General features: G+C 36.6%; 1 protein-coding gene and 1 long non-coding RNA gene across 3 annotated transcripts; one reads left to right on the top strand and one right to left on the bottom strand.

Moving 5' to 3' along the window:
- The first annotated feature begins 31880 nt into the window (after positions 1-31880).
- Positions 31881-67257, top strand: LOC131147870 (vacuolar protein sorting-associated protein 26A-like). Of its 2 annotated transcripts, XM_058097500.1 has the most exons (12): positions 31881-32085; positions 33138-33187; positions 33317-33391; positions 38815-38889; positions 39017-39089; positions 39407-39451; positions 39752-39863; positions 43200-43266; positions 58740-58784; positions 65611-65666; positions 65770-65945; positions 66752-67257. In XM_058097500.1, the coding sequence occupies exons 2-12, from the start codon at positions 33185-33187 to the stop codon at positions 66928-66930; spliced, it is 906 nt and encodes a 301-aa protein (XP_057953483.1). In that variant the 5' UTR covers positions 31881-32085; positions 33138-33184; the 3' UTR covers positions 66931-67257. The 2 variants fall into 2 exon arrangements, with proteins under 2 accessions (XP_057953483.1, XP_057953484.1); XM_058097501.1 differs by lacking the exons at positions 31881-32085; positions 33138-33187; positions 33317-33391 and adding an exon at positions 38378-38469.
- Positions 67258-67960: 703 nt separating this feature from the next.
- On the bottom strand, positions 67961-69919 carry LOC131147871 (uncharacterized). Its single transcript, XR_009134957.1, has 2 exons — positions 69802-69919; positions 67961-68348 (listed from the first exon to the last, which is right to left on the bottom strand). It is a non-coding gene; the product is annotated as an uncharacterized LOC131147871 (long non-coding RNA).
- Between the last annotated feature and the right edge of the window lie 2170 nt (positions 69920-72089).

Below are 72089 nucleotides of genomic sequence, written 5' to 3'. Positions count from 1 at the left end.
AACTATAACAAGATCAAATGGCAAATGTAGGACTAGCACCCTTCGGTGAAGGTCGATTCTCAACCCGTCCCCCAATTTTTTGTGAACATAATTATACGTTTTAGAAAAAGAGAATGCAAATCTATCTCCAACACATGGATTGGAAAGCATGGGAAGTAGTTATGGATGGAGACCTTATTCCATAGTAGATGGAAAACAGATTCCAAAAAAGAAAAAGTATATGACCGATTCAGATTATAAAATGCTTCAAATCAATTCAAGCACTATAAATGTTTTATACTGTGCCTTAGATGCTAACGAATTTAATAGAGTCATGGCATGCAAGACGACTAAAGAAATATGGAACAAATTTGAAGTGACATATGAAGGAACTATAGATGTTAGGGACAATATGATAGATATGTTAACAAGCGTATATGAAGCATTCAAGATGAATTCAGATGAAACAATATCAAACATGTACACTAGATTTACCCATATAATCAATTCCTTAAGTGCCTTAGGAAAAACCTATACTACCTATGAAATGATTAGAAAAATTCTAAGAGGTCTTCCCTCTATATGAGAACCAAAGGCTACAACTATCACAGAAGGTAGAAACCTTAAGAACATCTCTCTAGATGAACTCATTGGTTCACTACTCACATATGAGATGGCTCTAAAGGAAAGGAATCCTGAACCCAAACATAAAAGATCCATTGCATTAAAAGCTGCTAATAACAGCTCAAATGAAGAGGAAAGTGAATTAAGCGACTTCGATCAAGATGAATTAGCATTCTTCACTAAGAGACTAGGCAAGTTTTATAGGAAAAATAAAAGGTTTCCTAGAACATTTAACAAAAAGAAGTCTGAAAAAGGAGAGATAAGTAGAAAAAAAAAAAAAAAAGGTAAGAATGAGCCTCCAATATGCTATCACTGCAAGAAACCTGGGCATGTCAAGTCGGACTGCCAGTTGCTAGAAGGAAGCTATGAAAGTTACGTGGGATGATTCAAGCTCCAACGAGATGGAAAATGAATCAAGCGGACAAGAGTTGGCAAACATATGTTTCATGGCTAATGATGAAGAGGTAAACTCCTACTATTCCTTTACAAAATCTTACAATGAGTCGTATGAAGAGTCATGTGATAGCATACCTTCCTATAAGGAATTGCAAGCTGAGTTGTTTTCTTTACATAAGAGATTCATAAAAAATTTTAAGAGAAATGTAACTCTGAAAGACCAAAATAAAGAATTAATGAAGCAATTTGAATCCTTCAAAACTATTGAAGAGGAAAAGGACTCTTGTATTAAAAAGTTAGAAGAGGAAGTAAAAGAAATAACTCAAGAGTTAGGAAAAACTCATGTAGATGATTTGAATAAAAAGAATTTAGAGATAAATGAACTTAAGAAATCAGTAGAGAATAAGGAGAAAATTATATATAACTTCACCAAAGGAAAAGATAATTTTGAAAAAATGATTGGACAACAAAGATTACATGAAAATAAAGAAGGGATAGGTTATAATGGAAAAACAAACAAAAGGTGTAAAAGATTATACATGGGATACTTTGTCAAAGAAGCCAAACACTATGCTAGTACTTCTTCAAACAACAAACATGAACACACCACTTGCTACATGTGCAAGGCTAAAGAAAGTATATCAAAGTTCAAGGAGAATGGAAAGTCAATAATAGAACTAAAAACAACACAAAGAAAGTTAAAAGAATTTGGGTTCCAAATACTAACAAAATGAATCCCTCATTGTAGGTATGCTTTAGGACTCCACCGTCAACGGATAAATGGTACTTGGATAGCGGATGTTCAAGGTGCATGACCGTTGATAGGACCAAATTCACTACTTTGAAACACAAGGATGGGGGATACGTCACCTTCGGCAACAATGCCAAAGGTAAAATTATTGGCATCGGGAAAGTAGGTAAAGAACCTTCTCTTACCATTGATAATGTATTATTGGTAGAAGGATTAAAACACAACCTTTTAAGCATAAGCCAATTAAGCGACAAAGGGTTTGAAATAACTTTTAAGAAAGAAAAATGTGTTATCCAAAATCCTAAGAAAAATAAAACCTTATTTATAGCTTATAGGATAAACAATGTTGATTGTATAAACCTTGAGAATCTAGTGAATCAAAACGTAACTTGTTTGGCAGTAATGAATGAAATAAGTTGGTTATGACATAGGAAACTAGGACATGCTAGCATGGATCTTATATCCAAATTATCTAGGAAAAATCTTATAAAAGGACTACCAAATACTAAATTCATAAAAGACAAGATGTGTGATGTATGCCAAAAGGGAAAGCAAGTTAAAAAAAAGTTTTAAAAAGAAAAAATACGTATCTACTAAAAGACCCCTAGAACTACTGCACCTAGACTTATTTGGTCCAATTAGAACCTTAAGTTTAGGAGGTAAACAATATGCTTTTGTAATAGTAGATGATTATTCAAAATTCACTTGGGTATTATTCTTAGCAAACAAAGATGAAGCCTGTGACATGCTAATCACATTATGTAAGAAATTACTTAATGAAAACGGCTATAGTATAACAAACTTTAGAAGTGATCAAGGTAGGGAGTTTAAAAACAAAAATGTTGAAAAATTCTATAATGAATATGGAATAAATCATAATTTTTCAGTACCTAGGACTCCACAACAAAATGAAATTGTTGAAAGAAAAAATAGAACCTTACAAGAAATGGCAAGAAAAAAATAGAACTTTACACCATATGAATTATGGAAAGGAAGAAAACCCAATATTTCCTACTTTCATGTATTCGAATGCAAATATTTTATCCTTAATACTAAAGATGATCTAGGAAAATTCGATGCAAAATCTGATGAAGGAACTTTCTTAGGTTACCCAACAAATAGTAAAGCTTATAGGGTTTACAATAAAAGAACTCTTACAATTATTGAATCAATACACATAACGTTTGATGAATCAAATGATCATGTCAACAAAATTAAGATTGATGAAAAAGAAGATATTTCACAAAAAGAAGAAGATATTGAAATAAAAGAAGAAAATAATAATGAAGCTTCAAAAGAAAACACCATTGAAAATCTAGAACTACCTAAAGAATGGAGATATGCTAAGAGTCACCCAAAAGACCAAATTCTTGGAGAACCATCAAAAGGAATAACCACTAGAGTCTCATTAAAAAACATTTGCAACCATTATGCTTTCTTGTCTCAAAATGAACTCAAGAATATAGAAAAAGCCTTAAAAGATGATTCTTGGATTATAGCTATGTAGGAGGAGCTAAATCAATTTGAAAGAAGTTAAGTATGGGAACTTATACCTAAACCCAAAGATACGTCAATCATAGGAACTAAATGGGTGTTTAGAAATAAAAAGGATGAAACTGGGGTAGTTGTAAGAAATAAAGTTAGGCTTGTAGCACAAGGTTACAATCAAGAAGAAGGCATTGATTATGAAGAAACCTTTGCTCCTGTAGCAAGAATGGAAACAATAAGGATGCTTCTTACCTATGAAGCCTATAAAGACTTCAAATTATACCAAATGGATGTAAAAAGTGCATTCCTAAATGACTATATTAATGAAGAAGTTTACGTTAAACAACCTCCAGGTTTTGAAGACTCTAAAAATTCAAATCATGTATTCAAGCTAACTAAAGCCTTATATGGATTGAAACAAGCTCCTAGAGCTTGGTACGATAGACTAAGCAAATTCCTACTCCAAAACATTTTTCAAGAGGAAAGATAGATAACACTTTATTTATAAAAACCAAAGATAATGATATGCTTATAGTACGAATTTATGTTGATGATATTATATTTGGAGCAACTCATGAAGACTTGTGTAATGAATTTGCTACAACTATGCAAAGAGAGTTTGAAATGAGCATGATGGGAGAGTTAAATTACTTTCTAGGATTACAAATTAGACAAGCTAAAAATGGAACTTTTATAAATCAAACTAAGTATATTAAAGACATGTTAAAGAAGTTTGATATAGAAGAAAGTGAACCTATAGGAACTCCCATGAGCACCTCAACTAGTTTAGACAAGGATGAAATAGGGAAACAAGTAGATACCAAGCATTACCAAGGCATGATAGGAAGCTTACTTTACTTAACAGCAAGTAGACCAAATATCATGTTCAGTGTGTGTATGTGTGCTAGGTTCTAATCGGCTCCTAAGGAATCACATCAAATAGTAGTGAAACAAATCCTTAGATATTTGCTAGGCACACTAGATTTAGGATTATGGTATCCAAAAGGAACTGATTTCGAAATGATAAGTTATTCAAATGCAGATTATGCGGAATGCAAAATAGATAGACAAAGCACTAGTGGTACTTGTCACTTCTTAGGACACTCACTAGTTTCTTGGTTTTCAAAGAAACAAAATTCTGTAGCATTATCTACAGCTGAAGCAGAATACATTGTAGCTGGGAGTTGTTGTGCTCAAACTTTATACATGAAACAACAATTAAGGGACTTCAAAATTCAATACCAAACAATCCCCATAAAGTGTGATACTACAAGCGCGATAAATATTTCATAGAATCCGGTATCACATTAAAGAACTAAACATAGTGATATATGTCATTATTTCTTAAGAGATAATGTAGACAAGAAAGAAATAGTATTTGAATTTGTTAATACTCATGATCATTTAGCTGATATATTTACCAAACCATTAGCTGAGGATCAATTTGTATTTATCCGACGGGAATTAAGCATGTTACATATAAGTGAAGTTAACTAAAAGAAAAGAAGAACAATTGGTCAGGGTAGACGACTGCCAAAGAGCTGGTAGGCGACTGGCAGGCTACTGTCTGTGTAAAAGACAGTGGACAAACGACTGTCAACTTAGTGACAGACAACTGTCTCATGGCGGGTCATGTTTATTTCACATAAAAACACTATTTTAAAACCCCCCAGACATTTGTCCATGCATCCACCCGTCACTAAATCAACTCCTATTCATTCTCTTCAAAGTTCTTTCTCTCCTAAACTCCTCCCAACAACCATCTATCATAACCCTAATCCATTCAAACCTAGGGTTTCCTAAAAATTTAGCTTTATCAGAATGGTTTGTACCAAAACAGTTGGGAAAAAGGACAAAGCTTCCTCGTCTTCTTCAAAGCCTACAAACAATGACGACATAGAGAAATGACCGGTTTCTTTGCATGCGAAAGCATTATATCAAAATCACATTTCGGCAATCGATCCAATGTTCTACAAGGTACTAGATGTCACTTTATTTGAAGAAAATTTTCCTGAAATTCTTGAAATGTTCAAAACTATAAGATGGGATAAGTTCATTCTTCACCAAGTTAAGGGGTATTACCCAGATCAGATAAAGATTTTTTATTCAAACTTGGTAAAGAAAGAAGTTGGAATTGCTACTGAAATTTATGGCCAGAAGATAACTTTTACCTCACACTCTTTACGAAAAATTCTTCGCATCAAGCATGGAAATTTTGAGTGTACTCTAGTTGAAAATTAATGGACTATGGAACAAGGTTTTTCACCACAAGAATTTTTGCCTCTTGTGATGTATGATGCACCTGTTTATTTTGGACATCATCCACCCTATAAACAGCTCAATCTTCAAGCACAAATCTTGCATAAGATTATTGCATACAATATAATTCCGAGGTCTGGTTATGTGTCGTTCTTCGATTGTTTCATAATGTGGTGCTTGCTAAAAAGGAAGAAATTAGACTTATCCAGCATTATACTGAAATGGATGGTTATGAAGCTCGAATCTCCTAGAATTGGGCTTCCGTATGGTGGCATTCTTTCCTTGATCTTTGTTGATTTATAGACAAGGTAAAAAATATAACCGTTTAGGACTTATGGGGTATTATTAGAAAAGTTCCAAAATGCTTAAGTACATTTAACCCTTATTAACTCATATTTACCTCGGTTAAAATAATTTTAACCTAGCGAGGTTCGGGTGGCTGAACCGTGGTTCGGTCGCCCGAACAGACTCATTTAAAAAAAGCTTTTAAAAACAATTTGGCAGCCCGAGTGAAGGTTCGATAGCCCAAACAAAAGTTAGAAACATTCATTCATAGGTTCGGGTGCCTGGTCCTAAGTTTGATTAATCGAACCAGCCAATTCGATCGCCTGAGCTCTATTTTGAACGTGATCGTTCGGGCGCCCGGGTAGTTGAAAAGGAACCTGACACAGGTTTGGATGCCCGAGGGAGATATGCTCAAAATATGTTCGATTGCCCGAAGCATGGTCAAACTATTGACTTCTTAACAGCTCGGGCGCCCGAGGTGATTTGTTCACCTAAGGTCTTTGTAGGTACGCCCAAAAACCTAGCGTCGGTCGACCTGCCCTAAGGTCATATAGTCCCTATGGTCATTCTATGACCATTTTCAGCTTACAAATCCTACATGCATGACATGCAGAGATTATTATAGATCTTTGAAATGAAATTATTATAGACCCATATAATATAAATTACAACAAAAGAAGTCTTCAAAGTCTTTAGCCTTTGAATCTTCGTGTGCCATTAGTTGATCTGCTAATTATATATCTGCACACAAACTCTAAAGTCATCAAATACCAAGAGTATTTGTCATTATCAAAACCGGGTATGACCTATCAGGTCAACAGTGAGACCCGGCCACATGACACGTGCATACCCAAGACCGCCAGATTAGGTTCCAGCTCCCAGGCCCTATCAGGGAGGATATGAGGTGCCTTGTGGAGGCCAACAGAGGAATGTAGACCCGACGAGGGTTTACGCATTGACGCTGGGTGATGCTGAGGCTGCTACGAATGTGGTGATAGGTACATTTACTATTCTATCACATCCCGTTATTGTTTTATTTGATTCAGGTGCTACTCATTTCTTTGTCTCTGTATCTTATGTTAAATTATCTGAAAATAAGACTCAATTATTAAATAGAGAACTGTCAATAGCTACACCGTCTAGGTCAGTGATGAGGTGTAAAAGAGTACTTAGAGGGTATCCTATAGAAATTCAGGGGAGAGTGCTACCAGCTGACCTGATCGTGTTAGAGATGTGTAGGTTTGATGTAATACTAGGTATGAATTGACTGGCAATTAATTATGCCAGTATTGATTGCCATCAGAAAGAAGTAGTTTTCAAACCTCCTGGTGAGAAAGAATTTAGGTTTACTGGTTCACATGTACGTGAGTCGTCGCAATTGGTATCCACTGTGCAAACGAGCAGATTGCTCCTAGATGGAAGTTAAGAATTTGTAGCTTTTGTAAAAGAAGTGACAGAAAATGAATCGAAGTTTGGCAGTACACCAGTCGTGTGAGAATTTCCCGATGTATTTCCAAAGGAGCTACCAGTGTAACGACCCGAAAAATAATGATTTTTTTTTTAAATAATAAAAAGGAAGGGAAATGGAAATAGAAACAAGAGGAGGCAGTAGGCTTCGTCGACGAACGCTTCACCTTCATTGACAACATTGCACTTTGAATATAATAACCCGTAATTCTTACATAGGGCCTCGTCGACGAACACAGGAATTCATTGACGAAGCCATGCCTCGTCGACGAGAAGATACTGAGAAGAGTTTTTGGGAGTCTAAAATTCATCGATGAGGGAGGAAGTTCATCGACAAAATTATTAAAGGACTTGTCGATGAGGTGACATGTCTCATCGACGAATCCAGCTCTATAAATAGTGAAAACCTGGATTTTTCACGCAAAATTTGTGCAGAAACCCCCTCATCTCTCTCTCTATGTCCCTCTCTCCTTCTCTCTTCGATTTTGGGCTCGTTTTACGCCGAATTGATGATTTGAAACCACCATGGCGCTTCTGGCAAAGTTCTCTACAAGTCTGCTAGAGCAGATCGTTGGTGGAGTTGGTTTGGGTTTCGTCTCAATCTCAAGGTAAGGCATTTTATTCAGTATTTGTCTTTCCCTCAGTTATAAGAAATACAATACACTGAGAAATACTGATGTTTTGTTCTGGGGGATTTGATTTTCAGGGTGTTAAGTGGAGAACTCCATGGGTATAGGGCTAAAATTTAGTAAGGACTTTTCAGAGTTAAGGTAAGGGAAATTTGCCATGCTAGGGTTTTAAGAATGTTAATAAAGATTTTATAGATACATATATACTAATTTATTATATAGTTTTTATAGAACAAGAGTTTTAATGTTTGTGTGACCTTAGTAGATATTTACCTGATGTAGAATTATACAGCGTTTCAGCATATCATGTTATATAGCATAGATAGGCAGATATTTACAGATAATTTACAGACAGATTTATATAGATTTTATTCAGTTCAGTATATTATAGTATTTACAAAATGCTATGTTTTCCTAAATGTCATAACACACAATTTATAAAGACAGATTATACAGTTATAACATCAAGATGTTACAATTACTCAGATATTATAGTACAAAATTATAGCGTTATGGTTATTTTGGAAACATGATGAAAAAAACAAAGATATATATATAAATGTACTTATATAGTATCAGATTCCTGTGGAAATATTACAGACAGATAAGGTTTATAGAGCACGGTACCGTTGCTAATACAGATAGAGTGCAAACACATATCTCAAATAGTGTGTGGGTACCGTCAACCATGCTCGGAGAGTATGCAGCTCCCCAGTTCACTGGGTTGAGGGGGCCGGTTTGATGAGGTAGCAGCCAGTCTCGAGCCTAGGAGTGGATGCAGTTTGACCGGGCTGAGGTAGTGTAGAGTATAGTGACTTATCTGGAGGGCCGACGACCAGATTAAGTCCCGCCTAAGAGCCACACAACCTTGTCATGAGGGGTCAAATCATGACTTACAGAGTCCCAGGGGAAAAACACAGTTGTGTATATGTATATAGTTTTATAGTTTTTATCGTATGTAGTATGTTATAGTAGTATGAATGATAGAAAGCTTAAATGATAGAAATGTTTTAAGCTTTTATACATGTGTTTTATAGATTTTTCAGATCGTACAGTTTTAATTACAATTATTATAATTTTATGACTCAGTCGCCACACACTAGTAATAGCATATTTTCACTTACTGAGTGTCAACTCACCCCATTACTTTAACATTTTTCAAGTGAGCCAGCTAGACGAGCAGATCAGGCTCGCGGATAGAGATCACTTGGTCACCCTAGTTATAGGGTAAGTTTTGTGTAGGGTTTTGTATTTTTGGATAGTTGACACTAGAGAGAGAGATGTATTATGTGGCTATGGTTGAAAATACTAAATTCTGGTATTGTATATACATATATATGTGGTTTATGTGATTTATGTTTTCCGCTGCATAGGGGTGGCCATTATATTCAAATATTAAAGTAATTTGTTTAAAAAAATGGAGAAATTTTAAGGATGTTACAACCAGGGTTGCCTCCCGAGCATGAGGTGGATTTTTCTATAGATTTGCCACCAGGGACAGCACCAATCTCTAAGGTTCCCTACCGTATGGCTCCAATTGAATTGGGAGAATTAAAGGATTAGTTTCAAGATTTGCTGGATAAGGGATTTATACGACCCAGTGTATCATCGTGGGGAACTCCAGTGTTATTCGTAAAGAAGAAGGACGGGACTATGAGAATGTGTATTGATTACAGGGAGATAAACAAGGTTACTATTAAGCACAAGTATCCTTTACCTCGTATAAACGATTTGTTTGATCAGCTACAGGGCACACATGTGTATTCCAAGATCGACCTCAGATCGGGTTATCATCAAGTGAGGGTAAAAGCAGAGGACGTTGCGAAGGTAGCCTTCAGGACCAGGTATGGGCACTATGAATTTCTCGTTATGCCTTTTGGTCTAACGAATGCCCCAGCTGTGTTCATGGACTTGATGAATAGAGTTTTCACCAATATCTAAACCAGATTGTAGTGGTTTTTATTGATGATATATTGGTCTACTCGAGGAGTTTTGAGGATCAAGAGGTGCATTTGAGATAGGTACCACGGACTCTCAGGGAGGAGAAGTTCTATGCCAATTTAGCAGGTGTGAGTTTTGGCTTGAGGAGGTTGCATTTTTGGGCCATGTGATCTCAAGAGATGGTATTTCAATGGATCTCAGCAAGATTGACACAGTGGTGAATTGGGCTAGGCAGAAGAACGTTCAGGAAGTCAGAAGTTTCTTGAGACTAGCAGGTTATTATTGTCGGTTTGTTGAGGGGTTTTCAGCTTTGTCAGGGCCTCTCACACGTTTGACCAGGAAAAATGTCAGGTTTGTGTGGGATGAAGAATGTGAGCAAAGTTTCCAGGAATTAAAGTAGCAGCTCGTCACTATACCAGTTTTGACGATTCCATCAGGAGGTCTGTCTAAGGCCTTTAAGAAATAACCCAAAAAATTCGGTGTTTGAGCATTTAAAACATATCATGCAAGATGTATGCATTATTACATACCAAAATATAAAAATAAATGCAATACAAATAAAACAAAAATGTCTTCTTCTTCTTCTTTACTCTTTAACTCTATGGAATACACCAGATATGAGCTTTAAGTCGTGTTATGGCTTCCATGTCCTCTTGATCTTATGTGTAACCTGAATTATACCGATTCACGCACTTAAAAGCACATATAAGAACTGGTTGTGTTTGTCAGCATCAAAACGGAGATCGAACTCAAAAAGCCAACACTGATACCAAAATGTAACGACCTGAAATTTCATACCATTTTTTTTCATGAATATATTACAAAGTAAAATACTCTGATAACGTTGATAATGTCTGCTATAACATCTTAGGCCCCAGGTGGGCACTGAGGAAATTCTTGTTTCCAGAATAACAAACCTATGCAGCGGAAAACATAAAGTCAAACATCCATATATATACAATAACAGAATCTAGAATTACCCCAATATATACATGCATAATTACACAACATCCTAGTATCTTCTACCCAAAATTCCTGAATATTATTTAAAAATACAATTCCCCCTAATAACACTTACCCTACAGACAGGGTAGTGTAAACGACCTCTCTACCTGCGAGCCTGATCTGCTCATCTAACTTGATCACCTGAAAAATGTTAATTTATTAAGATAAGATAACGCTTAGTAAGAAGAAATATGCTATTACTAGTGCGTGGTAACTGAGTTTACATAAATAATTTATTGATAAATAACTAAATTGAGATATCATGTAAATACTGTGTAACTCACACCTACATAGCTTAAAATACAACTGTGTTATCTGAGTTTTCTATTTATTCATACTGCTAATAATATAATGTATATTTGTTGTTATTCTGTAAATATATATATAAAACTGAGTAATATCCCTAAAAATCTGTATGTCATGATTTAACACCTCATGATAGGGTTGTGCGGCCCGTAGGCTGGACGTAACTCTAGTTGGCCCACCAAGATAAGTCACTTGAATACTCTACCAATCTTCAGTCCGGCGTTTACTGCAATCCCTCCAAAGGCACGGTACTAGTATCTACCTCATCAAACCGGCCTCCTTAACCCAGGAATTTGGGGAGACTGCAATTCCTCCATAGGCACGGTATATGAAATCCACACACTATTTGAGATATGTGGTTGTACTCTGATATGAAATAGCAACGGTACCATGCTTTGCTGACTGAATGTGTCAGAAATAATTAATCTGACTGAAATAATTCATTAGGGATCTGCTACTATATAATACTAATATATTTATCATGATTCCAAAATAATCATAACATTATAAATTTGATTTGAAATACTGTAATATCTGACTAAAATAATTGTAATATCTAACTAAATAATCTGTAATATCTGAGAGTTATGGTTTTGGAAAATCATGGAATTCTATAAATACTGTAAAATATTTGTCTGTATAATAACTGTCTGAATAGTATCTGTCTGTAAAATATATCTATCTGTATAATATCTGATAAAGCATATTACACTGTAAATCATGATATTCTAAAAACTATATAAACATTGTACTGAGCAAATACCTACTCATGCCACACAAATAATAAAACTTATATTCTGAAATTTGTAAAATTGTATAGTTTATACTCTATATCTTAATAAACAAATACTATACTTTACTGATAAAATTTTCTAAATTTAGTAGCATAGCATATTTCCCTTACCATGACTTACTAAACTCGTCTACCGATTCTAACTCATGCTCACGGCGTTCATAATTCCATTTCCTTGAAAATATCATACATATACACCTGTTAAATAACTGAATTCCCAGAATAATCTCATACTCACATTCCTAAATTATAAACTATTCATTATCTTACCTGGATTCTTGGGAACACCCACTAAAAACCTAGTCTGTCTCCTATGTATATACCAACCCTGAATTGTATAAAATCCCAATTTCTCAATTTAACCTTAGAAATTCATTCATATCAAAGCTTATGCCTTCAATAAATTAATAATCAATCCAAAAATACGCAAATAACACCTTTACCTGGTTTCTTAAACTACGCCTGCAGGGATCTCAAAATTATACCCACGACGCTCACCCGAACCCTGAATTCAATAACCCTAATTTAATCAAATCAACCCTAAATAAAAATACTATTTTAACATTTCATAGGCCCATAAATTCCCAATAAATATTTAAATTTCCAAATATGACTAATTTACTTAATTTTCCAAATCTCACTCTCGCTTTGGAGTGGTGCCTAAGACACCCAAATTGAAATTTTACTTCGGCCAAAATAACAACGATTGAGACTAGGACCCCATGGTGATGCCCGATCGTCGATTTAGCTGAAGATCTAAGGAGAAATTAAGTAAAAAGTGAGGGTTTACCTTTTCCCAGGAGTGGTACCTACACCACTCCCACAACAAATTCGCTCTAGTAGAAATGTTGATGGCAGAGTTATGAATCCAACAACACCTTCCGTTTTCCGATCAGCCGAATTTCGGCCAAAAAAAATGAGGAGAGAGAGAGAGAGAGAGAGATGACCGTGGAGAGAGAAAGCTCACTGGAGAAACGCAAGGGGGATGGGGCGTTTCTAGAAGAAGGAGAAAGGAATTTGGTGAAATTAAATTTCACTTCAATTTGAAATCAACATTGGATTGCATATAATGCAATCCATTATGTTATATTAATAATATAATAACATTACACACACACACACACACACACACACATATATATATATATCTTTATTCTAATTAGTTTTTTTTTACATACTATTTATTTATTTATTTTATTTTATTAATTAATTAATTAATAATATTTATTTTTTTCTTGGTCGTTACACATGCTTTCATATTATTGAGTGGTATCTCCCTGACTAAGTTATACAGTAGTTTGGCTATCGGTAGGGCATTTTCGACTACTTCTTGACGTCAGGGGTAGATGTATATAGGGAGTACCTCCATGACATTGATGGACGCGGTCAGGGGATCACATATTGGGGGACTGCGCACAAGAGGTACGTGAGTATATATCAGCATTGGCGAGAGTACATTATATCAGGCGTGGTAGATGACTGTCTGATGTGTCCGAATGACCCATAATTTACTTGGTATAGGTCCATCACACGACGCTTTGTCGACAGGATCGGTGCTATATATATGAGCCTCATACGAATACTTTAACTAACACCTACTTTTTAAATTTGTACATTACGATGTCAAACGACTAACAATCTTTTTTCATATACTGCAAGTTGACGTACTAAATGAGGTTGATGTACTCTCTTCAAATCCTGCTGTTCAGAGTTTAGCTAAAGCTAGATTGGACCTTGTCCACGAGTACGGCCAACGGATCCATATACCTCGATAGGCCCCGCCTCCACGAGGAGGTCGAACAGTTGTCCATTGAGGTCGACATTCTCACCATTGGTGTAGTATGTATTCGGCCTGTCCACATCGTATGCGCCTTCGACAAGGGCCGATATTACAGGTCTGTCTAGTAAATAGACAGATGCCCTGTTTGATTCTACTGCCACCCCATCGATTTCATACTTATTAGATGACATTCTCGATGCAGAGGAGGTGGATGCACCCGCTATGCCACCTCAGTCTCGCCTAGAGCCTTTATATGCATTATCTCCCCATCCGCTTCGCAAGGATGTAGATGATGCAATACCTATTAGCGAAGATACTGGACATACAACACGTCGACGAGACAGGACACCAGATGCAGATAAGCAGTCAAGAGAGGGCAGACGCAGACGACAATCACCCCGAAACCATAGACGACCTCTATGCAGCACGGAGTAGTAGAATTGATTATTTTTATTTCATTTGTACAACATCTTTTTTTTTCTTTCATTTGTATAGCATCATTGCATTATTTATGTATAATTAGGAATATTTATTCATTTTCAACAGCATATATATGTGAATGAAAGTTGTGTATGACAGGTGTGAATGAAAGTTGTAAATGAATGTTGTGACCATTCTCACCTTCTCGATTAAAATTATTTTCTTTTAATAGTTGCATGGATTTGAACACGTGCTCTTATGTATAGTTTCCCACGAGTTTATACATGAAATTTTTTAATGAAATTTGTGAACATACAGGTATCGATTGCTGAGGATAAATGTTTTCTTTGAACAGGTGCATTGATGGATATGATCATTTTTAAAAGGAAACTCTGCTAAAATTTTTACAATAATTTGATACTTTCAATATGTATGAAAGTTGTGAATGAAATTTGTAAACATACTGGTATCGATTGTCTAGGAAATTTTTTTTCTTTGAATAGGTGCATGGATGGGATATGATCACTTTTTAAAAGGAGACTCTACCCAAATTTTTAGAGTAATTTGATACTTTGAATGTGTATGAAAGTTGTGAATGAAATTTATGAACATACTGGTATTGATTGTCTAGGAAATTTTTTTTCTTTGAACATGTGCATGGTGGGATATGGTCATTGTAGACACCCTATTTTTGCCCTAACCAAATAGAACACTGGGTCCCCTCTTATTTTATTATTATTATTTTTATTATTATTAGTATTATTATTTTATTATTATTATTTTCCTATATTATTAGTACTCTACTATTATTTTGCTAGTATTTTTATTATCATTATTATTATTATTATTATTATTATTACTAGTACTTTTATTATCTTTATTTTATTTTTACTTTACTATAATTATTTTTATTTTTCATTTATTTTATTATTTTTGATATATTATTATTATTATAATAATAATAATAATTATTATTATTATAATAATAATAATAATAATAATAATAATAATAATAATAATTATTATTATTATTATTATTATTATTAGCATGAGTATCTTATTTTGGTTATTATTATTCTTATTATTTTTAGTAATGTTATCATTATTATTATTTATTACTTTTAATATTAGTATTATTACTTTATTAATATTATTATTATTATTATTTTACCAATAGTATCTTAATTTTTATTTTTACTATAATTATTTATTATTATTTACTATTAGTAGTATTATTATTATTATTATTATTATTATTATTATCTTATGGATACTTATATTATTATGATAGTTATTATTAAATTATTTCCTTTTTCATTATTACCATAAGAACAAAAGAATAAAAAAAAAGAAAAAAGAAAAAGAAAAATCAAAGAAGGAAGGTTTTGTAGGGTTTTCACAAATTTTTTTATAAGAGGACGGGCGCACAAAGGAAAACAGGGGCGAAGGCCAAGGGCACAGCAAAAATTTTCTTTTCTTCTTCTTTTTCTTCCAGTGCATCCTTCCAGCTCCTCTTCCAACGCTCGCGAACCTCTCTTCCTTCTTCCTCCTTCATTCTCGTTTCTCTCCATCCTGTTCCAGCTCCGGCCGCCACCTCTGCTCCACAGCCTTGGCCACACCTCTTGCTGCACGGCGGCTACACCACTCGAAGTCTCCATCTTCACCAGTAGCCAAGCCACCTAGCTCTGCCGGTCCACAGAACCAGCCGCCACCAAGATATTCCGTCACCACACCACAGCATCTTCTTCCCTGGAAGTTCATCCTCTCCGGCACCACTACGGCCAAGCAACCCCCATTCTAACCACTCCGCCACACAGTCCGTGCACCAGCAGACGCCAGCCCCGGCGAGCTCCCTTCCATCAGCCTCACAACAATAGTCCTCCACGAGCTCCTGCAACAACCGGCCACCTCCAGTCCCAACTCTCCGACCATCAACTCCGGTGACGACCCAGCTCCGGCCGCCTGCTTTTTCCCACTACCACGACCACCGGGTGAGGTTTTCACCTCCGGCCATACACACCGTGCACACACAGACACAGGTGCACGTGTATTGTAGTTTATTTTACTTTTTATTCTTTTTGTTTCTCATTTATTTATTTATTTGTTTACTTATTTATTTTTCTGTTTTTCTGCTTATTTTGATTTGTTTTAATGTTTAAAACTTAAGACTTCATGGTATGAGTATATATATTAATATATTAGTTGTCGTAGTATGTAGTTAATATTCACATCTAGGCTTTTTATTGTATGTAAGTTAAAATTTTAACATTGTGTTTACGGTTTAATTTTATTGTTGTGATATTTGTTTAGATTTTTTGTGGTAATTATTTTAATTACTAATCGGTTCATTCTCATTATTGTAGGATTTTTTTTTTCTTTTATTGCCAAGGTAAGATTTCATTTGTAATATTTAAATGTAATAATTTCTGTCGTCATATTTTATTTTATTTTAGTTTTTTTTTTAGTACGCAATATTCAAGTTGTATGTAGAATATGTTTTCTTAGGTTTCGGGTTTTTATCCTGTTGTGGTTCTTATGTATAAGATATTTTTTATTATTATTTTATTCATGCTTATATTGTAGGTTAACTTTATATTCTATTATTAGTATTTTAGAATTTTGGTCGTGTTATATATCATGTTAGGAGTTTTAGTAGAATAGTTGGATATGTGGTATTTTAAAACTATAGTTGTATGTGCATTCTAGAATGTTAGTCATATTAGGTATTTAATAACTTATGATTTATAAGTAACATCATACATATAATTTAGTATTTTAGGTAACTTTTAATATAGCATCTTGAGTAATACTATATATTTATTATTATTATGATACTTTTAGTATGTTAATTATTATGGTAAGTTTAATATTTTAGGTAATATAATATTTTTGGTGTTTTGGTATCATACTATTATATGGTATGTTTAGTATATATAGTATTATAGTAATTTATTACATATTATATTATTTGTGGATATTTATTATTATTATCGTGATTATATGTATTATGGTATGTTTGAGTATTTTTTTTTATAACGTACATGTAGTATTTTAATATTATGATACGCTCATTATCTTAGTCTATATTATATGTTTATATTCTACTATTATTGGTATGTTGGATATTTTAGCTTCTATTATATATGTTGATTAGTACGTATTGTGGTATCCTAATATTCTAATTTATTACTATTTTTTTATTATGTTTAAATTATTATATCTATTATCCAAAACCTCCCAAACTAGTATTTTCATACTTAGGAAAACTCATAAAATTTCTAAAATTTGGGAGCGTATTTTATAAAATATTTTTGATTTTTAATCCCTATGATTTAATTGCGGGGGGTATTAGCCTTTGGGCTTCACGTATCCTAAGCTCTGAGGAAATATATATATATATATATATGTATATATTTATTTATTTATTTATTTTTTTACATGTATTTATAAATTCATAAAAAGGAATAATTTAAAGAATTATTAGATTAACTTAGGGATAATTTCAAATTAATTAGGTACCTTTCGTAAGAACGGGCGCGTAGGGGGTGCTCGTATCTTCCCCTCGCGTAACCGAACTCCCGACCCCAACTCTGGTAATGTAGACCGTTTTACTCCTAACGGGGTAGTAATCATGTGTTCTAACCGCACTAAAGGTTAGTGGCGACTCCGACATTCCATGTTTTTCCATGAAAATATTAAAATGATTTTAATTTCGCCGCCCGGGTCACACGCGCTCCCGGGACGTCGCGACAGTCATTTTTTAAAAGAAGACTATGCCCAAATTTTTAGAGTAATTTGATACTTTGAATGTATATGAAAGTTGTGAATAAAATTTGTGAACATATTGGTATCGATTGTTTAGGAAAAATGTTTTCTTTGAACAGGTGCATGGATGAGATGTGGTCATTTTTTTTAAAGAAGACCCTGTCGAAATTTTTACAGTAATGATTCTTTATATAATTGGACGTCCACACCTCTCTAAATGATATCATTCATATTATAGAATATTGGTTCAACAAAAAAAAAATAGTTATAATTTAAGTTTTATAACAACCAATGATAAATTTATAATTTAATTTTTGTACATTAATGATAAATTATTAATATTTTAAGAATTAGTCAACCACAACATGAGCTTGTAAGTTGTAAGGTGGATATGTATATCAAATTTTGAGCTCCAATACTTACTTAATATTATTCATATTATAGAATATTAGTTCAATAACAAATAAACAACTCAAAATGCATGGCTGAATATGGGCAATAAGAGTCACTAGTCAACAAATTTATTAAAATAAACATTTTTTAATGAAGAGTGACAAAATCGTGATGACCTTAAGTTCAGTACTATCATAAATGATTGCCTTTCAAGCTATCATATATGGTAAATGGTAGCTATGCTTACTACACGGAGTGTACAAGCATATATATATTTACATATGATTATATATATTAAAATTTTGAAAATGAATGTACATCTTTCATTATTTTTTATTTTGTGAAAAATGTCAATAAATGATTTCTTCTTATAGGAGTATTAATAAATTTTTTTATTTTAAATTTTAAATTATGACTTCCTACCTAAATTTTTAATAATTATCATTTTATTTGGTAATTCTAGGTGCATAATTTCAAATCTAAATTAATTTTTTAAGTTTTATATTCTTCTTTATGTAGTTAAGTAATATTAGTCGTGTAATAACCCGAAAAATTTTAATGATAAAATAATGGGGAAAAATAATAGATAAAAAAGATAAATAAGGAATAAAAGGAAAAAGGGAAATAGAAGAAAGGGAAAAAGAATTGTGAAGGGATATTAAACAGGTTCTTGTCGACGAGCAGGATTTTCTCGTCAACGAAAGATCTACAGAAACTCCTTGTCGAGTATGTATGTCTCGTTGACGAAAATTAATCGAGAGGGTTTGAGATACTATGAAACTGGTCGACGAGCTCTCAGCCTTGTCAACGAGTGATCTTCGTGGGATCGTTGCCAAGTCTATGTGTCTCGTCAATGTGGCCCTGCCTATAAATAGAGTTTTTTTCATTTTCAGCGAGAAACTTCAGAATTTTACTCTCTCTCTCTCTAAAAACATATCCTCAACCTTCTCTCTTCGATTTCGGGTTGGATTTTATCCAGTTTGACGATCCAAAACCACCACAAGATTTGTAGGATCGTTATCTGTAAGGTTGCAAGAGCTGATTGTTGATTTGAGAGGTTTATGAAACATCCCAAAAGTAGGGTAAGTGAGTTATTTTGGGAATTTTCTTAACGAATATTGTTATTAGGAGCCTATAAGATATTAAATAAGTATTTTCCTAAGATTTGAGTCAATTGGGGTTTATTTAATTAAACTAGAGTTTTTGAACCAAGGTCCGAGTGAGCATCACAGGCATCTGTTTGGGGTACCTGTTGGTGTAGTTCGAGGATTTAGGTAAGGGGGGAATTATATATATTAAATTAGGTTTATATGAATTAAATGAATATGGACTATGTTATATATGTATATATGTTTTATGTGGGTATAAAAGGCCAACCATGTAAACCATGCTTTTCTAAGCTTAGGAATGCTTATGTAGCTACGTATATGTGAAAATGAATTGATGAAAGTGGAATATATTTACAGTATAAATATGTAAGAAATGAAAGGTATTTTCAGTATATAAACGTTAAATGTAGGTTGGCTTATTTTACAGGCAATGTATGATCTTTTCTGCAAAACTGTGTGGCATGAGTAAATGGTAATGTGGTGTAAACGTATGTTATATGTATGAGATGCAAGTTATGTAAGAAATGTAATGATAATGAAATGTATGAGGACTATGTTGTTTGTGTTTGATAAAACAACCATGTATGCAATGACAACTAAGAGGAGCTGTAGACTAATTGATGACAGCTAAAAGAAGATGTGTTAGCAGATTTTAGCGTATATCTATATGGACTATGAATGTAATGAAAATGAATGTAATGGAAATGTGGATGAAACGGATATGAAATATGAAATGTGAAAGATGTAAAATGTTAAAGGTTACGTAAAGTGAAAGGTTATGAAATGCTAAAGTTATGAACATGAACAAATATGGATGGTTGAATAATGGCAAACGGAATAATGTATTATGGTATTATCAGGTATTTATGATAGTAGAACATGTTACTTTAGGGCAGGGCAAACTATTTGTCTAAGAGCTTGCTGAGAAAGGAGTGCACTAGCAGTATCAAATATAGCAGTAGGCTGCATAACGCGTTAGGATAGAAGAAAACTACTTGTATGGGCGGGTAGATTTCCTTATTCTTGGGAGCCTTCACTAGTAAACATTTGTATGAACTGTGTGAGTACGAGATTAATCTATTACTAGAGGGCTTACTGAGTAAGGTGAGTGCTTTGGTATGCTTCAGTTGTGACCTTCGGGTTGCCTACTATATTAGAGCAGAGGGGTGCTACTTCTATGGGCGAGTAATCACCCCTGTCCTTGGGTAGTCTTGTGGGTAAATATTTGCTTGTGTATGATTAGGTTCAGAGAATGATTTCAGAATATATGTTAATGGTTATGCAAATGATATTAAATGTTGATTATATTCTCATGATGACCACACGCTGTTTTTAATATATATAGTTTCTTTCCCTTACTAAGATGTGTCACACCCGATTACGAATTTATTCTTTTCAGGACCACCACGTAAACGAGCATAGAGAAGCTTGAAGTTGATAGCATTTCTAGGGTTATAAAAAGAGGAAAGGGTATAACATTTTGATGATGATTTGGGATATATATAAGTTATGTTTTATGCTTTTATGTTTTAAGTCTTTTGTGATATGATGGTTGTGAAACATACTGAAATGTTTTGGAGATATGAGTATACATGGGAATACAAGTGGTAAATGGTTATTATGGACTATGGATAGAATTAGTAAACTTTGGTATTTATTATTATGATTGAGGAAAATAGTTATGTTTTCCGCTACGAATGTATTTATTTGTTGGAATATTAGGATTTAATCAGGTATAACGCACCGGATTGGGTTTAAGGGTTCGAGGCATTATATTATGGTATTAGAGCAATGCTTTTGGGATTTTAAGAACTTAGGAAATGATTTATACCAGAGTATTGGAATGAGTTAGGATGAAAAATAGGAGATGTGTAGGTTAGGTGTTAATAAGTATAAGATTTTTTCTTATAACCTGGAGGCAGAAATCTCTTGGCGTACTTTTGTGATTTTCTAATTCAGTCGACAAATTCAGAAAACCACGGTAAATCCATCGACGGTGATGTTTCCTAGCTGTGAGATTGGTCCTTCTATGGAGAATTTGGATTTTTATTGGATTTATTTAATGATTATGATGTTTGGGGATTATGATATGGAATTCTTATCTCTTTTCTGTCCTATCTTCAGGATGGACTATGGAGATGAGAATATAGAAGCTGAAGGAAGAGAAGGTTCAGATACTTCTAGTGAAGAGGACGTTGATACCTCCAAGGTGCTGTGAGGTATAGTTCGCTAGGTTAAGGCAGAGATAAAGAAGGAACCTAAAGAATAGAACTGTCCACCTACAGGTCAGGGCTGCAACATTAAGGAGTTTATGAGGATGAACCCTCCGGCCTTTGTAGGAGGACCTGATCCAGTGTGTAACACCCTCAAAATTCTTACCATATATATATATATGTGTGTGTGTGTGTGTGTGTGTGTGTGTGTGTGTGTGTGTATCTACATCCATACCTAAGCAGCGGAAATACAAATCATACAACCATTCACATATATACTATACAATACCAGAATCCAGTATATACAGATCATAGCCATACAAAAATACCCCCCCCCCAACATCATCTACTCAAAATATACACAACTCTGTCAAAACTCACCCTATAACCAAGGTAATAAAAAAACTCTCTATCCGCGAGCCTAATCTGCTCGCCTAACAGACTCACCTGAAAAATGTTGAAGTAATGGAGTGAGTCGACGCTCAGTAAGTGGAAATATGCTATTACTAGTGTGTGACAACTAAGTTAAGAATACTTTTTTAAATAGCAACTGAACTGTAATGCAGTAAATAATTTGTAAAGTATATCTTTCTTTTCACAATTTAAAATATAACTGTATCATCTGTATTTTCTACTTTTCATACTACTAATATCATACTATACTCATCATATATTGTAAAACTGTATATATATACATAACTGTGCTTTATCCTTAAGACTCTGTACGTCATGATTTGACCCCTTATGACGTAGTTGTGCGGCCCATAGGCGGGACTTCATCTGGTCGGCCCTCCAGATAAGTCAATATACTCTACACTACTTCAGCACGGCCAAATCGCAACCATTCCTAGGCTCGGGACTGGCAAATCGACCCCCTCCACCAAGTGAACTGGGGAGCTGCAATCCCTCCGAGCACGGCTGACGGCACCCATACACTAAATGAGATGTATGGTTGCACTCTATCTATATATAGCAACGGTACCGTGCTCTATAATCTATATCTGTACTGTATCTGTCTGTGATCTTTCCACAAGGATCTGATACAATATACATATATACATATATACTCTTTTACTGTTTTCATCATGTTTCCAAAATTACCATAACGCTATCTTTCTGTACTGTAATACTGTAATCTCTGTATATTGTATCTGTAGCATCTTGATGCTACCTCTGTATATCTGTTTGTATACTCTATCTATATACTCTGTCTATATACTCTGTATGTTATAGTAATAGGAAACATAGCATGTTATAACACTGTATATACTGTTCTGTATAAAGTTGTAATATATATATATGTGTACTGATCTGAGTAAAACTGTATACATGTATATGTATATATATATATATATATATATATATATATATCTGTTTCATGAAACTATTTGTATAAAAGCTGTATATGCATGTAAATTTCTCTGTATAATCTCTGTGAATATATATCTATATTTATATATTCTGTATAACTCCATATACTGGGAAGAACTATATAAACTGTATATACTGTCTATATCTGTGTATTCAGTATAGTATGATATACTATAAAAGCTATATAAGTTTTTCATCACATGAAAATCTACTCAAGCCACACAAACATTTAAACTCATATTCTGCAAATACTGTATAATAAACTGGTATAAATATATGTCTATGAAATCTCTGATAGTATTATGAAAACTCCTAACATAGCATATTTCTCTTACCTAAACTTTGAAAAGCTCCTATAAAATATTGGCTCTATACCCGCAGGGTTCCTAACTCAACATCTTGAAAATAAAATCTCTCAAAACAAAATATCAGTATTTTCTTACCTACATCATTTCTTATAACTGAGGGAAAGGCAAATACTGAATAAAATGTCTTACCCTGAGATTGGGACGAAATCCAACCCAACTCTTCCAATGATTAGCTCCGGCAGACTTGCAAAGAACTTCGCCAGGAGCGTCGTGGTAGCCTCAGATCTTCGATTTGGCGAGAAACAGGCTTGGAAACGAAGAGAGAAGTGAGAGAGGGAAGTAGAGAGAGAGAAGAGAGGTTTCTTGCACCGTTTTTCATCAAAAATTTGGGTTAAACACTATTTATACTGCGGCCTTCGTCGACGAGACACGTCATCTCGTCGACGAATCTTTTAGTAATTTCGTTGATGAACCTTGCTCCCTTGTCGATGAATTTAGGCTGTCCCAAAACCTCTCTCGGTATTTTCTCATCGACGAGACATGGCTTCATTGACGAAGTCCTTTATGTGCTCATCAACGAATCTCCTATATTCGTCGACGAACCCTATGCAAAAATTTTGGGTTTTTACACAATGGCTGCAGAGAATTAGGTATAGGAAATAGAGGACATCATGGTTGTACTCGACTATACAGATGAGCAGAAGATCCGTTACGCCACTTTCAAGATGACTGGAGAGGTGAAACGCTGGTGGATTTTTGCAAAGCTGCTAGAGGACCAGAGGGTGAAAAAGATAGCTCTTACCTGAGAGAGATTCAAGAAGTTATTCTTTGATAGGTATTTTCCTTCATCTGTCAAAGAGGAAAATATTAAGGAATTTACTAATCTATCCTAAGGGGAGATGACCGTAGCGAAATATGTAGCGACATTTGTGGAGCTATCACGCTTCGCACCATTTCTAATTCCAAACGAGGCAAGGAAGGCTAGGATATTTGAGAAAGGCCTGAGGCGCAGAATATATGAGCTGGTGGTGGGCTTTCAGGTTCAGACTTTCTTAGGATTAGTTGATAAGGCTTTGGTGCTAGAGAAGTGTATCCAAAGCATCACAAGGCCTTCAGAGTTGAAGAAGAGGCCTGCACCATCTAGTTTTCAGGTCGAGGTTAGTTAGGAATCAGGGAAGAAAGGAAAAGAGGCAATGGACTTCGTATGCTTGAAATGTAATAAAAAGCATAGCGGCGAATGCTGATTTGGCACTCCAAATTGTTTCAGGTGTGGTAAACCAAGGCATATCAAGAAAATTTGTCGAGAACCATTGCCTATGGTATCTATTTAGAATCAGGATCGGGGGAAACAACAGGTACCACTTGGAAGAGGTGCTCCACCCCGATTGTATACACTTCTGGCTAAGAAGGATGCCATCAGAGAAGCAAGTATGGGTTTATGATTAAGGAAATTATAAATTAATTCAATTATGGATGATTGAGTAGTATATATAATGATCTAAATGTTTATGATGATGTGATTAATTGTAAATAAGGTAGGAATTTGGGTGATATGCATATTGAATTGTATGACTTAATGATTCCTAATGATGTAAAACGATGATTAGTAGGTAAAATTTCGAGGACGAAATTTCTTAAAGGGGAAGAATGTAATGACACGAAAAATTTTAATGATAAAATAATGGGGAAAAATAATAGATGAAAAAGATAAATAAGGAATAAAAGGAAAAGGGGAAATAGAAGAAAGGGAAAAGGAATTGTAAGAGGATATTAAACAGGTTCTCGTCGACGAGAAAATTCATTTACAGAAACTTATCGTCGAGTATGTATGTCTCGTCAATGGGGATTAACTGAGAGGGTTTGAGATGTTCTGAAACTCGCCGACGAGCTCTCGGCCTTGTTGACGAGTGTTCTTCATGGGATCGTCGACGAGTCCATGTGTCTCGTCGACGAGGCCCTACCTATAAATAGAGTTTCTTTCATTTTCAATGAGAAACTTTGGAATTTTACTCTCTTTCTCTTTAAAAACGGATCCTCAACCTTCTTTGTTCGATTTCAGGCTGGATTTGACCTGGTTTGACGATCCGGAACCACCACCAGGTTCGTAGGATCGTTCTCTGCAAGGCTATGGGAGCTGATCGTTGATTTGAGAGGTTTATGAAACATCCCAAAATCAGGGTAAGTGAGTTATTTTGGGAATTTTCTTAACGAATATTGTTATTAGGTGCCTATAAGATATTAAATAAGTATTTTTCCTAAGATTTGAGTAAATTGAGGTTTATTTAATTAAACTAAGGTTTTTGAACTAGGGTCTGGGTGAGCATCACAGACATCAATTTGGGATACCTGTTGGTGTAGTTCGAGGATTCAAGTAAGGGGGAAATTATATATATTAAATCAGGTTTTTATGAATTAAATAAAAATGGACTATGTTATATATGTATGTATGTTTTATATGGGTATAAAAGGCCAACAATGTAAACCATGTTTTTTTGAGCTTAGGAATGCTTATTTAGCTACGTATATGTGAAAATAAACTGATGAAAGTGGAATATATTTCGAGGATAAATATGTAAGAAATGAAAGGTATTTTCAGTATATAAACGTTTAATGTAGGTTGACTTATTTTACAAGCAATGTATAATCTTTTCAACAAAACTGTGTGATATGAGTAGATGGTAAAGTGGTGTAGACGTATGTTATATGTATGAGATGCAGGCTATGTAAGAAATGTAATGATAATGAAATGTATAAGGACTGTGTTGTGTGTGTTTGATAAAGCAACCATGTATGCAATGACAGTTAAAAGGAGTTGTAGACTAATTGATGACAGCTAAAAGAAGCTGTGTTAGCAGATTCTAGCGCATATCTATGTGGACTAACTGATGTACGGCTAAAAGGAGCTGTAGTATGAATGAATATAATGAAAATGAATGTAATGGAAATGAGGATGAAACATATATGAAATATGAAATGTGAACGATGTAAAATGTTAAAGGTTACGTAAAGTGAATGGTTATGAAATGTTAAAGTTATGAACATGAACAGATATAAATGGTTGAATAATGACAAACGAAATAATGTATTATGGTATTATCAGGTATTTATGGTAGTAGAACATGTCACTTTAGGGCGGGGCAAACTTTTCACCTGAGGACTTGCTGAGAAAAGCGAGTGCATTAGTAGTATCAGATGTAGCAGTAGGCTGCATAACGCACTAGGGCAGAGGTAAACTACTTGTATGGGCAGGTATATTTGATTATTCTTGGGGGCCTTCGCTGGTAAACCTTTGTATGAACTGTGTGAGTACGAGATTAATCTGTTATTTGAGGGCTTGCTAAGTAAGATGAGTGCTTTGGTATGCTTCAGTTGTGACCTTCGGGTTGCCTAATATATCAGAGCAGAGGGGTGCTACTTCTATAAGCGGGTAATCACCCCTATCCTTGGGTAGTCTCGTGGGTAAATATTTGCTTGTGTATGATTAGGTTCAGAGAATGATTTGAGAATATATGTTAATGGTTTTGCAAATGATATTAAATGTTGATTATCTTCTCATGATGACCACATGCTATTTTTAAAATATATTATTTCTTTCCCTTATTGAGATATGTCTCACTCGATTATGAATTTATTCTTTTCAGGACCACCACGTAAACGAGATTAGAGAAGCTCGAAGTTGATAGCATTTTTGGGGTTATAGAAAGAGGAAAGGGTATAACATTTTGATGATAATTTGGGATGTATATAAGTTATGTTTTATGTTTTTTATATTTTAAGTCTTTTGTGATATGATGGTTGTGAAACATACTAAAATGTTTTGGAGATATGAGTATATATGGAAATACAGGTGGTAAATGGTTATTATGGACTAAGGATAGAATTAGTAAACCTGGTATTTATTATTATGATTAAGGATAATAGTTATGTTTTCCGCTGCGAATATATTTATTTGTTTTTGGAATATCATGATTTAATCAGGTATAACGCACCGGACTGGGTTTATGGGTTCGGGGTGTGACAACTCGAATAAAAATGGAATTTAAATAATAAAAAGGAAAGGAAATAGAAACAGTAACAGAAGGAGAAGGTCAACTTCGTTGACGACATTGCAGTTTGGGAAGGAATAAACGGAGGAAATCATCAGGGCTTCGTCGACGAATAGAGGGGATTCGTCAATGAAGGTATGAGAAAATTCGTCTATGAAAACAGGATTTTGTTGACGAAGAGATACTGAGAGAGTTTTGAGCCAACTGAATTTCGTCGACAAAATTATTGAAGGATTCGTTGACGAATGACGTGACTCGTCGACGAATCCAGTTCTATAAATATGAAAAATCCGGGTTTTCTTTACTTCACAACTAAGCAAACTTTTCTCTCTCTCTCCTCTTCGGTTCTCTCTCTCCCTCTCATCGATATTGGGCCAAATTTACGCCGGATCGACAATCTGAAGTCACCACGACGCTCCTGGGTAAGTTCTCTTCAAATTTGCTGGAGCGGATCACTGGTGAAAGCAAGTTGGAAATCATCCCTAAGTTGAGGTAAGACTTTTTATGCCAAATTTGATCTTACGACAATTATAGGAAGTGATGTACACGTCGAAATACTGAAGTTTAATACTGGAAGTAATCAGTTTTAGGGTATTGATCAGGAAATCCTATGGGGGTTAGGTTAGGATATTTTAGGGGCTTTCTCAATAGTCAAGTAAGGGAATAAACTAGAGCAGTTACTTTTTTTGCAAATTATTGTTATCTATGAGAAAAGTTATTTTCAAGAAAAACATATATAATATCTATATATTACGAAGAAAATGTACGTTTGAGAAAAACACTGTTAAATGTTGAAAACATGTATATATGTATGAGATGCCAGAAATCATGATTTTCAGAATATAATGTATAATTTTATACAGCAAATGTGTGACATGAATATTATTTTACGTAGAGAAATACTATGATATGATAATGACTTGAATGCAGTATGATTTGAGAAGTGATGAAAGTATACAGTACATAATGATTCTGATAAATGCATGATAAAATGATTATTTTCAGAATGACGTATTTATGTATGATATGTTCGGCGCAAGGCCGTAATTATGATATGTTCGGCGCAAGGTTGTAATTTATGATATGTTCGGCGCATGGTCGTAATTTATGAAATGTTCGGCACAAGACCGTGATCTAGGAAATGTCTGGCGCAAGGCCGTGATTTATGAAATATTTGGCGTAAGGCCATATTTATGAAATTATGAAAGATGTTATCATGTACTATATGTTATCAGAACCTGGATGTTAGTTTAGTTTAGTTCAGGAGTTCGGTACCATAGCTATTTATAAATCAAATATCTATGTTCAGACTTGTGCTTACCACCTCACAAGGGGGTGGGAGATGGATAGTCGATATGGCTTTCAGTGTAGAGTTGTAGACGTCCACCTGGCAGTCTGGACCAGGCTGTGGCGGACCCATCGTACTTACAGACATATTTGACTCGGCAGTGGTCGGCCAGCCATTGTCGGGTCCCACCTTTGGGCTGCACAACCCGTCATGGTTGGAAATACATGATATTAATTAGCTATTCATCCTAGGTATGTTTTCAGTATTATCAGTTATAACAGATGTTTTACGTACGATATGACTTATTAGAAAGTATGAAAGCATGTGATTAATCAGTATAATATGATGAATGTTTACGAAAATATGAAATATACTGTATATGTATAATTTCCTTAAATGTTCATGTGTCACACAGCTGTATTTAGTTTATTTTCCCTTACTGAGATGTGTCTCACCCCCAACATTAATTAATTTTTCAGGAGACCCTGAGTGACCAGCGGGTTGTGGCCGCCATTGAGTTAGGGATATTACCTCGTTAGGAGGGCACGATTTTGTACTAAGGTTAAAATTATTTTGTGTTTGATCCTAGAGTTATTTTTATGTTTTATGATGATGTATATAAATACAGTTACATAATGTTGTAGTAAACTCTGGTGTTATACTTTATGGATTGATGATTTAGATTTTATGCTTGCTGCTGCTTAGGTTTCCGTTGTGAATGACAGGTATCCCCGTTACCTACGGGTTCAGGTAGACTTTTCCATTTATTACATTACATTTTATATTAAGAAATTGAGGGTCGTTACACGGGGCGTTATAAGTTGCTTTACAATAATTTTAGAAGATGTCTGAGGGTATTATCTATTTCATTTTGGAATATGCCTTTTATGTAGTTTTTATAGTATCATTATGTTTATTTTAGTTTTCAATCAAATGTATATTTTAGGTTTAAATATTAAAATATAGATGATTATAGATGATTCGGTCGAACTTATGCTTGCCTTTAAACAACAATCTATTATTGTCTGCCATTTGAGTGGCATCAACCCCGTGCATTACTTTGCAACCCGTGCTTCTTAATTTGTGGATGTTGCCCAATGCATTCTTATAATGTCTACTCAAAAGCTCTGAATCAACCAACAAACAACTAGTCACAGTATAATACACACACACACACACACACCCCCACTCACATACACCTCAGTAAGCTCATCACTGGGAATAAGAAGTTCTTCTTATTGCTCGGCTTCACCACACAAACATGTAGTAATATTGGAAATTGCCCGACCTATATCAAACCCACGCTTCGTCTTCTCCTTTTCTTCAAGAAGCCTAGCTTGGAACATATAGAGGCACACAGAGATTAAACCATGAAATGAAAACTATGGGATCAATGCTTAGTAATGTTTTATGTACACTAGTGCTTGCTGCTAAACCTTCTACCACTGTCATATCTCATAATCAACACATTTGAATAGAATGATGACTTTGGACTTCTTAATTATAATGATAAAAAATAAACGATGGAGGAGATCAAGCCAAACCCATAACCCCTACACCACAACATCCAACGATGACACAGTGACAGAATCAGGATTAAATAGTCTCTATGGTGTATAGTCTGAAGGTAGGTTGGAGAAGAGAATCATATATATAAGTGCTAAAAACATAAAATAAAATAAGATCAAAACTAAATATAATTACCTAAACAAGACAGATCAAGCACCCAGAAAATGCTTTGATAAAAGTCACTGCTGATGATCTCCACTAGTACACTTTAGCCATTAATTAATTATATCTTTAGAATAAGAAGAAGAAGAAGAAGAAGAAGAAGAAGGGAAACGATAATTAGGAAAGAAGAAATTGATGCTGCAAGGATGGTACAACCACACGTCTTTCTAAATTTTTGACACCCAGTCTGAGACAATGAGAGTGGAGCTTTTTCCTAAAATAAGCATTTAATGACTCCTACATGGCTCATTCCTATTGAAAGTTGGTCATTGTACTTGAATAAACATCAACTAAAGCAAAATATATTAAAGCAAAAGAATCCATCCATCTGTTGCCTCCTATTGTTACGGATTTACATTTTTGAAAATTCATTAAGACATTATTTGACAAATAAGTAATGGTTGCATGATATTTATAGTGGTGACGCCAAATAAGTACCACGAATTTTGCATGCACAAATTGTATGATCTACTACAATCAAGAAAAATAAATAAGTGACTTGAAATTCCTTTTGTGCCTTACAAAGAACTTTAGCATATTATACAAATACTTTTTTGAGATTAAGTGTTGAGTGTGTTTAATTTAATTATAAGGAGCTATAAGGTTTTTCTAGTTGTAGATTTATTTTTCCATCCATCAACTACCCCAACTCCTCATTTGAAAATTACTTTCAAGCTCAAGAATATTGTATGCTAAAATTTCAAATATCTTTTTCAATCTAAATGCAACTTTGCAGATAACATAAACTAAAGAATCGTTTGAAATGCTTATGTAGATGTGTTGAATTTAATAAACATTGATAATAAGTATTGGATTAGAGAAACCCTGAAAATTATAAGTCACATTTAATTGTATTTAAATAAGTGTTTTTATTATTTTTATATATAATTTAAATTAGAATTATTAAGATTTTTAGTTAACAATTCAATAATAATTATTTTTAATTAATATTTAAATATTTTATACTAAATAAAATAATATAAGATTTCCCTTTTTAATTAAAAATAATCTTATTGTTAGTGTATATTTATAACGTATGACCGTTAAATTAGTTTATGATAAAAATAATATTTTTAATTTAATTAAAAAATTTAATTTATTATATGTGAAAATTTAAATTAATAAATAATTATTCGTTCTAAAAATTTAATTTATTATTATTATAGTAAATAAATAAAAAATGAGAACACAAAAAATTGAAATTACAAATTGCAATTAAAAATATTTTTAAAAATAAAATGCTTAATATTATTAATAAAAAAATTTGAATGCACAGTTTAAACAAATCTCGTTGAACCAAACAGAGATAATTAAATGGTAGCCCAATCGAGTGTTGACGCATGACAAGTAAATCTCACTATTTGGTTTAATGAAATTTACCTGAAAAAAAACTAGTTCTGAAATGTGGCATGTAGCGCGAGATTTGTTTAAATCTCGCTGGACCAAGTTGCGAGATTCAGTAAGGTCATTTTTCAAATAATTTTTACAAACGGGATATTATTTAATATATTATTATAAATTAATAATAAACTTGGAAAAATCGCCACTTCTCTCCGTGAAGCGTTGACTGTAAAGTGTTTTCCTGTTTCACGGAAGACACTTACGATCCGATCTGGGGGCTTTGGCAGCTACCCGTCGCCACCCGTCAGTGCTCATTGTTCTACACTCCTCTTCCATTTCTCTGCAAACCCTAATTTAAATTTCTGCTATCTGCTTCCTCATCTTCCAGCCCCGCCAGGTATTTGCCTTAACATCAGTAATCTCGTTAAATACTTGTAAATGCTACTAATCGTTAGGTTTCAAGCTTGTTTAGGCATACAATTTCAATTTATTCAATGCACAAAACACATGCATAATCGCCGCGTGAACTGTAAAAAATTGGAAATTGTCGACAGTTTGCGTTGTCCTTGATGTTTCTCTGCTTAGCGAGAATTGCGTTGCGCCTGCATAGTGTTAGGAGGAGGTTTTTCGTGATCAGGAATGAACGTGCCCTCCACATTCTGAGAATTTTAAGCAACTTTTGTTGTGTTGGCAAGAATTTGCTTTATAGTTCCTTTCACCATAGACTGCATAGTCTTTTGGGCTGAAGCTTTGTTAATGCCTTACTGTCCAGATTGATTGAAACTCTCCGTTTCTGAACAGTTAGCCATTTTATTGGTTTACCATGTAGTTCCGGTTTTAGATCAAGTCATTTGCACTATGTTTTAGTCATGTTCTATTCCAGGGCTTGTAAGGGTGTGATCAGCGCAAATACTTAGAAAGAGAATGTCTTGAAAGGCCTAGATCATTGGTTTTAAAATTCATAGGAGGAGTTGACCGGAATGTTTTTTTTCTGCCCATGCAGCTTGCTTTGGATGGCCATGCTTTGAAGGCCAGACCACCAAAATTTTTCCATGGAGGCCTGATTATCAACTAAAATTTAAAATCAATAAGAGTAGATATCAGTTTATGCTTGTTGTACAACTAATGCACAAGGTGACTGAAACATTTCCTAAATTGTTCTTGTCCAGTGGACAGTGGTAGGCTGGTAGCAAGAATCTATTTATATCTGAACATTCAAACTTCAGCAATTTCAATGGGAGTAGAATTCTATTTTTCTAAGTGATATTTTTTCATCTTGAAATAGCATAATGATTGATTAAATGGGCAATGGACAGTCATTAAGCATATATTGTTTCTTGAGCATCAAAATCTATGTTTAACCAATTCCCTAGTATGTTTGACTTGCATTTTTTCCTTGGTGAATAAATTTATGTTGGTATTAAAATTTGTATCTATTGCTGCTTTCAGGGGCTTCATGATTGACAAAGTGCCATACTGAATTTCACCTGAAAATTATGGTTAAGTTTCTCTACTCTAATGTTATTTCTATCAACATTTCTCATTTTTAAAAATTTTTATTTTAAAAGAGGGCTTGTGCTTCAAACAATATGGTAATGGTTACGCTGTTATGCACTATTCTTATTCAGAATTACCTAATTGGAGCTTTCAAGCCACCGTGTAACATTTCTATCACATTTGTTGATGGGAGAACTCACAAGCAGGTAGCATTTAGACACAAAGACTATGTTCCTTCTTCATGTTTGCTAGTCCCTTTGTGATTTTGTTACTATGCAGGAAAAAAGAAAGCTTGGGATGATTCATTTGAGTGTATAATTTTGAACCTTTTTTATGTCGGGTTTAGTGATATGTTTGTACACCATGGGGTCTAGGGGATAGCCTGATGCTACCTAGCATCTTAGAAAGGTTAAAAATAGTGGTTGGTTAACAATTTCAATTTGGAAGCCCAATTTATATTAAACTTTTGTATGGACAATCTCAAGGCCAAGAAAGTACATGAGTATCCAAGTCCTTGATTTGAGAATTTGCTTGAAGCCATTGTGCAATCGTGCTTCCACTTCAAGCATTGCTAGTGATGATGCTACTATTGACATAAACTATTAAAAATATCACAATTGTATCCTTGTTTCTTATTGAATTCAGTGGAGAAACCAAATCATTAGATTTATCCATGGACCATAAATGGCCTTATGCACCAAACATGCCTTTGCACTCTCTCCCAAAAACATACCTTGGATGTTGCTCCTTGTACATGTCTTTGCTCAAAATCCCCTTATAATAAGGCATTCTTCACATTGAATTGATATAAAGGCCAATCAAAATCAAGTGCTAGTAAAACCATGCATGAACATAATTTAGTTGAGCAGGAGAGAAAATCTCAAAATAATCTGCAACATATGTTTTAGTGTACTTGTAGGCAGTTAATTGAGCTTTAAGTTGTTTGATAGAGGCATCAAGAAGATATTGGACCATGTGGACTTGACGATACCTAACCAAGTCCTTACAATTGGGGGATCTATCAAGCCCCTTGTTTTTGGAGTACTCAAGGCATCCATTTCTACATCCATTGCATGCGTCAGTGTAGGCTTGACAAGCACTTTAACATGTGAGGACGGAATAGAAATATAGGAAAGAGATATGGCAAAAGAATGCGTAGTTATTGGAAGGTGGAGCTAAAACATTATGAACAATATGATAAGCAATTAATGATTGTTGTGTACAAGTTTTTGTGGAAAGCAATTGGCAAATCCTAGTCATGTTAGGATGGATCTCTAGAGCTAGAAGTTGAGACAATGAAGAGTGTCATTGCATAGTGGTTGTGACGTCTGTACCTACATTCCGATGTTTAGAAACCCTCAATCATATCTTTGGTTGACTGAGGGATTGGGAGGAGGAGTGGAAGTTTTCTTCAAGAGGAATAAAGGTAGCAACAAAGGTAGGAAAAAGAAAATCAACTCGTGAAGAAGAACACAAAACATTGATGGGCTCAAAATAAGATTCTTATAAAGAGGGCCAGACTCTCGGGGAATAAGGTGTCCCCTATTAAAAGATGACATTTGAGTCATCAGGCATAGTGCTTGTGAATGTAGGGATCATAACATTCATCAAATGTAGTTCTTGTGAGTGTGGAGATCATAACATCTATAATCTTTTTGAGTTTTTGAGTACCCAACAAAGACACATTTGACAACACAAGGAGAGAAATTGTCCTGACGTGATTTGGAACATGAACAAAGCATGTGCACCCAAAGAAACAAGAAACAATAGAAAACATTGATGTTGTTGGGTACACCATGGAGAGAGGAATTTTCCCCATTAAATGCTCAAGGACATCTTGTTAAAGAAGGAGTGCCTTAGTCCAAAAATTTTAGGAACATTCATATAAAAGGGTAGAGATGGAACTATGTGAAGTAAACAACTATTTTCCCGTTTAACTACTCCATTTTGCTAAGGGGTATGTACACACGTTATCGGATGAATAATCCCTTTGTTGAAGCAAGAAGTCTAAAGTTCATTTTGAACTAATTGAAGTGCATTATTAGATCAAGAAATTGGAACACTGATGCCAAATTGAGTTTTTATTTCTAGGTAGAACCGTGTTAATACATTAAGAAATAAGACTTTTGTTTTAAGTTTTAACAAATAGATCTTGGTCATATGTCAAAAAGTCATCCACAGAGGACACAAAATATTGATGAGTTAGATTTCTAACCCAACATGGACTCCAAATATTTGAAATAATAAGAGATAACAATGATTTACTATGAGATTCAACTATAGAACCAAAAAAAGTCCAAATGTGCTTTACTAGCTGTGACATGCACGGGAAGCAGACTCAAAGCTAGGAAAGGCTTGTTGCAATTTTTCAAGGGATGGATGATCCAACGGATCGACATAAACACCATGTGTAGAAATTAAGGAAGTTGTGTGAAAAAAGTTGGATTGACTATTACCGCCATCGAAATAGTGCATACCATCCATCTAAAGCTCTCCACCAATCCTCTTTGTGTCTGGAGATCCTGAATACCACAATGAGAAGGAAAGAAGGTTATGTAGCAATTACGAGAAACTAGTGCATTGAACCATTAGCAAGACCAATCTTAGAGTGTAAGTAGTGGATTTCAAGGACTAAAACAAATTAGGGCTACTATATCAATAACCTAGGGGGAGGATAATGAAGAGGCAAGAAGCTTGGTTGTACCACAATTAGCCACATTAATAATAGATGTGGAAGACTGAGTTGTGGACAGGATTGTTATCCTCCTCTTAGCTCTCAAGGCGTTGTAGATGGTGTACTTAACTTTGAAGTGGAGTGCCAAAATGCACTTGAAGTGGCAATAGTAGAATCACCCTTGACAAGAGACTTATTGGCCCAAGCAGGTTTCCCATGGAGATCCCAACAACAATATGGTTTTCCTTGTCTCCACTGTCCATGAAAATGCAAAAGTTGCCACGATGAACTCCTTTTCTTGATCTTCCATGACCTCCCCCAAACCTTGGCCTCATCCTCCACACTTCCCTAACCATGGTTAGAGGCTGTGCCAACCATGGCTTGAACTGTCACAGGAAGAAACTTGAGAAGAAAAGCTTGGCACTCTAGAATCATCTCAATGTTGTAACTAGCTGGTGGATAGATATTGACTTCCATCCACATACCCACTGATGGACCTACCTTTTTGACCAAATATGAAAAACTTCTTGTGCAGGTGAAAGACACAGGTTTTATTTCTATCTTGTGAGAAGCTTTCATGAAGATAATCCTGTATGGAACATCACGTTCATAGCAATTTGTGGCTCCATGATATTCCACAACCACACAATCAGTGTGCCATTCTCTTTCTTCCAATGTTTGCAATCCTCAGAGCTTGTAGATTGTTGTGAATGCAGCCGATCTTCGACTTCTCTTTTGTGTTAATATACACTTGCTGCTTGAGCCACAAGATGTAATTGGAAGATTCAGCTAGTTTGATGGCTGTGATTTGTACGTAAGAGCAGGAACCAGACACGCCAAAGGAATAAAAGGAACAAAAGAAAAAAACTGCTCAGCTATGGGGCATCATGGCTGGCAGCAACTAGAAGTGAGTGCATGCAATAACAGAGAATAGAGTCATCAAATGCAAATCATAAAGAAACCAAAAAGCAATTATGCATACCTGCAGCATCAAAACAGCATCACCATGCCCTCAATCAGCCAATGGGACATTTGATGAACAACAGCAATATACTAGAAACAGTATGCGACTGCCTTCACATCAGTAAACCACCAGGAAAATACACAGCATCCAACCAAGGATTCTGTATATGATTGGAAGAGTGTCGCTGAACAACTCTCAAACCAAATAGACAATCAGATTTGAAAAGATTAAAAAAAAAAAAACAAGAAAAGTGTCCAAAATCAACTCAGATAAATCAGATTTAGAGGAGATCAATGCTTTGATACCATGTTACAAATCTGAAATTAAATTGAATATTCAATGTATAAAATACAGCACTTCGAGTTAGAGAAGAAGAGAAGTAGAGAGAGAGAGGTGAGATGCAGCAGTCGGCAGTCCTGGAGAGATATGTACAGATCCAGGTCTGCCCTCTTTATGTATTGATAATAAACAGATTTGAAGCACTATAATACCCCACTCACATAATATATTCTCTTCTAACAGTGTCCAAGTTGCATGTTGGGAATCACTCATTTGAAATCTGGAGTTACTCTAAAATGATGTAAACCCCCTGCTGCGTATTTTGGCCAAGGTTACCTGAAAATCTCTGTTATTGCCTGGAGAAGCATCCAAATTTCATCATGTCTCTGCACAGTTGGGTGAGTGAGAGTCTATGGACAGCAGAAAGCCTTTCATCTTCTTTGATTAAATTGAACAATCTGCAAATTGTGCATCTTTGATGTGCATCTTCCTGCACATGTTGATGACTGACAAAATCAGTCCCCATCACAAGGTCATCCAACACCTTGAAGAACAGCCACCACCCAGAAGCTTCATTTCCATCCAGAAGTCTCAAAGAAATCCTCCCTACTGTATCTTAAGAATTTTCTCAATGGCAATTAGTCGGCCCAGAGTGTTGGACACAAACATCACAAGTGTGAAACCTGCTAGAACTTTGAAGATAATTACCGGCAGGATAACATTAGTTTTTTGACCAAAATGAGTGCATTTGTTCTCTTATCCATATATATATGTTTCCCAACAACGAGAAGCGAGTGCTGAAGACGCATTTTTTATAATTTTTATGTTGGTTATGATAAGAATGCTTTGATGAGTTCTTGTATGCATATTTCAGAGAGAAAGGTAATGTGGGATGTTCCCTTCTAGAGAAGGGCCTACGACTAGGAATTTTTTTTAAAAATAGTTTAAATATTTCCTCATAAAATCATTAGCAGTGAAGGGCGAGGATGGAGTGAAAATATATAGCAAGCGACCGTTTTGAAGCTAAATCATTTTTCAGGATAATTAATAGAGGAAACTAAGAAGAAGAAATAAATTTGTTTCCCTGTAGGAACATTTGAAAGGTTAGCGGTCCCGCTAAAGTTGCTTTTCATTTATTTTTAATTTTTTTTAAAGAGGGCTTGGGAATCTAATCTGAATTAGATTTTTATGCTGGAGTATTCACAGAGGAGGACCATGGCGCTTTATGCGTAAGAGTGAACCTGAAACTGCATTTTCTTCTTGTTGGTTGCAGCTGGACAAGAAAACCATGGGAGAGTGCTTTGATTGTGATGGTGATTCTACGGGTGGCAGTAATGTTTGTCTTTGAGGAGCTGCAGGCTTGTAGGGTATCAATGAATTTCTTCTTTTGCTATATACATATATAAAGACTGGCAAAGAAAGAAGATTGTAGAGCTGAGCTTTCTTAACTATTATTTGGATGATATGTAGGGAAAGAAATTGTAGGGATTTTGGTGGAGTTGATATTTCTCTTAATATTGTAAAGGATATATGGTGCTCAAAATATTGTATTATTGGTCAGTGAACAGCATTTGTAAATAGCTAGGCTGCCCTTGATTGTGCTTTAATGATTTTTTGATATCAAATGCTTCACTTGTTCTGAGGCTGGTTTGTGGCCTTTAATTTATATGCAGAGTCTTTATGATTTCTAATTATTTGTTTTTTTTAACTAGGTTCCAATAAAGAGAGAAAATGGTCAAACAGTTATGGTCCCTCTCTTCCAAAGTCAAGAAAACATTGTTGGGGAGGTATTTTATGTGGTTTTATAGGCCTTTTTAGGCTCAGAAGATTTTTTAGGTGCTTAATTTGATGTTTCCAATTTACAACTATGTATTGGTTGGTTATTTCTCACTGTTATCAACTTATTACATACAGGTTCAGATAGAACCAACACTAGGGAAGAAAGTTGAACATAATGGCGTGAAGATTGAGCTACTTGGTCAGATAGGTGTGCTTCATTCACCCTATTTTTCATTTTGGTCCACTATTCAACACTAGTGATGATATATTAATTAGTGCAATCACTGTTGAAGTTCTTCATTTCATAAATTATGTATGTACATACAAAAAAAAATCCTGATGTGGAACTTTTGGAAATGATTGCCACAGACCTGAAGTATTTGGATTTTGAGATTTTCACTTTTGTACTTATGTCAAGAGGCATTGACTACCCAAGCTGGCCTATTGAATGATGCACTCAGTTTGGTTTTTCCATTCAGTTATTTTGTATCTCATTCTTTTGATTTTAATATTTTCTTTTTGCAGAGTTGTACTTTGATAGAGGCAATTTTTATGATTTTACATCACTTGGTAAGTGTGTTACAGCATTGTTTCTTTTTAAAATTGATTAAACAATGAGTTGATTTATATAGTGGCAAATCTTTTAGTTGACTGTTGAGGTTAATATTATTTATATTTTTTGTTTTCATCATCTTGAACACTCTTATTGTTAATCCCTGCCCCTGGTGCTCTCTCTCCCTCTCTCCCCCTCTCACTCTCTCTCTCTCTGTGCACCTGGGTGGGGTATGGTCTTTGTTTTTTTTTTTCTCATTGGTCATTGATGTTTTCTGGTTTCGTGTAGGCTTTAATTTTCTCATTATTTTTGTACAGTACGTGAACTTGACGTTCCAGGTGAATTATATGAAAGAAAAACATATCCCTTTGAATTTTCCACCGTTGAGATGCCATATGAGTCATACGATGGAGTCAATGTAAGGCTTAGGTATGCTTTCCATTTAAGTTATTGGAATATAATTATCAGATCTTGTAAATTGCTTGTAAGAATGGTGTCTTACTCTAGTTTTTATTTTTTTATTTTTTTAATGGCATTTTTTGTGTCGAACTTGAGAAATTATTTGGCTTATGCGTGCTTGCCTTAATTTTATGATTGATGGGAGCTATAGATGGGGACCCCTTGTAAATTTCTTTTTGATAAGCAGAACTCTTGTAAATCTCTTTTCCTAACGTCTTTAGGAATCTTCCATTTTAGATTGTTTCTGTTAGTATTGATGGACTTGATTCGTTTGTTGATTTGATATAATTATAGTTTTTCTCTTGCTGTCTGTATCACATTTTCATTTTCACTCTTTGTAAGAAACTATTTTTTGGTTGTGTGCTGATCCAAGGTGTTGCTATGCTTTCTAGAACTAGTGACTGGAACTTCGTTACTATGTGATACAACTGGTACTTCCATAGGACCTTGCTTCCATCATTATAAATCTCAAAAAGTCAAAATATTATTAGTAAGCCATTTTCCTAAGAGTTCACTATTTTCAATCATATAAATGTGGAGCTACCATTTAATTTTGAAACTTCTGAGGCATTGTTATGTGAAGTTATTGTCTCTTTGTAGTTATGTTAGTTTACATGTTGGGGATATAAATGTTTCTTTGAAAATGTTATATGTTAGTTTATATTTTCAGTTTTTTTTTTGGTCTATATAGTGCATAATTTACGCTTATGCTTCCAACTTCCGAGATGCTTCTAACCTTTGGCCCTTCTGCATCACTCAACTTTCCCGCACCTGGGGAACCACACTAATTCCCATTTTTTGTAACTAGGTTATAGAACCTACCTTGATCTAGATTTTGAAACATTGAGATCCTACATTTCTTGTATATATTTTCTCAAATAACATGGAACCTCAATTGCTGTCCTTCTCATTGGGTACATGGTGTTAGGGCAAACCATGGACGTATGAACTGAACCGACTTGCAGGAACTGAGCATTCATTGACCGTGGGTATGTCGTGCAACCGAGTTCAACTACGGCAGTGCATATTTATGCTCTTCTGATCTCATTCATTCCAACAAGCTAGGCCGAGCTCATGTTTGATTTTGAGGTTTGATCTCTAGATCCTAAGCCATGTGTACAGGTTTGACAGTTAGGATACAGGCCAGTTATTCTGGATCATGGTCTAGCCTTGGACCTTGCATGGACCTAGATTTGTTCTTAATTTTACCATTAGAATGTGGTGCACTTGGTTAGAAAATTATTTATGGCCTATATTCTAGAAGACAACACTGGGGGTGTCTAGTCATGGTTGATGTAGGACATGTTTCGGAAGGGCTTCACATGGCGTTGGTGGACCTCAGTTTAGGAAAATAAGGGATTTGTGTATTTATCTACCTATCTATTTTAGGCCATAGATTGTCTGAGGAAATTGCCCATGATCATGTAAATTGGCAAAAAAAGGATTCATGTAGCCGACCCCAAGTGGGACTTCAGGCTTGGTTCGTTGTTGTTGTTGTATCTACCTATCTATTAGTAGTCTATTAGTCTTAACACAAATAGACACAATCATACAGACAGTATTTTGGCATGAAACTGCCTAAAAGGCTGCAAAATTACTCTGTAACTTTGCCTCTATTTCATTCAAAATAATAAACATCAAAGCTATTTGGAGGTTTATAATGAAAGGGGAGAGATTCTGTCATGATTGGACTTTGCTGAGGTTCCATGTAGCAAGTGCTGAATCGAGGTTTCAGTGTTGGAGACTAGTAGTATGGGAGGTTCCTACAACTAAGATTTGGTCATGAAAGATGATCTGGAAACGAAGAAACTGGTTGTTGGAAATTGTGGGCAGCGAGAAATGCATTTGGAGATTTTAATTGCAGGAGTAAGTCCAGAAGAAAGTGCAGAGTTTATGGTTTGAGGTATGAGGAGGAGATTTGACTAGGATAAAGGAATGGAGAAAAAATTAGTTTAGTGTAACTGTGAACACCCAACAGTTCTGTAGCAATAGAGAACAGGAGAGAGAGAGAGAAAAATGGATGCAGGGGAAGAGAATATCCTTTTCAGGCATTCATGCCTCAGTAACCAGAATAACTCATAGTTTCATTAATCAGAAGTATATAAATTCAAAGATTACATGAAGTATTTATTGGGACACATGGACTGTACCTTATCCCACAAGGCCTAGGAGTGTTTATAGGAAGCTAGCTAATAAACATGTAAATAACCAAATGCGAATACAACAAAAGAACCTAGACTCTTAGAAACCCTAGAATAATATACATTTTGACTAAGTTACATAAATAACTCTCTGGTGCAGGAGCTGCAAAATTACAATTATGTTTAGGTGAAAACACACTTAAAAAATTAAATTTCTAAACTTGAACACAACAGTGAGTTTTCCTGCCTGCAAGTTTCTGGCTGCTTCTGTATTTTCATCCTTTTCCGTTCTTGAATTATGCCTTTTGATAGGGTGAGGACCTTTTCTGCATGCATAGGCTGATTATGTTTCTTTTTTTTTACCCTTCCTATTTATGCCTTTGCATATCTGACCTTCTCCTTTGGAAAGTGAGGACTTGCCAAAGCATTGATCTGTACGAGAAATTTTAACCTTCTATCGATTGATTATGGTGGTAATCAAATTATGAGGTGTCGACAACTGTATCAAACATTGTGAATGGATAAAGTCTGATATTTGCATGTTTTAAGTCAATCCATTTTTTTAAAACTTTGCACTATAAATAAAGATAAGTGAGATAAATCCTTTTTCCCGTTAGATCCACTTTTGCAAATCTAAGCAAAAGTAGGCTTTACTTGCTTTCAGGCTAACTTTGCTACCAACATATCTTTATTGTGCTGAGTTTGTGAGATTGTGTGTGCCATTCTTGTTCATTGCTTGGATTAGTACTATTGGTTTAAACTGATGTGTGTTTGGGAACATTGATTTGGATATTTGAATTTGGAATTGTGTAAATTTGGACCAGATTTAATACAATTTTGTATTAAAATTTGTTCAAATCTTACACAATTCCAAATCCCTGCTCCCAAATGTAGCACAGGAGAACTTTGAAATCATGAATTTTATATTGTTAGATCTAAAATTGGAAGAATTACAATTATTAAAGAATTACTAAAGAATGGGGAAAAGCTTAAGGCATCCATGTTGGAGGTCTTGAGTTTGAATCCCATGGGGGGTGCGAAGGGGTATAAGATGGAATATGGGCTACCTTCTGTTGTGCAGCACAAGCCCAGCCTCCAATCAACTAAAGAATGGGGAAAAATAAACAACTAACGACTAATGTAAGCTTGTGTTGCATATTTGCAGATATATTTTGAAAGTGACAATCAGTCGTAACTTTGTGAGCAACATTGTGGAGCACCAAGATTTTGTGGTAATTTTTTGGCTTCCATGTGGGTTTTCTCTACATGAAGTTTTAGCATCATGGCTTTTTTGAATTAGTTGGCTTTATTAGCTTAATTTTTATTGTTTCCTATTGCATTAACTTTCTTTTTGTTTTTTTCCCTCCACTTTCTTGAGGAATTCTCATTCTCCTTTTGCAGTCTTCTCTCTTAATAAATTTATTTTTCTATCAAAAAACTTTGTGCATTCACTCCTTCAGGCTACCAAATGAATTTCCCATGCATGTAGTTAAATGTGGACAATTATTTTTACAATTTTGTTTAATCTTGAATTAATCCAACCCAGCTAGGCAATAATTGCACGCTAGGCAATTATTGTGCAATTATTATCTTGTTTTTATATCTTTTGCAGAAGGAACCTGCAGCCGCGTGCCTGGGATTGATCGTGGGATACTTGATCCTTGATTAATCCTTGTCTTGGGATGTCATAGAGAGTCTTGGCTTGGTGGGCTCGAATTAGGTTCATAAGGGAGGCCTGGCCTACTTAGCCTTTCCTCAGTTCGCTGAGGCAAATGTCGCGTGCCATTTGTGACATTACACATCTTTCCTTGCCCTTCTTTGAACTAGCCATATAGTACCACACTATTAGAACTTCAAATTTTTTTCCATTGGCTATAATATTATGTGGCCACTAAAAGGAGCTCTAAAAAAAATAAAAAGAAAATACCTGATACACAAATAAAATTGAAGGATCTGTTTTTTGTGACATGAAATGGATATATCTATATTTCGCCGACTCATATTTATGAAATGATAAAATATGAGAAAGCCTATACCAAGCTTTGGTTCACGTAGGAATAGACATATTTGTTTACGTAAGAGTGCATGTACAATACCAACCTCTTGGGGGATGACAACATTCCCCTAGTATTGTGAATACCTCTTTTGTCGTTATTTGAGAACTTTCAAATCCATGATACTCTCCTGAAACTTTTTGTCTCTAGAGATTAAAGCTTCTATCTAGAATCCTGTACAATCTAGCATCCTTTCACCTGCCATCCAGTGCCTGAGCTTTCTAAGGATCACCCTGCTTTTGTCTCCCTTGCCCCTCTTTATTTTCTCCCATTATGTGTGTGCAATGTTATTTATTGGTTGCATACAATTTAAGGTGGGGAGAAGCAATAATATGCAATTATTGAAACATTTGTAGTGTGGAAATGAGTCATTATTCCTTAGCTCAGACTATTTGCCCTTACATAGGCTGGCAGTGGATAAAGGTGCTTTGGTGGGCTTGGAGATCAAATTTTTTGTGCATTGGCCTGGACTTAGCATGTTTAATGATTTGGAATCACCTGCTGATGATATGATGCTGTTGGGAACATTATGCAAAGAGAAGGTTAATCATTAAGTGGATGAAATGATATGGCTCAAAGGGAAAAATTCACACGGGAAGCTTTGGAGTGAAAAGATGGTCATGATGCCTCTCCAAGCTGACACCTTCCTCAAAGATCGTGACCAATGGGGAATCGTCTTTTACTCTTTAATTTCATGCTGGAACTTCACTCAATCTCTCCTTTTGCATCCTTCTCCCTTCGCCGTCTCTTCTTTTGCATGGCGAAAACCCTAAACCTCCTTTCCCTTCCTTGTCTCCCCCTGAGTTCCCCTCTTTAACCCTTCGCACCTTCTGCCTCTCACTCTGCATAACAAAGGGGGACATCTCTCAGTATCCACCCTTCAACTTTGGCCTATGGATCAAATGGTGCTGGTTGAGAGAAAAACCTTCAACTTGGCTATTGAAGGCGATAGTGGCAGTAGGTTATGCTGAAACAATCATTTCAGATCGAAGGAAAATCTTTCAATTTATGATTAGACAAGGTTGGAGGAGAACATGTCTTTGCTTGTGGTTGAGAATAATGTCTCTCGAAATAGGTGGGTTAGGTTTTCTAAAGAAGCTTGGTCTGGTTTGCTGACGGGTTATCTTCTTTCAATCGAATGCAAGGGGGATTTTGAACCATTCAAATGGGATTCATGAAATATTGGATGTCGATTAGGTGGACAAAGGTGTGAAAAGTATTTGGAATTAGGGCTGGCATGGAAAGGAAAGAAATTTTCAGTGTTTATTCCAAGGGGTGCTAGAGGCAGTGGGTGACAAAGCTTTGCAAGTGAGCTGTGTGAGATAGCAAAGGTTTTTTGTGAGGATTCTGGCGGTGTTGGTGCTGATAATTCTTCATGCAAAAGATCATAGATTCAGGTGGTGCTGGAAGGTAAACAGAATGAAGGAGACGGTTGTGGTAGCCAAACCTATTTTGGAAACCAGGGTGTGTTGGCTGGGAAACAAGAACTGTGTTGTTGGTGTAGAGGTGTGCTGCATCTTAATGAACCTGGTGTCATTGCAAATTGATCAGAATCAATCAATCAGAATGTGAAGGAATCTAGGGTTTTGGATGGCATTGCAATTATCTCAGAGGCGGTTGGGGTTACTTTCAGGGAGGAGGCTGCAAAAAGAATTGAGCAGGGCTGTATGTTACTTGCTTTGGAGTTGGACCAAGTTATTGAAAAAGGAGGTATGCCTTTTTTGACTAATTTGGGCCAATTATTTGAACATGCCCAATATCTATGAGAGTTTGATTCTTGGATCCAAAGGAAGACTTTCCTCATATTGGGCTTCCAATAGAAGGGTCAAGATGGTATTCAGGCCTATGTGTGCGGTTATGGCGACACGAGTACTTCCTTATTGGTTCCATATAAAGGGCAGGTCCAAATTTTGCTCCTGGATCTCAAAAAATGAGTATAGGGGAGGAGGATTCTAAATATTCTGCTAATGGAATTCAAATCCAGCATCCAGTTTTTCGAGATTTGAGTTGGAATAACCAAGAAGTTCAGAATTCTAGCAGCAGTGTTGTTTCGTAACAAGATTAGGGGTTTAAAATTGTCTCAAGTTTCTTAAGAGGTATGAGAAGTTGGTGGAAAAGAGTAAAAAAGAAGCTGGGTTTTGGGCGAAATCTGATGATCATAGTCTCAATGCTGATAGATTTGAGGGTAACAAGGTTTATGCTCATAATAGGGCAGTTTGTATGGGTGCTGAAATGAAGAAGGTTTTTGAAGAACAGAGAGAAAATTCTGGTGAATCGGTGCTAAAGTTACCAAGGAGAAATTCCGAAGGAGAGTTTAGTATTGTGGAAGTGTATATGGAGATCTATCAACAAAAATGGCTTGTATGGACTTTGCTCTTTGTTGCCTTATAGTTTCTGAAGTCTGGAATATGCTTTTTGGTAATGATTGGCATTATGAACGACATTTTTTAGGCAATGCCTTGAAAAATGAATGAGCTTTTATTTGGTTGGAAAAGTTATTCAACGGTAAGGGACTAGGAAAATTTTGTCTTGGTTCAATTCCTTTGGCTCTTATGTTGATGGCTTCAAATGGAAGGAAATTAAAAGATATCTCAGGGTGCTAAGATTTCAGTTGGAAGGATGAATGCGAAGATGCAGACTCTTTATACCTCATTTGAATGGCTGCAAATTATTGGATGGACTCAATTTTTTTTCTCTTATTGAGTTTTTTAACTATTTGTCACTTAGTTCCCTTTTAGAGCTTGTGTCTTTTGTGGTTCTATTTGTAAACCTTTTTCTCATTTTCTTTTTAAAATATTTTTTTCCACTTATATAAGAAGACAGTAAAACATGCAACACATACAACTGATCCCAAGCCCAGAGGAGGGTTGTTAGATAGTTTACAGTTAACGTAAAATTTGTCAAATCACTATGACATGAATCCTTATCGAATATTTGTTGGGGTGTCCCCTATGAGCGATACATTGCACTTGTACCACCTGGGTGTAGCGAAAAGTGGGCGAGGGTGGGCTAGGTTGTTGCCCGTCACGAGCCTAGCTTCTTTAGGGCATTATGCTTGTTTGTGACCGCTTGTCTCGTGCGTTTGGGATGGGTTTCTATCATGTAAATGCTAGTGCAAGTTTATTTTCTAGTATTTGTTTCATTGTATGCCAAATAAGTTAGTATGACTCCTCAGTCACTTTGATATTTCCTAGTGCTAGGATGATATTTGCATATGAAGCTCTTTAAGGGAGGGTGAGTGTTCATCCATCTTGAAAACTCACTAGCTATTGTCAACATGTTTAGCATACTTACCTCCCTTGCTAAACGCACAATCAACAAAGGTGTTGTTAATGAATTGCGTTGCTTCAATGTTTACTCCTTACTTGCCACTGCTTTCATAATTGCTTATTGCTTCCCTAGCTATTTGATTGAATGCTAATTAAAATGTTTCGTGGATGAATTGTGGTAAACAATAGGCTGGCTAGTTAAACAAGAGTGCTTTAGCTAGCACCACACGGTCCTTTCACAAAGGTGTGAAAATAGTCGGCCCGTCACACCTGGTATCAAAGCTTGGTTAATTGCTTCATGAATTTGATTGCCTCTGTTGTGGGATTTGGAAAGCTTTGGTAAGTGACCCTGGCACCACCAAACAATGCTGATAGAATCGGGGTGCTGGAAGCATAGGCGGAGACAACAACCAAACAATGTGGCCAACGAGATGGCCCAACTGTGGGGACTTGTTGATGAAGTGATGGGATCACAACATCATCAAGCAAGTTTGTCAGGTGAAATTTCAGAGGACTTTCACCACACTGTGGAAACTTTGCAGGCTTGAATGGCTGATCTGGATGCAAAGATGAATCTGATGGTTTTTGCTATGGGGAACTCCAACACTTTGGGAGTTAGCAAGACCAAGGTACTAGAACGCAGGACGTATGGGGGTGCCTATGATGCCAAGGAGTTGGAGAACTTCTTGTTTGATATGGAGCAGTATTTTCATGCTGTGAGGATGACCTCAGAACAGGTGAAAGTGGATACTGTGACCATGTATTTGGTTGGTGATGCCAAACTATGGTGGTGTACCAAGTTCAATGAAATTGAAACTGGACGTTGTGTAGTGGATAGTTGGGCAGACTTGAAGAGAGAGCTTGGGGCCCAATTCTTTCATGAGAACGTTGAGTACAATTCTAGGAAAAAGCTGAGAGACCTCAAGCATACTAGGTCAATCAGGAAATAAGTGAAATAATTTTCTGCTTTGATGTTGGATATTAGGGACATGTCGGAGAAGGACAAGCTCAATTTTCTTAAGGGAATGAAACCGTGGGCAAGAACTGAACTTCATAGGAAAAGAGTTTAAGACTTGTCTACTGCACAAGCTACTGCAGAATGCTTGTCTGACTACGCTGGTGATAACCCTGCTTCATCCAAAGAGTTTGGTGGAGGGGAGGGCAAACCCAAAATTAGGGGAGCCGACTATAAAGCATCAACCTCAAAGGAAGCTTTTTCTTCTCGAGGGTTCAACACACCTAATAGAAAGGGTAAAATTGCATGCTACTTGTGTCGAGGCTCTCATAGAGTTTTTGAGTGCTCTCACAAAGCAACACTTAATGTCTTACAAGCTTCCACTTCGGAACCGGTAGTGGAAAGCGATGGGGAAGAGGATGATACCCCGAGGATGGGTGCAATGCGGTAGATGAACGCATTGGAAAAACAGGCAAAAGCACCGTAAATTAAGTGAGCAAAAGGACCGATGTTTGTGGACTTAAAGGATCAATGGGAAAAGTACCCACGCTATGGTGGATACCGGGGCTACTCATAATTTTGTTTCGAAACCAGAAGCATGAAGACTCAACTTATCCTTAGAGAAGGATATAGGACGCATGAAAGTAGTTAATTCTGTAGCCCAGCCTACTCTAGGAGTAGCCAAGCAAGTGATTGTGATCTATGAAGCTTGAGTAGTGGGAAGGTCATGCGAATTTCACAGTCATTGGATGACTTTCCAGTCATTTTTGGGAATGGAGTTCCTAAGGAGGATGAGGGCAGTGCTGATGCCTATGGCTGGTTCCTTGTGTCTGATGGGAGATCACTTGTGCATGGTGCAAGTTGTTGCAACTAAAGGGAGTCGATGGGAAGTTCCTTTCAACCATGCAACTCAAGAAAGGATTGAGAAAGGGGTGAGCAGACATATCTAGCCACGGTGGTGGTAGATGAAGTAGGTTAAGAACTGGTGCCTACGACCATCCAAGCAGTGTTGGATGAGTACAATAAGGTAATGCTGGATAAGTTGTCTCACAAATTGGCTCCACTATGGGGTGTGAAGCATGAGATCGAGTTGTTTCTAGGAGTGAAACCACCTGCTAAAGGGCCATATCGGATGGCACCTCTAGAGTTAGTAGAGTTGAGGAAGCAACTTAATGAGTTGTCGGTAGCGGGATATGTTCGCCCTTCCAAAGCACTGTTCGGAGCACCGGTGTTGTTTCAGAAGAAACATGATGGGAGCATGTGGATGTGTGTAGACTACCTCGCGCTTAACAAGGCGACAGTGCACAATCGTTGATTGCTGATTTGTTGGATCAGTTGAGTCAAGCGAAGCCCTTCACTAAACTTGACTTGAGGTCAGGCCACTATCAGGTGAGGATTGTTGATGGGGATGAGCCGAAGACTACTTGTGTGACGTGGTATGGGGCATATGAATTCTTGGTGATGCCATTCAGGTTGACGAATGCGCCTGCAACATTCTATACCTTGATGAACCAGGTATTTCGTAGTACCTCGACAAGTTTGTTGTGGTGTACTTGGATAATATTGTTGTATGTATTTTTACTCTGGAAGAACATGAAGAGCAGCTACGGAAGGTGTTCGACAAGCTGTGGGAGAACAGTCTGTATGTGAAGAAAGAGAAATGCTCTTCTACTCAGCGGAGCATCAAATTCCTTGGTCATGTGATTGAGCAATGTCATGTTTAGATGGATATGGAGAAGGTAAGGGCAATTTAAGAACGAAAGATCCCAACGATAGTGAGGGAGTTGCGTTCCTTTCTTGGCCTTGCCAACTACTATAGGAAGTTCGTAGAGGGGTATTCGGAGAGAATGGCTCCTATGATAGAGCTACTAAAGAAGGGTCATGGGTGGAACTGGACAAAGAAGTGCCAGGGAGCCTTTGATGACTTGAAGGATGCCATGATGAGAGATTCGGTACTTACTCTTCCAGATGTCATGAAACCCTTCGAGGTACAGACAGATGCATCTGACTTCGCCATTGGAGGAGTCTTGTCACAGGAGGGACATCCTATTGCGTACAAGAGCCGTAAGCTTAGTGAAGCAAAGCGGAAGTACACAGTTGAAGCGAAGGAGATGCTAGTGGTGATACACTGTCTCCGCTTTTGGAGGCATCACTTACTTGGGTCAAAGTTGTGGTGAAAACAGATAACTCAGGAGCTAGCCATTTCTTCACACAACCAAAGTTGACACCCAAGCAGGGCCGATTGCAGGAATTCTTAGCAAAATTTGATTTCTCCTTTGAAAACAAGGCGGGGCGTTTGAATCAAGTTGTGGATGCACTGAGTAGGAAGGTCGAGCTGGCAGCTTTGTAGATGGTCGCACACTTAACTGTGAGTGCTGTTATCACGACGATGCGGGAGCGCATTAAGGAGAACTTAGCCAAAGATCTAGTTGCGCAGAACCTAATGAAGCTTACCGAATAGGGGAAAACATGTCACTTATGGATTGAAGACGGATTGTTGATGACCCATGGTAACCGGCTCTTTGTGCCACGAGCTGGTGATTTGAGGAAGACACTGTTGAGTGAGTGTCACGATACAATATGGGTCCGGGCATCCAGGATGGCAGCGCACTTTGGCCTTAATAAAGTAGGGGTACTTGGCCGCACATGCGTGATGATGTGGTTTATTATACCCGAATTCGTCTCACTTGCCAACAAAACAAGGTGGAGCGGAGGAAGATTGTGGGGCTTCTAGAGCCTACCAGTACTGTCCAAAACGTGCAAAAGTTTCTCACTAGACTTCATCACCAACCTACCCAAAGTGGGAGATGCAGGGTCTATACTTGTGGTCATAGACAGGTTTTTGAAGTATGGTACGTTTATTCCTGCATCAAAGTACTGTTCGGCAGAGGAGACGATGTAGTTGTTTTTCACATATATTGTGAAATATGGGGGTGTTCCCTAAGACATTGTTAGTGACTGAGACTCAAGATTCATTGGTAACTTCTGGACAAAACTTTTCAGAATCCTTGGTTCACAACTTGAAATATCTTCGAGTTATCACCCACAGATAGTTCAATGGGCTACTGGAAGAGTACTTGCGCCATTGCATCAACGCCAACCAGAAGAATTGTTTGCAACTACTTGATGTGGCTTAGTTTTGTTTCAATGCCCAAAAGAGCTTAACGACTAACAAGAGCCCTTTTGAGCTTGTTACAAGCTAGTGGCCGCTATTACCTCACACAGTGGATGAGCCGTTCGGAGGAAAGAGTCCTAGGGTGTGCATCTTTACCAAAGAATGGAGACAGAATGCTGAAATTGCCCAAGCCTACCTGGAGAAAGCTTTTAAGCGAATGAAGAAGTGGGCAGATTAGGGGAGAAGACCGTAACACTTTAACGTAGTTGACTTGGTGCTTGTTAAGCTTAATCCTAAACAAATTAGGTCACTACGAGGATGAGATAGGAGACTACTTTGCAAATATGAAGAACTAGTCCCCATCTTGGCCAAAGTCGGGAAGGCGTCTTACAGAATCAACCCTCCAACTTGGATGAAAGTGCATCTTGTGTCTCACATCAGTTGCCTCAAGCCGTTCAACGCCGACACTGACGATCCAAACAGAAGTCAGTCAAACAGAATAGAGTTGAAGATAGTGCAACCTGACAGATGTGAATTTGAAGATATCCTTGCAGATAGAGAGTTCATATCCTTAAGGAAGAAGCGTAAAGAGTTCTTAGTGAAGTGGAAAGACCTTGGTCACGAGCCTAGCTTGTTCAGGGCATTATGCTTTCCTGTGACCGCTTGTCTCGTGCGTTTGGGATGGGTTTTCATCATGTAAATGCTAGTGTAGGTTTATTTTCTAGTATTTGTTTCATTGTATGCCAAATAAAGCAGTATGACTCTGTCACTTTAATGTTTTCTAGTGCTAGGATGATATTTGCATATAAAACTTTTTATGGGAGGGTGAGTGTTCATCAATCTTGTAAAAATTACTAGCTATTGTCAACGTGTTTAGCTTACTTGCCTCCCTCGCTAAACACACAGTGTCAACAGAGGTGTTGTTAATGAATTGCGTTGCTTCAATGTTTACTGCTTCCTTCCCACTGCTTTCATAATTACTTACTGCTTCCGCTGCTATTTGATTGAATGCTAATGAAAGTGTTTCGTGGATGAATTGTGGTAAACGATAGGCTGACTAGTTAAGCAAGAGTGCTTTAGCTAGCGCCGCACGGTCCTTTCACAAAGGTGTGAAAATAGTCTATCTGTAACATCCGGGTATGCTGTCAAATATGCGAGTCTTGCATCATTTTGGATGTGGGCAGGTAAAGAGCTTATTTCAAGAGACTAGGATTAGATTAGCGACTTGGAATATAGGGACACTTATGGGAGGGTGGGTGTTCATCAACTTGTAAAACTCTCTAGCTATTGTCAACATGTTTAGCCTACTTGCCTCCCTCACTAGACGCACATTGTTAACGAAGGTGTTAATAATGAATTACGTTACTTCAATGTTTACTGCTTAAGTACCTCTACTTTCACAAATTTCTTATTACTTTTGCTTATATCTGATGGAATGACAATGGAAGTGTTTTGTGGGTGAATTGTGGTAAATGCTAGACTGGCTAGTTAAACAAGAGGGCTTTAGCTAGCGCCGTATGGTCCATTCACAAAGGTGTATCTGACCTGTGACATCTGGTATTAGAGTTTGGTTAGTTGCTACTTGAATTCAATTACTTTTTTTGTGGGATTAGTAAAGCTTTGGTAAATGACCATGTTGACTAATGTCCAGAGAATTGAGGTGCTAGAAGCACAAGCTGAGATGACAACCAACAATGTGGCTGTAGAGATGGCCCGACTGACAAAACGTGTTGATGAATTGGAGGGATCATAAAAAGTTCGATGGTGGAAATGTTAGAGGACTTTCACCACACTGTGGAGACCTTGCAAGCTCAGATAACTGATCTGACCGCAAAGATGAATGTGATGGTTCTTGCTATAGGAAACTCTTAACACTTTGGGGTTTAGCAAAACTAAGATACTAGAACCTAGGATGTATGGGGGTACCCGTGATGCCAAGGAGTTGGAGAACTTGTTTAACATGGAGAAGTACTTTTGCACTTTGAGGATAGACTCAGAACAGGTGAAAGTGGATCCTGCGGCTATGTTATTTGTTGGTGGTGCCAAACTGTGGTGGCGTATTAAGTATAGTGAAATTGAAAATGGACGCTGTGTAGTGGATTGTTGGGCAGACTTGAAGAGAGAGCTCAAGGCCCAATTCTTTCCTAAGAATGTTGAGTACAATCCTAGGAAAAAGCTAAGAGACCTCAAGCATATTGGGTCAATCGGGGAATACATGAAACAATTTTCTGCTTTGATGTTGAATATCAGGGACATGTCGGAAAAGGACAAGCTGTCCTATTTTCTTGAGGGGTTGAAACCGTGGGCAAGGACAAAACTTCATAGGCGAAGAGTTCAAGACTTGTCTACTGCACAAGCTGCTGCAGAACGCTTGATAGGCTATGCTGGTGATAATACCGCTGCATCCAAAGAGAGTGACGTTGGTGGAAACAATGGATAGTATTTCAAGAAAGGAAAACCTAAAAGTGGGGGAGCCGACTCTAAGGCATCAACTTCAAAAGAAGCTTCATTGTCTCGAGGGTTCAACACACCCACTAGAAAGGGTAGAATTTCATGCTACTTGTGTCAAGTCCCTTATAGAGTTGTTAAGTGACCTCACAAGGCATCACTTAATGCCTTACAAGCTTACACTGGGGAATGGGTAGCGAAAAGTGATGGGGAAGAGGATGATACCCCGATGATGGGTGCAATGCAGCTAGTGAACGCATTGGAAAAGTAGGAGAAAACACCGAAAGTTACACAAGAAAAAGGATTGATGTTTGTGGACTTGAGGATCAAATGGGAAGGGTACCCGTTTTATGGTGGATACCAGGGCTACCCACAAGCAGGGAGACTCAACTTATCCTTGGAGAAGGATTCAGTACACATGAAAGCGGTGAATTTTGTAGCCTAACCCACTCTGGAAGTAGCCAAGAAAGTGACTATAAAGCTTGGGAAGTGTGCAGGTCGTGCAAATTTCATAGCAGTGCCGTTGGATGACTTCCAAGTAATTTTGGGAATAGAATTCCTGAGGGGAGACTAAGGCAGCGCCGATGCCTTTTGTTGGTTCCTTGTGTTTGGTGGGCGATCACCCTTGCATGGTGCAAGTCGTTGCAAAGAAAGGAGACGATAAGAAGTTCCTTTCAGCCATGCAACTTAAAAAGGGGTTGAGAAGGGGTGAGCAGACATATCTAGTCACGACGGCGGTAGAGGAAGAAGTAGGCCAAGAGTTGGTGCCTACGACCATCCAAGCTGTGTTGGATGAGTATAAGGAGGTGATGCCGAATAAGCTGCCTCACAACTTGCCTCCACGATGGGGTGTGGAGCATGAGATTGACTTGTTGCCAGGAGTGAAACCACCTGCTAAGGGGCCATATGGAATGGCACCTCTAGAGTTAGTAGAGTTGAGAAAACAACTTGATGATTTTTGGAAGTGGGATATATTCGCCATTCCAAAGCACCGTTTAGAGCATCGGTGTTGTTTAAGAGGAAACATAATGGGAGCATGCGGATGTGTGTAGACTACCGCGTACTCAACAAGGTGACAATGTGCAACAAGTATTCTATTCCGTTTATTATCGATTTGTTTGATCAGTTGAGTCGTGCCAAGTACTTCACTAAGCTCGACTTGAGGTTGGACTATTATCAGGTGAGAATTGCTGATGGGGATGAGCTGAAGATAACTTGCGTGACGTGGTATGGGGCATATGAATTCTTGGTGATGCCATCTGGGTTGACGAATGTGCATGTAACATTCTGTACCTTGATAAACTAGGTATTTCCTGAGCACCTTGACAAGTTTGTCGTGGTGTATCCGGACGATATTTTTGTCAACAATTCCACTTTGGAGGAACATAAAGAACATTTACGGAAGGTGTTCGACAGGCTGAAGGTGAACAATATGTATGTGAAGAAAGAGAAGTGCTCTTTCGCTTAGCGGAACATCAAATTCCTTGGTCATGTGATTGAACAAGGTCATATCAGGATGGATATGAAAAAGGTGAGAGCGATTCAAGAATCGAAGATCCCAACGACAGTGAAGGAGTTGCGTTCCTTTCTTAGTCTTGCCAACTATTACAGGAAGTTTGGTCAGGGGTACTTGAGGAGAACTACTCCTATGACTGAACTGTTAAAGGAGGGTTAGGGGTGGGAACTGGATAGAGAAGTGCCAGGGAGCCTTTGATGACTTGAAGGATGCCATGATGAGAGATCTGGTACTTGCTTTTCCGGACATCATGAAACCCTTTAAGGTACAAACAAGTACATCGAACTACGCCATTGGAGGAGTCTTGTTACAAGAGGGACATCTTGTTGCGTATGGGACTCATAAGCTTAGTGAAGTGGAACGAAAATACACAGATCAGGAGGAGATGCTAGCGGTGATACATTGTCTCCGTGTGTGGTGACAATACTTACTTGGGTCAAGGTTTGTGGTGAAAACGGATAACTCAGGTGTTACCCACTTCTTCACATAGCCAAAGTGGACACTTAAGCAAGGACGATGGTGGAAATTCTTGGCAGAATTTGATTTCTCATTTGAGCACAAGGCGGGGCGCCTGAACCAAGTTTCTGATGCACTGAGTAAGAAGGTTGAGCTGACTGCCTCGCAGATGGTAACACACTTGATTGTGAGTATTGTTACCACGACGGTGCTAGAGTGTCTAATTAGAATTCATCACCAACCTGCCTAGAGTGGGAGATGCGAGGTCTATACTTGTGGTTATAGATTGGTTTTTGAAATACGGTACGTTTATACCCACGCCAAAGTACTGTTCAACAGAGGAGACAACACAACTATTGTTTAAGGATATTGTGAAGTGTCGGGATGTTCCCCAAGATTTTGTTAGTGACTAAGACTCGAGATTCAATGGCAACTTCTGGACAAAAATTTTCAGAATCCTCGGTTCACATCTTGACATTTCTTTGAGCTACCATCCATAGACATACGGACAGACGAAGAGATTCAATGGGCTACTAGAAGAGTACTTGTGCCATTTTGTCAACGTCAACCAGAAGAATTGGGTGCGACTACTTGATGTGGCTTAGTTTTGTTTCAATGTCCAATAGAGCTAAATAACTAACAAGAGCCTTTTTGAGCTTGTTATAGGCCAGTAGCCGCTATTACCTCACACTGTGGATGAGTCGTACAAAGGTAAGAGTTCCAGGACATACATCTTTACCAAAGAATGGAGATGAAATGTAGAGATTGCCTGAGCCTACCTAGAGAAAGCTTCTAAGTGGATGAAGAAGTGGGCAGATAAGGGTAGAAGACCACAACATTTAACGTAGGTGACTTGGTGCTTGTCAAATTCAATCCTTAATAGATCAGGTCACTACGGGAACGAGATAGGAGACTACTTTGCAAGTATGAAGGACCTGTCCCTATCTTGGTCGAAGTCAGGAAGACTTTTTACAGAATTGACCTTCTGGCTTGGATGAAAGTGCATCTTGTGTTTCACATCAGTTGACTCAAGCCGTTGAACACCGACATCGAAGACCCAAGCAGAATTTAGTCAACCAGAGCAAAATTGAAGACAGTGCAATCCGACAGACGAGAAGTTGAAGACATCCTTGTTGATAGAGAGTTCACATCCTCAAGGAAGAAGCGGCGGGAGTTCTTAGTGAAGTGGAAAGGCCTTGATAATGAAGAAATCAACTGCGTTTCTGCGGAAGATATGCAGCTGTTTGTGGACAAAATTGAAGTGTACCTAGCATCAAAGTCTACGAGAACGTCGACCGCATAGGTAGGGGAGCGTCACGAGCCGAGCTTGTTTAGGAAATTATGCTTGGCTATGATCGCCTGTCTTGTGCGTTTAGGATGGGTTTCCATAATGTAAATACTAGTGTTGGGTTATTTTTCAGAGATAGTTTTTCCCTAGTCTGAAAAGGGGAGGATGACTCCTCGGTCATATTTGATGTTTCCTAGTGCTGAAGTGAGAATAGCATAGAAAGCTCTTTAGGGGAGAGTGAGTGTTCATCAACTTGTAAACTCACTAGCTATTGTCAAGGTGTTAAGTTTACTTGCCTCCCTCGCTAGACACACATTGTTAATGTTGGTGTTGATAATGAATTGCGTTGCTTCAATGTTTACTGCTTAAGTGTCACTGCTTTCATAAGTTGCTTATTGCTTTCGCTTATATCTGATGGAATGAAAATGAAAGTGTTTTGTTGGTGAATTATGGTAAACGCTAGGCTGACTAGTTAAACAAGGGGGCTTTAGCTAGTGCCGCACTGTCCATTCACAAAGGTGTGATATATCCGGCCTGTGACACTCGGGTACAGTGTCAAATATGGGAGTCCTACATCATGTGGGATATGGGCAGGTAAAGAACTTATTTCAAGAGACTAGGATTAGATTGGCAACTTGGAATATAGGGACACTTATGGGTAAAAACATGGAAATTGTGGACATAATGATTAAAAGAAAAATTAATATACTCTGCCTTCAAAAAACTAAGTGGGTGGGGGAGAAAGTTAAAGAAATTGATAAATTAGGATTTAAACTTTGGTACACTGGAAAAGATAACATAAAAATGTAGTAGGAACTATTGTTGACAAAAACTTAAAAGATAACGTTGTAGATGTAAATAGAGTAGGGGTAGAATTATAAAAATCAAGATGATCTTAGGCCAAGAGATAATAAATATCATTAGTGCTTATGTTCCTCAAGTTGGCTTAGTAGAAAATCTTAAAAATTAATTTTGGGAAGATATGGATAGTATTATACAAGGCATATAAGGGGCTAAGAAAATATTCATAGGAGGGGATATGAATGGACACGTTAGAAGGGATAATAAAGGTTATGAGAGGATACTATGAATAAAAATTTTATTCAATTAATTAAACTAGTCATACAAATTGCTGGGTATAGTTTGAACAATTTAAACATGGCTTGAATACTTGAAGTTATATATCATTAACATAAGTAATGTTTGAAGTTATTTGTCAATGTAGTCGACGAAGACAACAATTTTATTGTCAGCTGACAATATAATATGAATTTTAATAAAGTTTATGTAGTCTGCACAAAGCGCTCATTCTTAATTTGCTGCAGAAATTTGTACTGGATATAGTTTCTTCAAAGTTCAAATTAATCTAAATTGGTCTACTGGTTGGTGTTATATTATGTCCGTCCCCGTAGTTTATTAATTCTCCTTAAATTTTCATTATTGAATGAGGGTTACATGGTAGCTTGGAGTTCTTAGACTTACGCATAAGCCAAAATTGCTCCACCAGCCAATGCCCCTGTATTTTATCTTTTGATATAAGAAAGTTGCATGATGGCTTGGAATCTTACTAATAGGTGATTCGTGAATAATGTTTTCTTTATCAGGTTTGTAATTACACGCCAATGCCATCAATCAATAATAGCATTAAGGTAAGTGGCATCGTGATTACTCTTCATATGGTTCTTATTATTTTACTAGTTGTGGTTGTGACAACAACCAATCAATATTAGCATCAGGTTCGTACTTATTTTTGTTTTATTTTGTGTTTTGATGTTCAAACATTGTTAGTGGACTCTTCTTTGTAATAGTAATTTCCAGTTTTTTTAATGTATGTCCATTATTAGTAGCTGATACTTCGCCAAGAGAATAACATCATATTTTTATTTTATTTAATTTCTTTTGTTGTAAAGTTAGAGAGGAAGTAGAGAAGAGGAGAGAAAAGAGAAAAGGAGAAGAAAATAAGAAGAAAGCAAGAGAAATATAGAGGTGGCAGTTTCCTGGAGCCCACTCACACAACTTAATTACAAGAATAACATATTTTCTTCTAACACTCCCCCATAAGCTGGAGGTGTATAAATATCACCTAACCCTAGTTTGTTTCAACCATTAGACAAGCGAGCTTAAATAAAGGCTTTGTGGAAACATCACCCAACTGATCCACTGATTTCACAAAAGGAGTTCTCCTGATCTTCTTCAACACAACATCCCTCACAAAATGACAATCAACTTCAATGTGCTCTGTACTCATGAAATACTGGATTGCTAGAGATAAATATGTCAGCTTGATTATCACAAAACCATATCTTTTGTTATCAAGAATCACGTCTCTGACTTGGAGACTTCGGCCACATAAGCTCGTGGATGAGCCATAACTCGGTATTCTGCTTCAGCATTAGATCTTGCTATAGTAGCTTGTTTATCGCTATGCTAGGTAGCAACATTACCTCCCACAAATGTATAGTATCTAGGAGTAGACCTTTGATCATCAATAAAACTAGTACAATCTGCATAATAGATCTCCCAATTTTTATTGCATTTATAAATCAAGTCTTTGCTCAGAGAGCCTTTGATCTGCGAAATCCTACAAATAGCATCCTAATGTGGTTGTTTGGGATTTTCCATAAACTGATTACCACCTCCATTGCAAAATATGTCAGGTCTAGTGATAGTAAGTAAATCAACTTGCCAACCAATTGCCTACAAAGTCTGGTTCGACATCCCTAGACAACTTTGTGCTGATCCGTAGGAATAGTAATTGGTTTAGCTCTCAACAAACTAGTCTCACTTATAAAATCTGAAGTATATTTTCTCTAAGACAGATTCGACCGTTTCCTAAACCATAGAATCTCAATATCAAGAAAGTAATGCGGAACACCCAAGTCCTTGTTTTGAATTACCGTGAAGTCACTGCTTAACATCTACAATTCTGCTCTGGCCAGTAATGATCCACACTTGTCTTCTTTGTGGACAAAGACCAAACGATCAGATTATCACTAGATAAAGCCAAATATTGAGACCACTACACTAAGATTGTCAAATTGGGATAAGGGAGATTGCTTAAGACCATAGATGGCCTCATGCAATCTACATATTTTACTGTCCTTCCCCCTGAGCAACATACCTAGGAGGTTACTGCATGTATACCTCTTCCTAGAAATCTCCATATAATAAGGTATTATCCACATCAAAATTAACTGCCAATGAGATCGATACACAAACAGAATTTAGTCGAGCAACAGTAGAAAAAGGTTGCAAAATAATCGATGACATCTAACCAACTCATTTTCAGGAGGAAGATCTACCAAGGCCTATGTCTCGAGTGGTCAAGAAATCTATTTCTATATCCATTGCATGCTTCCACCTAGGGTTGGCAAGCGCTTCAACATGCGAGGAAGGGATAGAAACAAAGGAAATGGATAATGGCTATAGAATATATAGGACTAGGAAGGTGAAGAACTGAAACATAGTGAGTGATAGGATAAGCAATAAGGATTGTTGAATACATGTTTAAGTAACTTTATGGTGAACAATGAGTATATCCAATTCACACTGAGATGAGTCTCTAGAACCAAAAGTCAAAACAGTGATGGATGGACATAAGAGGTGGCTGCATGGCAGTAGTGATGTCTCTATTTACTTTTCGTCGTTCATAAACCATTATTGTTTTTTTGGGTCAATAACTGCTGGATTTGGAAGAGTAAGATTTTTTGGAGAGGGATAACAATAGGAATAAGAGGATCAGCACACAAGGAGGGGGCGGGGGTCATAAATTGTTGTTGGACTCAAAATAGATTCACCCAAGGAGGACCTTGCACTAGAGAAATAAGGCGTTCCCTTAAAAAAGGTGACATCTGCACGTAGCATATTTCCTACAAGTGTGGGGTTCATAACATCTATAACCTTTCTGAGTTCCTAAGTACTAGACAAAAAACACATTTAACAGAATGAGGGAGAACTTGTCTTGACTAGTATGTGGAACATAAACAAGACATGTGCACCAAAATATACGAGGCACTACAGAGAGCATAAATGTGTTTGGGTATATTAATAGATTGGTTCGAATTATCCTTTCTTTTGAAAAGGTCTTTCATTATATGGGCAAGGCTGCTAGTTATACAAGGAAACTTAAATCTGTACATACTAATTTGTGGCAATAGCATGTTCTTGTGTAGTTTCTCGTCCAAAAGATAGGCGTTCTATGTACCACGTCTATGAAGCATTGAAGAGCATGGCTGAGGACCCATGGTTTCTCAAAACGATTTGATGAATTATCCTCTCTTTTGAGAAGGTTTTCATTATATAGGCAAGGTTGCTAGTTTATACAAGGAAACTTAAATCTGTACGTACTACTTACAGAGAGTGATCTTAGGAAGCTATATATGGTAAGCTAAATCTGCTCTCGTATTTATAAAAATATATACAGCCTAGTTTAATAGCTATTAACAAGGCATAATTTATGGCTTTCTATTGACATCCCCCCTCAAATTGATGCAGGTTATCCATAAGCATCAATTTGTTTGTGAGAAAATTATGTCTTTGCCATGTGAGAGCCTTCATCGTAAATGAAGGTTACGACTGGATCAGAATTAGAGAGAACCAGAAGAAGAACTGTAGAAGAAGATGAAGATCTGTTGAAGAAGATGAAGATGACGGCTGCAAGAGTTTGAAGACGAAGACGAAGATGACAACTGTGACGGCTGCAAGAGTCTCGAACAATGGTGAGATTACGACTCAATTGGAATTAGAGTGGCTCCATAGAACCAAGAATCCAGGACATGATTTGATTATCTTTGGCATCCCACGCTGCCTTTTCTTCCACAGACCTTTCCACAGTGGATCCCCCTTTGCTACTGCCATCTATATGTCCCCACAGCTCTTTACCCTTGAGAAAGGTCTCCAATTGAAACTCCCAAGCAGCATAATTTTTGCTAGTGAATCTAACACAAACATTATTTGACTTCTCCATAAGTACCAAGGTTATGACTGAGAAAACTAAGACTGAGATTTCTTAGAGAATGGCTCTGATACCATAACGGAATGGTTCGAATTATCCTCTCTTTTGAGAAGGTCTTTCATTTAAGGCAAGGCTGCTAGTTAATACAAGGAAACTTAAATCTATACATACTAATTACACACGGTGATCTTAGGAAGCCATATATGGTAAGCCAGCTAATGTACATAGATAGAGTGATTTTTGGACGTTGTATATGCTAAGCTAAAACATGCTCAAAAGGTATTAATGAAAATATATATAACCTAGATTAATTGCTATTAACAAGGCATAATTTATTGCCTTTTATTGATATACATCATGAAGAAGGGAATTTGTTCTCCTAGAACATTTTAAGGCGTCTTGTTGAGCAGAAAACATGCTCAAAAGGTATTAGGAACATGCATATGAAGTAGTGATCTTGCTATGTCAAGTAAAATTTTTTTCTTTCAACCACTATTTTTGTGAGGGGTATGTATAATCTCTTTGGACAAACATAAAAAACTGAAGCTCATTTTGAGCAAATTCAAGTGTAATTATTAGATTGAAAAATTGGAATACCAATGCCAAACCAAGTTTTTATTTCCTGGTGGAATTTAGTGAATACATAAAAAATTCAAACCTGTCTTTTAACAAATAGATCTAGGTCAGCTGAAAAGATCATCCACAAGTGACACAAAATATTGATGATCTGTCAAATTATTGACTCTACACGAATCCAAATATTTGAATGAATAAAGAGAAAACAATTTATCTGACTTGATTCTAGGTGAATATGTCCTAACATGCTTACGTAGAACATTCGAAATGAGAAATAGACTTGGACATGAGAATTTTTTTCCCCTTGAAGTGATGGATGACCCAAATGAGTGTGCCATCAAGAGAAACACCATGAGTAGAAATTGAGGAAGTGTATGACTAGAATACTCTTCTTCGTCTAGGGATCCTGAATAACACAATGACAAGGAAAGAGGGTCACAGAAAAGTTATGAGATTTATTTAATTGACTTGTTGATAATGGGTTTAAGGGAAATTTAGGCACATATAGCTTAAGCTTTTGGGTAGAGTTGTATTCTAATGTAAACAAAAGAATATTGTCCCTAGTAGAACCGACGTAACTAAATCATGAAAAAGAGTAGCCTTAGAGTGTAGAGTAGTGGGCTTCAAGGATTGAAATAAATTAGGACTACTTGTCATATGGGAGGAAGCACCATAATCAATAACCCAAGGTGAAAAGGATGAAGAGGCAAGAAGCATACTTGAATGTTGCCACGACGGCCTTAGTTATAGAAGACTAAGTTTGGAGTTGTTGCACTATGTGGACAAGATGGTTATACTCCTCTTGAGACACGGTAGATGATGTACTCAACTCCCCAATAGAGTGGCTTGGTGCACTTGAAGTTTCAACAATGGATCACTCCCAGCAAGATACTTCTTGGCTCAAGTCAGTTCCCGTGGAGATCTGAACAGTGATCAATAATATGGTTTACCATGCCACAATGTGTACAAAGACAAGAATTGCGAGATAAACTCCTAATCCTAACACACTACCTCTACCATGACTGCTTTCCAAACCCCATCGTCCCCCTTAATTTCTATTACAACGTTTGGAGGCAATGCTAGCTATAGCTGGACTACCTTACCCAAAGAAGCTTGAGGAGAAGAATGAGAGCCATTTTTGGTGATCCTTTGGGTTCTACCATGTGCTTCATTCATAGATGGTATTGACTTCTCATTGCAAGAATGGGTTGAAGGTCAAGACTCAACCCAGAGAAAAACATGGCAGCCAAAAAATCTGCCTTTGCTTGAGCTAACTGGTTGATAGATGTTAGAGTCTCCCTCCCATATATCCCTTGAAGTACCATAATAGTCACTAATGGACTTGGTCATATTTGAAGAACTCCTCATATAGGTATAAAAATATGAGGTCAATTTTTATCCTATGAGAAGCTTTCACGAAGATCATCCCATACGGCCTCAACTTTTCTATGAAACATCATATTCGCAGCTATTTCCATGCTATTTCACTATCAAACAAGTAATGTGTCATTCTCTTCCATCCAATCTTCATAATCGTTGGAGTTTGGAGTGGATGAGAACGCAACAAATACTCGGGACTTCACTTTCACATCAATACACTTGCACTGCCTGAGACCATAATAGGTAGTTGGAGGATCCAACCATATTGATGGCTGTGATTGCAAACAGTATCTGCTGAAGCTCTCTGTAGAGGTCATCAAACCACCCCTATACAATACAATTGGTGCACATGAATATTAGGAATGAATAATACTGAACTATGAAGAATCAGCCAGAACACAGGCACAGAGCATGAACTTCAAAGATTCAGAACTTCAACAGGCAGCTCTGACGACAAAATTGAAGTTACAATCCATGCAGAATTACTTGACCACAATAAGGCAGATCACAAGAAGCACCACAGACACTTAATAAACAACATGACTGCCTAGCAGCTACCGGCATTATTGCTGGCAGCAACTGGAAGTGAGTGCAGGAAAGAACATGAAATAGAGTCATTGAACACCAGTCGAAGCCATCAGCAACTGATACAGGAATGCAAGCAAGCAATCACGAATGCACAGCATTAAAACAGCATCATCCCACAGCGAGCAAAAGCAGAACAACTCGAGCAATATACCCCAAACAGAGTGTGATTGCTTCACATGATCAAACCACCACAAACAGAGAGTGTACTACCAAGGACGCTGCACGGCCAAACCAAGATGTGAAAAAGTCATCCTTAAAGACTATCAAACCTGCTAGAAAATTAGATTTGAGAATTAATTAGGGGAAGATAAGAAAAAAATGAAAAATAGAATGCCTAGAAAACAGCTCAGATAAATACATTTAGAAGAGCTTTAAGACTTTGATAACATGTAAAGTTATGGATGGAGTAAAGAAGAGAAGAAATAAGAAGGAAGAAAGCACGATAAAGAGGAGGTAGCAGTTTCTTGGAGCCTTGTGTACAGCTCCAGGTCTGCCCTATTTTTTTTTTTTTTTAATGAGAACAAAAAGGACAAGGACAAAAATATCCGCACTCACACAACCTAATCACTAAAATAACATATTTTCTTCTAACATTTTTAAAAAGTTCTTTGATTTGCTTTAGGACATGTTTTACTTTTGGTCTCGTTTATCAGCTCCTATAATTAAGATCTTCCCCAAGAATGCTTTACTGCGTTGATTTTGGGCATGCTGCCCAAATCAATGTTATATTGATCCACTTAAGGACAACTGTGTTGGTTTGGGCTCAGTATTGTTTAATCTATAGTTGTAATGTTTCTTTCTGCCCCAATCAATGTTATATTGATCCACATAAGGACAACTGTGCTGGTTTGGGCACAGTATTGTTTAACCTATAGTTGTAATGTTTATTTCGTGACAGTTTTTGGCCGGACAGTATTAGTTCACTTGTCAATTTCTTTGCTAATATTTTTCCTTATTGATGTTGGTGCTTCATATAGATGGAAGTTGGAATTGAGGATTGTCTACACATTGAGTTTGAATATAGCAAAAGCAAGTGAGTATAAATCAAAGTCATGCTGGCATAGTTAATTGTAAGAGTACTTGTAAATGGTGGTATGGATCTGTCCTCTCTTACTGGAGACTGAATTTTTTTCCAGGTATCATCTGAAAGATGTTATCATTGGTAAAATATATTTTCTTCTTGTGAGAATAAAGATTAAAAATATGGAACTTGAGATTAGGCGACGGGAGTCCACAGGATCAGGGCCTAATACTTATGTTGAGACGGAAACCCTGGCAAAATTCGAGTTGATGGATGGTGCTCCTGTCAGAGGTACATGGTTTCATCAATTTCTTTTATTGGACCAGTAAGGTGCATGATTTCTTCTTGTACATACTTCTCTATATTATGCTTATCACTTGATTGTTGTTTTAAAATAATAACTGGTATCACTGGTGTATTTCATATATTGTTGTGATACTGTCTTAGACGTCTTCACATCCAGGTTTTGCACTTTCGTGGGTGAATGGATGGTTTATTGGGTTTTGGTCTTTGTTCTTTTGGTCCTATTCTTGGACCATTTAAGACCAAAAGAAGAGAAACCTGGTGCTATCACAGCCCAACTGCATTGTCAGCAGCCTTTGTGACCTACATGGTTGGACTCATTGATCCGAAGATTCTTGAGACTTCAGCCTTATCAAGGCTTAAACCTTGTATTTCATTCTAGTTCTTAAATTCGGCCACATCTCCTTCCATGGCATATGGATAACTCATAGAGGAGTGGTAAGAAACCATTTTTTCAAATGAAAAGATGGATATAGCTTTTTGTCGAAGAAATAGGGGAGGAGGTTGTAGTTGCCGGAAAAGGGAGTGTCTTTTTCCCTAGGCTATCTATTGTGTTTGGGCAATGGTTAGTATACTACTGCAATTTTAGTTTTAGATAGTTTGCAGGTCCTAATGCCTGACTTTATGTTGGTATGTTGACTCTGACCCTGGGCTAAATAGAATTTGTGAACCACCTGATTGATGGATTTAGAAATCTTTACCAGTTATTTACCCTTTCTGACGGCATGTTTTCTTTCACAAAATAGAGAAACAATATGAAATCAGTGTATCTAAACCATTTATACTGTTTACAGGTGAATCAATTCCAATCAGACTGTTCCTGAGTCCATATGAACTGACACCAACCTATCGCAACGTCAATAACAAATTCAGTGTCAAGTATTTTTTGAATCTTGTGCTGGTGGATGAAGAGGATCGACGATATTTCAAGCAGCAAGAAATCACAGTGTACCGCCTTCTTGAAACTCTATGATTGTTCATTAAATTTGAGTTGCCAGACATTACACCATGAGAAAGAGAGCTGAATGCATGCCATCTAGTTGAACACTGGGAGATGACTGGCAAGATCGTTATATGGTTATCATATTTTTGTTGTTGGGAGCCAATGGGATCTACTGTTGTTTAAATATTAATATTTGCTGGGTTTCAGCATTGGTGCCTTGTTATTTGACATCCAAATTGTATTTGTTGTGCTATCTGTTGTGATTTTAAAAGTGTAATATCCAGCCATTAAGACCTGTACTCTTGTTTGTTATATCAAAATTTGAGTTAAAATTGAGGGATTTTCTAAGCTGATAAATATTTTTTTACCAATTCCAGAATTATGAATTTATTAATTATTTGCCCCCCTGGCTAGCAAAAATGTTGGAATTTAAGGCTTCACGATTGAGAAGCCAACTCTCAGCTGAATCAGCATTTACCATGCAACGTACTCTATTTGGATCTCATCCAGAGGTCCAAGGGAGGCGTGCAAAACATTGTCCGAGACCAGGCATCACAAAATGGCTTGGTGTGAGCCTGTAGTTTCATTTTCTACAAATCAACTAACTGCAAGGAATGCTGCACTGGATTCCTTTTCTTTTTCCAGACTCAAATGTTGTTTTCATTGGCTTGCTTTCAATAAACAAATCTGTACACGAAGGAAAAAATAGATCTTGAATCGAGCGGGTGCTTCCTTAAGGAATGAGCATTTCAGATTGATTTGTGCGAGAGCTGCAAGTATGTGATATAACATATCAAAAAAACAAAAAAGAGAAGAATGCTGGTCCCAGGACGGCAATATAAATTTTATTGCCCATTTTATATTCATCATTTTTTTACTCGGCCTTTATAAGACATTATGAGTTATATTCAAATTAGAATTTAGGCCATTGAGCTGAATCTTAAATTCTGTAACGGAGCATGGGCAAACTCGTCCGTGGGATTGAGAGCCAAGCAAGAATGAACACCTCTGTTGTAGTGCAGAATTTGGCCCTTGTGACAATAAAATGTTTCCTCATATGTAAAGAACATGAAAATTTGATTTTAAGAGTGTTTATAATGGAGTATAACACACCCCCCACACTGCCAAAACTAGATCCATTGTTACAAAGCCGACCGATTGTGTGAAATCTATAATGATGAAAAATTAAAGAAAACCAATATTACACACGCCAACTACAGAAGCCTGAAAACTTTTGGGACAAAAGCTGATATGGTGTGGAAGGTAATTGTAAAAATGAACCATTCCACATAAGAATCTGCAATCTGCAAGGTGGCATAATTATCAGCATCATTTCTTGGTCTTTGCTTTGAATATACTCTCCCTGTAGTATTTGAGCTCCATTATGCTTTCTCTAATGTCATCCATTGCCCTATGGGTCTTTTGCTTTGAGGGGGCCTTTTTATAATCTGCATATAACCAAATAAGTCTTGATTAAATGAATGCGCTCTACCATCTGACTGTAGTACTTGCAAGAAAGTGTGGAAACATTCTGTGGAAAAAAACACCCAAAACATTCCATCTGCATTACAAGCTTCTCGAATGCACATTAATTGGTAAAAAAATGACATCCATATCCTGTGTGGCAATATTTATTTTCAATTTTATAATAATTGTTTGTTACTTGCATATGCATGAAGGGAAAAGGCTTATGTTAAACCTGTAACATGTCTCAGGAATGTACAATAGGAGGGATGAAACATGAATTTATTGTTCGCAATGCGAAATTTTCATAACACGTTACTGTGTAATAGATGTATTTACCTAATCCTGCAGCATTGGGTTCCACTGGCCCCAAGCGACCCCAGGGTACAAGAAACACACAGCACAGACATGGTGATATGCCAATGAAATGATAAGGATAAATTTATGAATAAATATACTTCTGTCATTCAATGCTACTCTTTCATTAAACCATGTACGCTATTCCATAGTTGAAAGTTGATACTTTATCCTACATCCTCTTAATGAATATTCCTTTTATTAGAACCTCTTAAGTTGTTAAATATTTGCTTTTTGTGATTTATAAGAACTTCTATATTCGTGCTGTCTAACAAAAATTATACGTAAAAAGCATTTAACACATGTTTGATATGTATCTAAAGGCATCTAATTATTGGATGCACTTCAAAAACTGTAAATTTTATTTTGATATTTTGGATTAGAGACTGTTTGTGTGTCACATCTGAAATAGATAGTACATATATTACATAAGATTTGTCTGCCACCAGAAGCATCTGTGGTATAGATGGGTCACCACTTACATGCTAGTTCAAAATTATTCTACGTGAACATTTTTTTGTTGATGCAAGTCCAGGTTTCATAAATATATATATATATATATATATATATATATATATATATATATATATATATATATATATACTGAGGTGGCTGTGAGAGAGCATTCTATGCAACTTAAATATTGAATTCATAATGTTTCCAACTCTTCCACTATATATATATACATACTGAGGTGGTTGGGAGAGAGCATTCCATGCAACTTAAATATTGAATTCATTATGTTTCCAACACTTCCACTAGCAGGATTTGTTTTTACTGTATTACAAAACAAAAGGAAGAATTAAAGATAACCAGCTCACAACCATGACATCATGACGAATGGAAATTGTTTTATTTTCCAGTCAGATGAGACCCCAAATTGGACACACATGCACATTTTCTTATTTGTTATCAATATTTGCTACCATTGATACCCATTTAAATTTTTGCTGTTGTTTAACTTTCTTTGCTATTGAAAGCACAAAAAACACAGTTGTCCTCGACAAAAGAAAAACCAACATGCTTTCAAGAAGACTGTGAAACTGAAATGCACATGTCAAAATACATACTAGATTTTACCTTTAAAATACCAGCGGACGCATAGAGCCCTGATGCTGCTAACATCAACAAGCACATGAGAGAAGAGACTAGCCAATTCAGGCATATATTTCTGTGGAAGAAAAAACTGGTCAGGACAGCAAATGCAGCTAAACAGAAAGTTAAAAGTACAGATTATACTGATAAACCCTAGTCCATGGGAGAAAATAGTGCAGCCACCAAGGAGGTGGCATAAAACTAAGAATTTAGGAACTACTTCCAGGAATTTTAGCATTATTAGGTTGTGGTTCTTTCACAAGAAACACAAGGTCAGAGAATATTATTTCTTATGAATACAATTAATATATTATCATAAAAATTTAATAAAAGCTAGTTCAGTCATTAAATTTCAAATAAAATTGGCTGAACATATAACTTTTTTTACTCACACCGGATAGATTTTAGTTATTTTTAATTTTATGTGAAATTTGAAAATACAATGCTAGAACATTTTTATTTTATGTAAATCATGACAAGAGACGGCTCTAACATTAAAAAGTTCAAATCATTTTAAACATTTAAGATACAACTCCCAATTATTTTGGAAAGGTTGAGGTTCGAGAGTTTTAGAAATCAACTCATATTTTGAGCCTCGATTAAACCTTCTAAAACATGGATGTGAAATAAAAGTAAATAACAAAGCATGGCCATTAATTCTCCCTGCATGTGCTAGGACATGACATTTGGGAGGTCAAATTGAGAATCACACATCCTTTTTCCTAAAAGTTACCCCCTAGTGGCTATGCCCTAGCACCTATCTTATGCAGGCAAGAATGTATTCCCTCATGGTTTGGTATAAAAGAAAGTTGTGGAGGATCCTATGTATTGACATTTCCTCATCTTGCGATGGGAGACCTAAGAATAGATCCTTTTGACGAAAGGGAAGGCTCGAACTTCTTGAGGGAGTGCACCAACTAAGGGTGTCTAAGGAGAGCAATGGAAGCAAGGATGGCTGACATTGCTTCTCACAAATCCTCCCAAAAATGAATATAGGAACCATCATCTAATTTGCATTTAAATGAAGCATGCAAACATGCAAGAAAAGTAGCTTCCAGGGAGTTGCATGGTGAAATGCATTCAAATATCCCAACCATTGTAATAAAACCAAACTTACTCTTAGTTGCTTTTTTGAAAAAAAACAGCTAGCTCCAAAGGAAATTGTCATAACCATTTCCTCACCAAGATCACTCCTCCCCCAACCATTTCCCATTAATGATGCTCCCTCCCCCCCCCCCCCCCCCCCCCAACTCTCCTTTCCAATATATATATATTTTCTACAGGCAGGGGCAAGGCAGCCCATAATCAACCTACCTCACCTTAAAAGAACCTTTCTATCCAATACCTTATAAAGAATACCTCAACTCACCTAATCATGTGCTTGATCAAAATAAAATTTGAAAATAACCTCCTCTTAGTCCTGCAAACATTCTCGGCAACCACCTCTTTCAGCTTGGTGGCAATAACCTCATTACCCACTAAAGGGGCATCTAAAATTTGATTCCATACAACAAAAATATTTAAACAATCCTTCTAACAACCAGTGAGGGTAGCTTCGTCATAAATAAAAATGCCTATGGTAGTTTAGGAATAATCTTGCTCATTAGGACTACTCCTGTGTAAATTTCTTAATTACAATGGAATTTTGGAGGATTTTGTCTCTTAGCTAGACCTTATGAGGGTAGTCTTGTGCACACCACCCTTGGGCCCATAAAAAAATATTTAAAATTGGTTTGAGAAATATTCTTTTTTCAATTGTTATTTAAAAAATATATATATTTTTTATAAAATATGTATTTTTGGGCGAAAATTGATTTTGAATTCCTTCCTAGGTTTTTTAGGATTCAGATAAGCCATTATTTTCAAAATACACAGGTCAAGGGGAAGGAACCCTATAATGGGCCAGCACATCAAACTTCTTTGAAACTGCTCCTAATCACATAATTAGCCAAGATAAGCTTTAGCATTGGGAATGCATGCCACTTTTTGGGAATGTAGCGAATCATGATTAAAAAGACAATATCCATTCCAATGAATAAACTGAAGTTTTACGAGGTTCAAGAATTAACACTTCAGACAATATTCATAATGGCAGCCCTTTGACATCTTCCTCTCTCTCCTAAGATTCCAGGACACAGGCCTCATGGCCCTATTTATAGACCAACAAAGGGGCTTGCAAAGATAAGATATCATTTCAAAGATCAAGAGTTGGTTCAATGGCCCCTAAGTGGCCAAAAATTCACGTTATAAGAAGGGGATTCCAGAAGAAACAT

This window comes from Malania oleifera, chromosome 2, assembly GCF_029873635.1.
Source record: "Malania oleifera isolate guangnan ecotype guangnan chromosome 2, ASM2987363v1, whole genome shotgun sequence".
In the NCBI taxonomy this organism is placed as follows: Eukaryota; Viridiplantae; Streptophyta; class Magnoliopsida; order Santalales; family Ximeniaceae; genus Malania; species Malania oleifera.
The sequence above is the reverse complement of the archived record's forward strand: the minus strand, read 5'-3'. Positions and strand labels throughout refer to the sequence as shown.

Excerpts from the sequence above, each read along its gene's own strand:
- LOC131147870 (XM_058097500.1), top strand. Across the intron at positions 39,864-43,199 it reads GGAGTCAATGTAAGGCTTAG|ATATATTTTGAAAGTGACAA; the intron begins GTATGCTTTCCA and ends GCATATTTGCAG. Across the intron at positions 65,667-65,769 it reads TTTGAATATAGCAAAAGCAA|GTATCATCTGAAAGATGTTA; the intron begins GTGAGTATAAAT and ends ATTTTTTTCCAG.